Genomic DNA, 72089 nt, shown 5'->3' with positions numbered 1-72089 from the left:
CTAGATGTCTCCCAGCCATTGATTCTAGATGCAGCAATATCTCTCTCCTTGTTTCATTTTCAGCTCTGAATGTGATTGGAAGCTGTCCTTTACCTACCTTGTTGGGAACAGCGAGATTCTGCTTGAGGGGAACTATGCAACTTACAAATCTATTGGAAGATACTCGCTCCAACTAGGCTTTCCTTTGCAAATTGCCTTTCCTTGCAAACAGGATCTAGGAAAAGTGCTGAGCATTCACAGTCATTGTTTCTTGGTGTCACCCAGCACTTAATGCTACATGCAGCATTGCCTCTCTCATTGTTCTATATTCAGATCAGAATGTGTGTGGAAGTTGTGCTTCCCCAACCTTGTTGGGAACACAGTTTCTGCTTGAGGTAATCTATGCTACTTACATATCAAAGGGGAGGCACTCTCTCCAACACCGATTTCAAGCAAACTGCCTTTCCTTTCAAGCCTGCTCTAGGAAACATGCTGAGATATCACAGTCAGTGTTTCTAAAGGTCCCCCAGCCCTTGCTAGATTCAGCAACGTCTCTCCCCTTGTTTCATTCTCAGATCTGAATGTATGTGGAAGCCGTCCTTCACCTACCTTGTGGGGAACACATAGTTTCTGCTTAAGGGGAAATGCGCTACTTATATATCCATGGGTAGTCACTTGTTCCAACTCAGTTTTCCAGTGCAAACGGCCTTTCCTTGCAAACCGGCTGTAGGAAACATGCTGAGAAATCACAGTCAGTGTTTCTAGATGTCCCCTAGCCCTTGAACCAAGATGCAGCAATGCCTCTCTCCTTGTTCCATTCTCAGATCTGAATGTGTGTGGAAGCCATCCTTCACGTACCTTCTTTGGAAAACCGAGTTTTTGATGAGGGGGTACTATGCTACTTACATATCTATGGGGAGGCACTCCAGCTCGGCTTTCCAGTGCACACTGACTTTACTTGGAAACCGGCTGAAGGAAACATTTTATTAAATCAGTGTCATTGTTTCTACTTGTAGCCAGGTCCTTTATGCTGGATGAATATGCCATTCTCCACATGCTCATATCTGAGATCTCAATGTGTGTGGAAGCTGTCCTTCAGGTTGTTTATTGTTAACACAGTGTTCCTGGGTTAACTGAACTACGCTACATAAATATCTGTGAGTAGGCACTTGCTGGTACTCAATTTTCCAGCGCAAACTGCCTTTCCCTGCAAACCGACTCTAGGAAACATGAGGGATCAGAGTAAGTATTACTAGATGTACACATGCCCTTTATGATAGAAGAAAGAACGACTCTCCACATGCTCCATTTTGGCATCTGAATGTGTGTGGAAGCCGTCCTTCAACTAATTTGTTGGGAACATAGGTATTCTGAGTTACGGGAATTAAGCTACTTACCTATCTATTGGGAGGCACTCGCTCCAACTAGGTTTTCTAATGCAAATGGCCTATCCCTTGAAACAGCTGTAGGAAATATGCTGAGAAATCAGACTGTTTCTATATATACCCATGCCTTTTATGCTAGATGAAAGAATGGCATTCCACATGCTCCATTCTGGGATCCAAATGAGTGTGGAAGCCTTCCTTCATATAGCTTGTTGGGAACAGAGTTGATCGGTGTTCTGGGAACTGCACAACTTAAATATCTATGGGGAGGCATTTACTTCAACTCATATATCCAGAGCAAACAGCCATTCCCTTTAAAAAGGCTCTAGGAAACATGCTGAGAAATCACAGTAAGTTTTTCTAGATGTAACCATGCTCTTTATGCTAGATGAAATAGTGCCTCTCCACATGCTCCATTTGGGATCTGAATGTGTGTGGAAGCTGCTCTCAGAAGTTTGTTGGTCACACAGGTGTTCTGTGTTAAAGGAGTTATGCTACTTACCTATTTATGCGGAGTGACTCGCTCCAACTAGTTTTTCCTGCACAAGCTTCCTTTCCCTTGAAAACGGCCCTAGGAAACATGCTGAGAAATAAGTGTAAGTATTTCTAGATGTAATCATGCCCTTTATGCTAGATGAAAGGAAGCCTGTCCATTTGCTCCATACTGGGATCCGAATGTGTGTGGAAGCCGCCCTTCAACTAGCTTGTTGGAAACACAGGTGTTCTGTGTTAGGGGAACTAAGCTACTTACATTTCTATTGGGAGACACTCGCTCGAACTCGGTTTTGAATTGCAAACTGCCTTTCCCTTGAGACTGGCTGTGAGAAACATGCTGAGAAATCAGAGTAAGTGTTCTTAGATATACCCATGACCTTTATGCTAGATGAAAAAATGCTTCTCCACAGCTCCATTCTGGGATATGAATATTTGTGGAAGCCTTCCTTCAAATATTTTGTTGGGAACACAGTGTTTTGAAGTTTGCCAAACTACGCTACTTATATATGTATGTCGTGGCAATCACTCCAACTCAGTTTTGAAGTGCAAACTGCCTTTCCTTTAAAACTGGTTCTAGGAAACAGGCTGAGAATTCAGAGTGTTTATAGCTGTACAGATGCCCTTTGTGCTAGATGAAAGAATGCCAGTCCACGAGTTCCATATTTGGTTCGGAATATGTGTGCAAGCCATCCTTCACATAGCTTTTCTTAACACATAGCTTCTGTGTTAAAGTAACTACATTACATTAATACATATGGGGGTGCAAGAGCTCCAACTATGTTTTCCAGCACAAACTGCTGTTCCATTGAACCCGGCTCTAGGAAACATGCTGAGAAATCTGAGTATTTGTGTTAGATGTACCCAAGCCCTTTGTGCAAGATGAATGAACACTTCTCCACAAGTTCTATTCTGGGATCCAAATGTGGGTGTAAGGCCTCCTTCATCTAGCTTGTTATGAAGACAGAGTTCCTGCGTTGTGGGAACTACTCTACTTACAAACCTATATAGAGGCACTTGCTCCAACTCTGTTTTCCAGGCAAATTGCTTTTCCCTTGAAACCTGTTCTAGGAAACATGCTGAGAAATCAAAGTGTATCTAGATGTATACATTCCCTTTCTGCTAGATGAATTAACACCTCACCACATGTTCCATTCTGGAATATGAATGTCTGTGGAAGCCGTCCATCAACTATCTGGCTGGGAACACAGAGATTCTGAGTTAGGGGAACTACACAAGTTACATACGTATGGGGAGGCAATAGCTCCAACTCGGTTTTCCAGGGAAAACAGCCTTTTCCTTGAAACCAGCTCCAGAAAACATGCTGAGAATTCAGAGTAAGTGTTTCTAAATGTACACATGCCTTTCAGCTAGATGAATGAACGCTTCTCCACATGTTCCATTCTGGGAACCGAATGTTGGGAAGACTTCCTTAATCTAGCTTGGTGAAAAACCATAGTTACTGTATTAAGGGAACAATGTTACTTAGAGACCAATTGGGAGGCAATCACTCCTACACAGTTTTCCGGATCAAAGTTCCTTTCCCTTGAAACCAGCTCAAGGAAACTTGCTGGGAAATCAGATTAATGGTTTTTAAATCTAATCATGCCCTTTATGCTACATGAATGAACGCCTCTCCACATGTTCCTATCTGGGATCCGAGTGTGTGTGGAAGCTGTCCTTCACTTAGCTTGTTGGGAACACATATTTTCTGTGTTAGTGGAGCTTTACAACTTACAAGCATATGGGGAATCACACATTCCAACTTGCTTTTCCAGAGTAAACTGCCTTTCCTTTTAACCTGGCTCTGGGAAACATGCTGAGAAATCAGGGTAATTGTTTCTAGACGTACCCATGCCCTTTGAGCTAGACGAAAGAACTCTTCTCCACACGTTCCATTCTGTTATCTGAATATGTGTGGAAGATATCTTTAACCAAGTTTGATGGGAACACATTGTTTCTGTGTTGGAGGAACTCGCTACCTACAGATTGATGGGAGGCACTCGCTCCAAAACTGTTTTCCTGCACAAACTACCTTTGTCTTGAAACAGGCCCTATGAAACATGCTAAGAATTCAGAGTCATTGTTTCTAAATGTACCAATCCTCTAAATGCTAGATGAACTTAATGCCTCTCTACATGTTTCATTCTGAGATCCAAACGTGTATGTAAGCTATTCTTCAACTAGTTTGTTGAGAACACAGAGTTTCTGTGTTAGGGGAATACTCTATTTACAAATCCATATGGAGGCACTCAGTCCAACTCGGTTTTCCAGTGCTATCTTCTTTCCCTTGAAACTGCTTCTAGGAAATATGTGGAGAATTAAGACTAACAGTATCTTTAGATATCTATGCCCTTTATGCTAGAAGAAAGAACGAATCTCCACATGCTCCATTCTGGGATCCTAATGTGTGTGAAAGCCATCCTTCATCTAGCTTGCTTTGAACACAGGGTTTCTGTGGCATGAGAACTACACTACTTACATATCCATGGGGAGGCACTTGCTTCTAATCAGTTTTCTGGAGCAAACTGCCTTTCCTTTGAAACCGGCTGTAGGAAACATGCTGAGAAATCAGAAAATTTATTGCTAGATGTACCCATACTCTTTATGCTAAATGAAAGAACTCCTCTCCACATGCTTCATTGTGGGATCCGAATGTGTGTGGAAGTCGGCCTTAAACTAGCTTGTTTGGAACACAGGAATTCTGTGTTAGGGGAACTATGCAACTTACCTATCTTTCAGGAGGCAATCGCTCCAAATTGGATTTCCAGTGCAAAGTGACTTTCCCTTGAAACCAACTCTAGGAAACATGCTGAGAAAGCAGAGTAAGTGTTCATATAAGACATCCTTCCCCTAGCTAGTGGGTAACACAGGGTTTTGAGGTTAGCAGAACAATGCTACTTACATATCTTTGGGGAAGCACTGTCTCCAGCTCGGTTTTCCAGCACAAACTGCCGGTCCCTTGAAACCGCCTCTAGGAAACATGCTGAGAAAACAGAGTAAGTGTTTCTAGATGTACCCATGCCCTTTATGTTAGGTGAAAGAACTCCTCCCTACATGCTCCACTCTGGGATCCGAATGTGTCTGGAAGTCTTCCTTCAAATAGCTTGTTGGGAAAACAGGTGTTCTGTGTTAGAGGAACTATGCAACTGACCTATCTGGAGGCACTCGCTCCAAATCTGTTTTTCAGTGCGAACTGCCTTTCTCTTAAAATTGGCTCTAGGAAACATGGTGAGTTATCAGGTAAGTGTTTCTAGATGTACCTATGCCCTTTATGCTAGATGAAAGAGTGCCTCTCCACATGCTCCATATAGGGATCCGAATGTGTGTGGAAGCCGTCCTTCAAATAATTTGTTGGGAGAAGATGGTTTCTGGGTTAGCCAATGTAATCTACATACGTATCTATGGGGTGGCAGCGGCTCCAAGTCTGTTTAACAGTTCAAACTGCCTTTACCTTGAAACCGGCTCTAGGAAACATGTTAAGAAAAGAGAGTAAGTTTTTGTTGATGTAACCTTACCTTTTACGCTAAATGAAAGAACTCTTCTCCACATGCTCCATTCTGGGATGTGAATGTGTGAATGGTGTCCTTCACCTAGCTTTAATGAATCACAGTGTTTCTGTGTTAGGAGAACTACACTACTTACATATCTATGAGGAGGCAATTGCTCCAACTCTGTTTTCCAGCAAAAACTCCTTTCCTTTGATATCAGATGTAGCAAACATTCTGAGAAATCAGAGTAAGTGTTTTTTAGATGTACCAATGCCGATTCTGCTAGAAGAAAGAATGCATCTCCAAATGCTCCATTCTGGGATCCGAATGTGTGTGAAGCCGTCCTTCAACTAGCTTGTTGGTAACACATTGTTACTGTGTTAGGGGAACAACACTACTTACATATCTATTGGTAGTCACAGGTTCCAACTCGGTTTTCCAGTGCAAACAGACTTTCCCTTTAAACCGGCTCTAGGCAACATGCTTAGAAATCTGAGTAAGTGTTTCTAGATGTAAAATTTCCATTTCTGGTAAATGAAAGAATGCCTTTCCACATACTCCATTCTGGGATGTGAATGTGTGTGAAAGCCATCCTTTACCGAGCTTGATGGGAACACTGGATTTCTGTGTTAAGGGAACTATGCTACCTACATATCTAAGGGGAGACACTCGCTCTAACACAATTTTTACAGGGCAAAGCTCCTTGCCCTTGAAACCAGCTCTAGGAAACATGCTGAGAAATCAGAATAATTGTTTCTAGATATACCAATGCAGGGACAGGGATGTTCCTCAGTCTTCCCTGAGCCCACCTGTGGAGCACCGACCCAGGCGGAGAGCACAGCAGCAGAAAGTAGCAAAGCGACTGGCACCAGGAGAAGGAGGGTGGCCCCTGACTTTTGGGCAGGAACGCAGCCCCTGACCACAGTGCTGGGAGGGGCAGTGACCCACCCTTCTACCTGGCCAGTCTGCAAAATCTGACTGTGGCATCGGGAGGGGCAGTGACATGCCCACCCATAGCAAAGGAGAGCTGCACCTGACTCAGTGTTGGGAGGAGGCACAATCTGCTTGCTGACAGGCACTGGGAGCAGCACAGACAAGGGTGCCAATGGAGGGCCTCTGGAAACAGCAAGCTGAGCTTCCAAAACAGGATAAAGACAGAAAGATCTCACATCAAAAGCACACAGTCTACAGGAGAACACTGAGCCCCTCCTTTTTTGTTTTTTTAAATCTGTTATTACCTGTTCTATTTTCTATCACTCTTTTAATTTTTACTTCTTAATTCATTTTTATTTCTCTTGGCTTTGGTGTCCTGTTATTGATTACACACAGGTTTCAGATACATCTTTTCCACTTTTCTCCTTTTTTAAAGGTTTTTAAATGACATCTCAACCCGATTGCTATTCTGCTTCAACTTCCTGTTCTATCATTCATTATACACTCTTTTCAAACCTTTTTTTTTATTCTTTTAAAATTCTTTCTCTCTTTTTTTCTAAGTCTTATTCCTACATAGGCATTAGATAGATAAACTCCTTAAGGACCACAATAGATAACTGATACTCCATAAAACACAGTGCCAGAGAGGCATGAGCATGATGAAGAAGCAGAGAAAGCATCCCCAATTAAAAGACCAAGAGAAATACCCTGAAAGAAAATCAATGAAATAGACATTGATAGACTAATAGATCAACATTTCAAAAAAGGAGTGATCAAAATATTGAGGGAACTAAAAGAGATAGTGTTTAGAGAAATAAAATATGCCAAAAATGAAATTGAAGCTATAAAGAAGAGCCAAGTAGAATTGATAAACTCATTGACTTAGATGAGGAGTGATCTAATGGCTGAGCAAACCAGACTAGAAAATGCAGAGGAACAAATTAGTGACCTAGAAGACAGGACAATAGAAAGCACCCAATGAGAAGAGCTACAAGATAAACAAATTAAAATAAATGAAAATGACATAAGGGACCTATGGGATAATATAAAGCATCACAATCTTCCCATAATAGGGGTCCCAGAAGGGGGAGAAAGATCAAAGGGGATTGAAAAGGTTTTTGAAGAAATCATGACTGAAAACTTCCCAAACGTAAAGAAGGAATCAGATATCCAAGTATAGGAAGCTCAGAGGGTCCCAAACAGGAAGAACCCAAAAAGACCCACACCAACACATATCATAATCATGATGGCCAGAGTCAAGGATAAAGAAATGATCCTAAAGTCAGCAAGAGAAAAGCAAAGAGGGAGTTACAAGGGAACCGCCATAAGACTTTCAGCTGATTTCTCTACACAAACACTACAGGCCAGAAGGGAGTGGCAAAATATATTCAAAGCCCTGAATGAAAAAAAGATGCAGCCTAGTATACTTTATCCAGCAAGGCTATCCTTTAGGATAGAAGGAGAGACAAAGAATTTCACAGACAAGAAAAAACTACAGAGATTAGCAACACTAAGCCCATGCTAAAAGAAATATTGAAAGTTCTACTCTAAATAGAAAAGAAGCAGGATTCTACATAAATGAGAAACTCACAACTGGAAAGGTGATAACTCATGAATTACAAATAAAATAAACACAAAATTATAAAAGAAGGCATATAAATAATTGAGAGTGGGAGAGGGAGGCAGGAAAATACAGAATTTTTTTTTTTAATTTCTTGTTCTCAGTAGAATGAGTTTGAGATCATGTTACTATCAGTTTAATAAAAACAGTTATAGTAATGGGTAAATAGACTTAAAAAGAAGGGTAACCACGAGCCAAAAACTTACAAGGGAGTCACTAAAACTAAATAAAATTCATGATAATACAAAGGAAAATTACCAAACCACAAAAGGAAGAAGAAAGGAACAAAGAAGAAATACCAAATCAACTGCAAAGTTAAGTTCAAAATGGCAATAAACACTCATCTGTCATTAATTACTATAAATGTTAATGGACTAATGCTCCAGTCTAAAGACACTGATTGGCAGACTGGATAATAAAGCAAGAACCTTCAATATACTGCATACAAGAGACCCACTTCAGGGAGAAGGACACATATAGATTGAGAGTGAAAGGATGGAAAAGGATAATAAATGCAAATGGAAAAGCCAAAAAAGCAGGTGTTGCAGTACTGATTTCAGACAAAATAGACATTAAAACAAAGGCCATAAAGAAGGACGTTTTATAATGATTAAAGGAGTGATACAAGATGAGGATATTACACACATTAATATATATGCACCCAATATAGGAGCACCTAAGTACATAAGACCATTACTAACAGAGATAAAGGGGGATATTGATGGGAATACAATCATAGTTGGAGATTTTAACACCACATTAACATCACTAGACAGATCTTCCAGAGGGAAATTAAATAATGCAACAGAGAAATCAAATAATACAATAGAAAAATTACATTTGGTGGATATTTTCAGAGAATTACACTCCCCAAAAATAGGATATACATTCTTTTCAAGTGCACATGGAACATTTTCCAGGATTGATCATGTACTTTGGCACAAATGAAACCTCAACAATTTTAAGAAGATAGTAATTATCTCAAGCATCTTTACTGACAACAATGCCATGAAACTAGAAATCAACAACAGAGAAACAAAGAAGAAGAAAAGGAAAGCTTGGAGATTAAAAAAATGTTATTAAAAAAACAGTGGGTCAATGAGGAAGTGAAAGCTGAAATTAAAAAATACCTTGAGACAAATGACAATGAAAGCATAACCACACAAAATTTATGGGACACAGCAAAGGCAGTGCTAAGAGGGAAGTTTATAGTGATACAGCCCTTCCTCTAAAAAGAAGAAAAACCTCAAATAAACAATTTAACCCACCAGCTGAATGAACTAGAAAAAGAAGACCAAAAAACCCCAAAAGGCAGCAGAAGGAAGGAAATTATACAGATTAGGGAGGAAATAAAGAAAATAGAGATTAACAAGACCATAGGTAAAATCAACCAAACCAAAATCTGGTTTTTTGAAAAAGTAAATAAAATCGACAAACCTCTGGCCAAACTCACAAAGAAGAAAAAAGAGAGAGCACAAATTAGCAAAAAAAGAAAAGAAATGGAGAAATTGCAACAAATAAAATAGAAATACAGAATATCATTTGAGAATATTATGAAAAACTATATGTAACCAAACTGGATAACCTTGAGGAGATGGACAAGTTTCTGGAAACATGCTGTCCACCAAGACTGAATCAATAAAAACTGACCACTTGAACAAACCAATCACTAGTAATGAAACCAAATTTGCAATAAGAAACCTCCCTATAAATAAAAATCCAGGACTATAAATAAAAATCAAATACTTTTTCTGCATCTATTGAGATGATCATGTGGTTTTTGTCTTTTCTCTTGTTGATGTGATGTATTACATTGATTGATTTGCATATGTTGAACCACCCTTGTGTCCCTGGGATGAACGCCACTTGGTCATGAAGTATAATCTTTTTTATGTGTTGTTAGATTCTATTTGCTAATATTTTGATAAGGATTTTGGCATCTATGTTCATCAGTGATATTGGCCTATAATTTTCTTTTTTGGTAGTGTCTTAGCCTGGTTGTGGTATCAGGATGATGGTGGCTTTATAGAATGAGTTTGGGAGCATTCCTTAGTTTTCAATCTTCTGGAAGAGTTTGAGAAGGACTGGTATCGGTTCTTCTTTGCATGCTTTGTACAATTCCCCATTGAAGCTAGAACACTCCCTTACAACATACACAAAAATAAACTCAAAATGTATCAAAGACTTAAATATAAGACAAGACACAATAAGAGGGAAACATAGGCAAAACATTATCTGACATACATATCAAAACTTTTCTCCTAGTAGAAATAAAAGCAAGAATAAATAAATGGGACCTAATGAAACTTACAAGCTTCTGCACAGCAAAAGAAACCATAAGTAAAATAAAAAGACAACCTACGGAATGGGAGAAAAAATTTGCAAATGAAATCGATAAAGGCTTGATCTCCAGAATATATAAGCAGCTCATATGACTCAAAAAGAAAAAAATAAATGACACAATGCAAAAATGGGCAGAAGATCTAAACAAGCAATTCTTCAAGGAAGACATATAAATGATCAATAGACACATGAAAAAATGTTCAATATCACTAATTATCAGAAAAATGCAAATCAAAACTACAATGAGGTATCACCTCACACCAGTCAGAATGGCCATCGTTCAATAGTCCACAAATGACAAATGCTGGAGTGGCTGTGGAGAAAAGGGAACTCTCTTACACTGCTAGTGGGAATGCAGTTTGGTGCAGCCACTGTGGAAAACAGTATGGAGATTCCTCAAAAGACTAGGAATAGAGTTACCATATGATCCAGGAATCCCACTCCTGGGCATATATCCAGAAGGACCCCTACTTCAGGATGATACATGCACCCCAATGTTCATAGCAGCTTTACAATAGCCAAGACATGGTAACAGCCTAAATGTCCAACAGATGACTGGATAAAGAAGAAGTGGTATATTTATACAATGGAATAATATTCAGCCATAAAACCCGACAATATAATGCCATTTGCAGCAACATGGATGTTCCTGGAGAATGTCATTCTAAGTGAAGTAAGCCAGAAAGAGAAAAAAATGCCATAAGTGATCACTCATATGTGGAATCAAAAAAAAAAAAAAAAGCATAAATACAAAAGAGAAACTGACTCATAGACATAGAATACAAACTTGTGGCTGCCAAGGGGATGGGGGGTGGGAAGAGATAGATCGGGATTTCAAAATTGTAGAATAGTTAAACAAGATTATACTGTATAGCACAGGGAAATATATACAAGATCTTATGGTAGCTTACAGAGAGAAAAATGTGAAATATATGTTCATGTATAACTGAAAAATTGTGCTCTAAATAGGAAATTGACACAACATTGTAAAATGACTATAAATCAATAAAAATTTTAAAAAATAAATCTCGGAACTGAATGTGTGTGGAAGCCATCCATCACCTACCTTTTTGCGAACACTGAATTTCATTGATTTGGACACAGTCATACCTATGTATATATATGGGGAGGCACTCTCTCCAAATCGATTTTCCATCACAAACGGCCTTTACCTTGAAACCGGCTCTAAGAAACGTGGTGAGAACTCAGGGTAAGTGATTCTATATTTACCCTTGCCCATTAGGCTAGCTGAATGTATGCTTCTCCACATGTTCCATTCTGGGATCCAGGCCCTAACCTTGAACTCTGACCCTCACCATGAACACTTCTCCTATCCCTAAACCCTGTCACTGAACCTGCCCCAGCCCCAGCTCTAACACTAACCTTGACCCAAACCCAACCAGAAACTTGTCCCTGACCCCTAACCTGAACACGAGCCTCACTCTCATCCTGATCCGCACCCTCATTCTCTCCCTCAACCTCACCCTCTCCCTCATACTAAACACGAACATGTACCCTAACTAACACCTGAGCCCGCATCCTACTTACCTGTGCCATAAACTTGTACCCTGACCCCTAGCCCTATACCCAGCACTACCCATGAAATTGACCCTGACACTGACCCTAGCCCTGACACTGCCCAAGCCCTAACCATGGCCCTGGCTCTAGTCCTAACCCTAGTCCTAACACTAGCCCAATCCATAGCCATGACCCAGAAGCCCTGACCCCATCTGCTGACCCTGACCATAAACCCTGTACCTGAACATGACCCAGACTGATATTGACCCTGAACCTGTCCCTGAAACTTGTCCCCACACCAAAAACACTGACCTTAACACTGACCACTGACTCCTATCCAGACCCTAATGCTGACCCCTGAAATTGACCCTGACCCAGACTCTGACCCAGACCCAGATGCTGAACAGGACCTTACCTTAAACCTACCGTTAACACTAACCCTAACCTTACCTTAACCCTACCCTAACCCTAACCCTAAACCCTAACCTGAAACCAAGCCTTTACCCTAACCCTAGCCATAGACAGAGCCCTAGCCCTAACCCTGACCCTGAACCAAAACACTGACCCTGAACCTGAACCCTGACCCTAAGCCTGAATGCTGAACATAAGCCTGAACCCTGACCCTAACCTTAACCCTAACCTGATTCCAACCCCAGCCCCAACCCCGAATCGAACCCCAACCCAAGCTTGAACCCAAACCCGAACACTAAAACCCTGACTCTGACCCTAGACCCTAAACCCTAGACCCTGACCTAGACCATGACCCAGACCTTGACCTTTGCCCTGACACTAGGCCATAATGCCTAACCCAGTTCTTACCCATAGACCCAACCACAGCCCATAAACATGACATAAACATCCAATACTTCCCCAGGCCCCTGTTCCCTAGCACTGACCCCTAACACACTTCACCTAACCCTTACCACTGACTATTTTAATTTCACCCTCTCTCTACCCCTCATCCCTTAATCCTATTTTCTTGGAATAACCTAAGACTATCTTGATGGAATAAAATCCCACAGAAACATCACAAAAACAATCAACTTGCCTATTAAATTCGATTCCTCCACTTACCTAAAGTACTACTTACCTTAATTTAACCACACAATAAAAAGATTATGCACCTTAAGCAAATGTCTCCACAGAAGATTTTATAATTTTTTAACATTTTAAACCAAACAATGTCTTAAATTTTAACATAAAACTAAATGGTATAATAAACAACAATATTACAGCAGGAGAAATCACATAATCTGATTCAATTGATCACAAGAAACGTTAAAAAACTCCACTCTTACTTCATGGAATAAACACTCTTGAAAATAGGGGTAGAAACAAATTATCTTAGTATGATACACAGCATTATAAGAAACAGTAAATAAAAATCTGGAATAAAGCCCAGAGGTTTCCTTTCAACACTTTTATTCACTATTTTCCTGGAACTTCCACAAAAAGCCAGGGTGAAAGACAGTAAGAGTATCAACAAATAAAATTGTTACACTAAAAACAAATCTATTCACCAATCAGATGACATCATATATATATATATAAGTCTTGAAATCATGAACAATTCACTGAGTAGCTTAACTTTTAAGCTGTAAGCGACTCAAATACTTCAGCAAGTAGACAATACAAATTGTCAATGTATCAGAATTTCTTTCTTGTACACACTAACAATGAATAATATCAAGAATAATTTAACAGAATTTTATTTTACATAATATCAATATTACTAGAATACTTAAGAATCAACTTTATCAAGGTGTAAGACTAGTAAATTGAAATGGAAAAGACATTACCAAAAGAAATAAAATAAAACCTTATAAAAAGAAGACATCCCATTTTGATAACAAAACTAAACATGGAAGGAGTGCCCAAAGCGATCTAGAGAGAAATAGACTGAAGCCAGTTTACTAGAAGATTTATCTGCTGACTGAAACTTCCTGTAGTGGAAGCCCACCAATCTACTAAGTATTTTCCTTAATTAAAGTGTTTGATTGGCTTCAATTGATGTAGTACAAACTCTTGTAATCCATATTTTCAGAAAGGAAATTGTACTTCCTTAAACATTTGAAAACTGTTGGTGTGTATAACCTGAATCCATACTTAAGCACTGATACAGTTGATATTAAGGGCAGTAATCCTGTGACTGTTAGGATTAGTAATAATCAGAGTGTTGTTTTCTATGTTTAAAATCTCATTTTTTTCATAATTTATTGTTAAAAATATAGGTAGTGCTATGGAATATTTTAGCCAGAAGTACAAATATATGTTAAAAAATGCTGCAAGGAATATTAATGTTTGTAGATTGATATTAATGAATTTTGTTATATCTTGAGTTATTACTCATTTGAGGAAAAACCCTTATGCTGGTGGCAGACCACCTTAGACAATATGATGATGGGGATAAAAATTATGATCAGAAGAGTTTTATTTTATGTGTGTGATAATGATACTGTTGCAGTCCATGCACAGGGCATAAATAGTAAGTTGACAGTGTTTTTGATACAAATGAGTGCATTTAGGGTTGTCATGATTGGATTACACATTGTAATAGCTTTTATTCATCTTATATGGACAGTTGATGAGCAGGCTATAAATTTTGTAGTGGGTTTTGTTAGTCTGTCTCAGCTTCTGATGATACTTCATAACATACTTTGAAGAATAGTATGTTTAGTGGGCAGTGAGATTTGGTGTAACACATAGGGGTGTACATCTGTCACATTAATAAGATTGGCTCTATTGTATGATGTATGCCCTGTATAAATTCAATCACTCAGAAAAGAAATGGGCGAAGTTCAATTTTATGTCTAGGGCTATTGTTAAAATGGTGGATGCTCTTAGATTAAAGAATTTTGTACTTGTTCATTGACTGGAGTATACTAGATTAATAATAATATCCAATATAAATAGTATTGATGTGGTGTTTATTGTTAGAAAAGACTTGTTGGATGCTTCTATAACTTGTGCATTTAATTTTCTTTTAGAATGGAAATACTAGTACCATGTGAGCTTTTTATTAAAATAATGATTCCTGAGATAATGGTCAGCAGAGTGACAGTAAAAATTGGGTTTACTAGTATACTAAAGATATAAAACAATACTCTTAGGGTATGTACCTGATAGTTTATTTAACAGACTATATTCACCATAGAAAGTGGCATAATGTGGTAGCATGAACATTTTAAAATTCTTAGGGGTAGGATCAATTCCTATGATTCTAGGAACTGATTAAACGTCTTTTATTTACTATTTTAAAAGAGCTCTTTTGGGGGAGGATATAGCTCAGTGGTAGAGTGTATGCTTAGATGATGATGATGATGATGATAATAATAATAATAATAATAATAATAATAATAATAATAATAATAATAATAATAATAATAAATTAAATATTTTAAATAATAATAATAATAATAATAATAAATTTAAACATGCATAAATAAACCTACTTACTTCCCCCCTAAAAGCAAAGCAAAACAAACAAACAAAAACTCTTTGGTCAGACATAATTCTTATGTTTGTAGTGGGATGCCTGATGCACTGACAGGTACTGAAACATATACATAGAGCTAGTCTTTGTGTTAATTTTTTTCATAAATAAGAGATGTATAAAAAAGAAATCTAAAAAGAGAACATAAATCCAAAACAGAAATAGATTCATAGACATAGAATACAAACTTGTGGTTGCCAAGGGGGAGAGGGGTGGGTAGGGATAAACTGGGAGTTCAAAATTTGTAGATACTGACAGGCATATGCAGAATATGTAAACAAGATTGTACTGTATAGCACAGGGAAATATATACAAGATCTTGTGGTAGCTCACAGGGAAAATAATGTAACAATGTATATATATATATATATATATATGTTCATGTATAACTGAAAAATTATGCTCTACACTGGAATTAGACACAACATTGGAAAATGACTATAACTCAATAAAAATGTTAAAAAGTAAGAGATGTATAAGATGATCATCTAAAAATTGTGTGTAGGATATTCAAATTCATAGAAAGGATATTGTTAGGATGCATGTTTGAATAATAACATTGGCTGTATGTAATTTGGCTGTATATAATTCTGTTATCCAGGGATTTTGAAATGCCCTTAAAAATAGAATAATTTTGAAACCATTTATTATAGTGATACTGACATATTCAGCTATAAAGATCAGAGAAAATAGACCTGCTACATATTCTACATGGAAGGTATATACAAGTTTTGATTCTCCTGTTAAATCAAAATGGGGTTCTGTTGATTTCTGCTACAGTAGAGGTAAATATAAAAAAATATGGCTAGGGGTTGGGAGGGGAAAATTAATCATATGTATTCTTGTTTAATAAATGAGAGTATAAATGACCCATTTATCAGTGGGGATAATAAACCAATAATTGCTAGTTTACATTATTTGAGATTGTGCTCTTGCCCATAAAGCTCTGATTAGTGTGTATTTTTAATATTATACTCATCCAGATCAGAGCATGGAATAAGAAGCTAGGCTTCATACAGCCAGTATAAGAAGTTTGCCTAAGTTTACATCAGTGGATAGTGGATAAGTTATGTTAAGAGGAACTGCTAATGTGAAAGCCATGGTTAAGGCCAGCATTGGTGAAATAATATACATAAATTGATGATATTTGGGCCTCTCTAAATTTCCAGAACCTAGGAATTCCCTTTAATTAATGTGAAAAGTGACACAGTGAGCAAACCTGTAATACTTAGTAAAAGAATGTAGATTGTAAATCTGTTCTTAGGAAGAGGACTTAACCTTAAGGAAATAAAGATTTATGTTTGAAGCAATTGTGTTCTGCTACTGTAGCAAACCATGTTCTACACTAGGGTATATATAAATTATTAAAATTTTAGTGTATCACCAATTAATTTGATGGTGCTTTTATAAAGTGACCCTTAATTCTTTTGTCCTCTCATACTGGGACAAGTGTATAATAGATACAAACTTACTGGGATCATTCCAGTCTGAACTCATATCTCACAGAACTTTAATCATTAAATGAAACATTTTCAGCAGTTACAACTCTGGGATCTTCTGATCCAATTCTGAGGGTATAAAACCTATTGCTGAAATGAATTCTACTTTTGAATTGAGCTATTATTCTTAGAGTACTTTATTATGTTAATCAATGTATTGGATCAATACATGCTACAGCATTTTGAAAAGCTGGTCTAAATTTTAATCACTTGAAGTTGGTTATATTCATTGGGGCCACCACAACCAAAATTATTAACCCATTAAAAGCTATGCTATCCGTTAAGATTCAGTTATTTATTTTATAGATTAAACACATAAAGCACCAAAGGAACTTCTCATTTTATATGGCTCCCACCTCTTATTGGGAAGGTCAATTTCACTGATGAAAAGAGATAGTAAAAACCTTGTGCCATTCTCTTAGCTGCTTATTTAGAAAACAAGTGATTATGCTACATTTTCAGTGTCAGGAAACCATGGCCATTAAATATGTCCTTTGTTAGGCAGTGCCTCTAAGATTAGAAGTGCTAGAGGTAACCTTCCTTGTAAACATGCAGGACATGTGATTACAAAGTTCCTTTTCCTTTTAGAAAGTCATTCCTTAAATGCAAACCTGTGTTGGACTAACAGTTTTTTATAATTAAGTATTGGTTAGGGTTTATTTTACTGTTAACCATCAGTAAGTGATTCATCCTGATATAAGCTTATGCAAGGATAAATATTTCTTGCTACCAATATGAATAGTATTGCTTTTACTAATAGATTAGTCCAGTATTAAATTATGAGGTTTATTATTTTGCTATTGATATTGAGATGAATGTGTTCTTAACCTTGATTACTTTCTTAATTGGTGGCTGCTTTTAAGCAAACTACAGCATTGTTTATGCTTATTCTCTAGAGAAGCTTATATCCTGCATCTACAAACCTGTACCTTTTAAAATTACATTAAATTATATTAACAGTTTTGTTTTTAATTAATACTTAAAATTGAACTAAAATTCTTTTATGAACAACCTGCTATCATCAGACTTGTTGGGCTTATTACCTCTACTCATAAATCTTCTATTATACCATATAGATGAATTTGTTCCAGTAAACTGTTCATAAATACATCATCTGGTTTCAAGGTATTTAACTTATTTCATCTTTCTGTAATGGTACTTTATACTACTAGATTTAATTTTCTATCTTCAATATATTAAGTGTTAAACAAATCTCTAATTTACTTATGATAGTTGAATATGGTAGGAAGCTTGGGCTGGCTTTAGTTCAAATTTTTCATGAAATAAGGAATCTACTGTGTGTAAATCAGGTGCTTTTCTTTCAACTACACTTTAATGCATCAAAGCACACTCTATGGTGTGCTCACCTTGTCATGAATCACCTCCTCATTAATGACTTGTACTTGCTAATGGGCTATAAAAAGTTATCACTATTTGAGTAGGGTGATGGGATGAGTGTGCCTGCTTCGTTTCCTGATTGTATTTGTAACACTTCTTAATTTACAACTATGTTCTCCTTTGGTATTTCTTAACAATTTTGTATATATTATTTGTACTCAAGTTGGCCCTTGACTTGCCATCCAATAGTTTACACTTAGAACTGACATTTTTATATCTGATCATTATGATTGTGACTACTCCATTTGCGGGTATACTGAAGATGCTGTTACAGAGACAAACCACCAAAAAAAAAAAAAACTGATAAAATAAATGAGTTTAGAAAAGTTGTATGATAAAATATCAATACAGAAAAATCAATTGTTAAAATATACACAATATCACTAATTATCAGAGAAATGCAAACCAAAACTACAATGAGGTATCAACTCACACCAGTCAGAAAGGCCATCATCCTAAAATCCACAAATGACAAATGCTGGAGAGGCTGTGGAGAAATGGAACTCTCCTACACTGTTGGTGGGAATGCAGTTTGGTGCAGCCACTGTGGAAAACTGTATGGAGAGTCCTCAAAAGACTAGGAATAGACTTATCATATGACCCAGGAATCCCACTCCTGGGCCTCTGTCCAGAAGGAACCCTACTTCAAAAAGACACTTGTGTCCCAATGTTTATAGCAGCAATATTTACAGTAGCCAAGACATGGAAACAGCCTAAATGTCCATCAACAGATGACTGGATAAATAAGAAGTGGTATAATTATACAATTGAATAATATTCAGCCATATATATCGACAACATAACGTAATTTGCGCAACATGGATGCTCCTGGAGAATGTCATTCTAAGTGGAGTAAGCCAGAAGGAGAAAGAAAAATACCATATGAGATCACTTATATGTGGAACCTAAAACAAACAAACAAACAAACAAACAAACAGCATAAATACAAATCAGAAATAGACACATAGACATAGAATACAATCTTGTGGTTGCCAAGGGGGCAGACGGTGGGAAGGGATAGACTGGGATTTCAAAATTGTAGAATAGATAAACAAGATTATACAGTATAGCACAGGGAAATAAATACAAGATCTTATGGTAGCTCACAGAGAGAAAAATTTGACAATGAGTATATATATATATATATATATATGTTCATGTGTAACTGAAAAATTGTGCTCTTCACTGGAATTTGACACATTGTAAAATGATTATAAAGCAATAAAAATGTTACAAAAAGAAAAATGAGTTGACTTTCTATATGCTAATAAGTTCTAGAAAGATAAATTACTAAAACAAACTTATTTCACAATTGTACCAAAAAATAACCAAAATGTCTAGAAATAAATTATAAAGGATGTGAAAGGCCTGCACATGGAAACTTATAAAACAGTGATAAAGAAATTGATACAGGACACACATCCACAAAATTTGTGCTCATACATTAGAAGAACATTGGTATAACATTCATCAAGCCAAAGCAGTGTACACATTAATTGCAAACTCTATCAAATTCAAATAGCTTTTTTTTCATGGACACAAAAACCAAGAAATCCTAGCCTTTGTGTAGAACAAAGAACCTGGAATAACCTAAATGATCCTAAGTAAGGAGAAAACAGCTAGAGGCATCTTTCTCACTGACTTCACAGTACATGATGAAGCTACAGTCACCTAAGCAGTGTGGTACTGGCACAAAAACAGGCACATGAACCAGAGTGATAGAATAGAGAGCACAGGAATAAACCCAGTTTATGTTGTCAGTTAATTCACAACAAAAGAGCTAAGGACACATAATGGGGAAAGACATTATCCTCAATAAATGGTGCCAAGAACACTGGAAACCATATCCCCCCAAAATGACACAAGACACTGTCAACATCACACACAAAATTAAGAGTAAACTCCACAAGTTTCCATATAAAGCCCCTTCTCTGCTGGATCCTCTGAAAATGGAAACCCTTGGCTGTAACCACATGGAGAAAGCTTCTGCCCACTTTTTCCACATTTTTTACTCTCATGATGTTGCCTCCTGTTGGTTCCTGAAGAAGTCTGGTTCCTGCCTGTGTGTACTTACCTGAGCATTGTCCTGAAGTTGAAACCACAACGGGTCCTGAAGAGGCCCAGCCTCCACTAGCTCCACAAGGAGCCAAGCCCCTCAGTGAGAAACGTGCACCTCAAGGGTCAGAGAGTGTGCATGGAGCCACCTTCTGACCAGCTGGGAACTGCAGGTGCAACCACTCAGTGTTTACCAAGTGTACTCTAAATTGTCCATACAATTATAAAAATGCACATCTATAAATATTCTAAAGGAAAACATGTAAGAAAATCTACATAACCTTGTCTAAGTGATGAACTTTTAAAAGAAAACCACAAATCTATCCACAAAAGTAAAATTTGTATCATGGAATTTAAAAAAAATAAAAATTTAAACATTGTTTATGATCTTATTCAGAAAACCTAAACACAAACCACACACTGAGAAAAATAAATCTACACAACACAAAACTGATTAAGGATTTGGACACAATTACATCAAAAATTTTATAACAAACAACCCAAATAAAAACTGGCAAAGATCTTAACAAACACCTTTCCAAAGAAAATCATATACCATTAAGGAATTACAAACTAAAATGATGATATAGAAATGCACACTTATTAGAACCACTAAACTCCAAAGAAATGATATTACCTGTGATTTATAGAGAATGAAGAAAAACAGGAACTCTCCCTCACTGCTGGAGGAATCCATGTGTGGCTACTTTGAAAGACAGTTTGGCAGTTTTTTCCAAAGCTAGTCAAATTTCACCTGAGGACCCAACAGTGTGTCTCTAGTATTTAGACAACTGCTTTGAAAGTGTCCAAACAAAACCTAGCCTGCAATTTTGCACAACAACTCTACTCATAATGCCTAAAATCTTTAAAATATGAGGATACCCTTCCATGCATGAATACATAAGATAATTAGGGTATACCCATGTGAAGGATGGCAAATTACACACTAACATAGATCCCTTTAGCTTGAAGATTACAATGGACAGATTTCTTAAAAAAGAACCATGAGGTTCTCTGAAACCCAAGTCAATTTTGCCTTTTTGAGGCAATTTTATATTTATAATGGAAATCTCCATTTGAAAGGTTGTGTCCCCCTCTGTGCCAGGAATAGAAAAATGACTAAATCTCAAACAACAACAACAACAACAACAACAACAACAACAACAAAACACTGTTATTAATGGAGAAGGCTAAGATTTAAATCTTTACAATGAACATACCCTTCCTTTCTTTTGGTTTTAGATGAAGATGGTATTTCAAGTGATGTCTTGGGCCATTTCAGGGAATTACTCAATTTTCTTGGTATCTCCCATGCTTAAAGGAGGTACGCATGTTACTAAGTTTGTTTATACAATTATATATAGACAGCTAATACCACAAAAGTGTGTACTTAAAATGATTTAAATGTTATGATTTAAAATGATTTAAGTGTCATATTATGTATTTTTAATCACAATCAAAATAATCAGGAATGTAGTACTGATACAATGCATGATAGTAATACACACTAAAAAGACCCCTAGTGAAAAAAGCCATAAAGAAAAGTTCTCCCAGATTAAGTGATTATCATGTATGTTTTAAACCCATCAAGGTTGTAAAAAGGAGAGAATCTCAGTAACAATTCTAGAAAAAGAAAAAAAAAAGAAAACAAGCAGTTAGACCTCCTGGTGAAAGTTGAAGTGAGCCTACAGATTAAATAATAATGTGGAAAGCATATCACTTCCTCATTTGTACATTATATGGTGGTTCTTCAGGTGAGTGTCCCTGCTTTGGGGAAAGCAGACTACAGTATTTGGTGCAAAGTGCCAACTATGAGGACTTTTTATCATTACAAAAATTATTGGAAAGTCCAATATTTTCAAAGCAACCATATCAATACCATGGCAGAAAAGTGGATAAGACAGATATCAAACGTTGATATAGAGGCCAATACTTATCCAGACCAAGGTCATCTAAAGTTGTGATGATAATTGCCCTTGTAGAAATCCACTTGCTATTAAGAGGTACTGTGGGAGGAGTATACAAGTAGCCATCAAGGTTAAACAGTATCTAAACATCCTTATTGTCTTGCATCAGAGGTGCAGATGTACTGCCATTTTGTCTAAGCATCATCCATGTGAGTTCCTGCATGGGTCCCCAAGCCATGCATCCACATGACTATGCAAGTAACTGTCTCACTCCCAACAACATAGCACTGACAGTAGCTCCTAGACCAGACAAAGAGAAAAAGAACTCGATGGGATATAGTCAGTGGTAGTGGTTTGGAAGAGGCTGGTTTGGCCGTGTGGCATCTTCCTAGGTTTGCAGGCCTCTGTGAGTGAGCGAGGAAGCCTGATATCTGGGTACATGTCAAGGTGACCTCAGCTGGGCTGAGAGTGTGGGGCATTGGTGAAGGTTATAACAGACTTTTCAGGGGTACTTCTGCCTACACTTGTGCAACATGGTCTGTTCATCCCCAGCACAGATTAGAGAACAACACAGTTCCCACGGGTGCTGCACAAGGCCAAACCTAAGGTGTAATGGCTTACTGACTCTGCCATCGTGTGGTAACACAAAACCATCATCCATCCAGTAATGTGTGAATTTTCCTGAGAAAAGGGCTTTACAGAATTCAATATAAATTCGATGTAGATTTTATAGAAATTCAATTATAGTGAAGTAGAAATCCACATATACAAATATATCCCATGCATGCAATAATAATTTTGCCATCATATGTTTCCTAACATAAACAGCTATAATGTAGTTTCTTTAAAGGTTAATTGAAATGAAGAGAGAAGTAGTAAGATCTTAAGCTCCTATAGAGAGACAATTTCACAGCAACAGATATTTGGATGTATGTGGCTTATTTGGGAAGTGATGACAGGAATCCAGAGAAGTATAGAGAGCAAAAAGGGACAGTAAGACAGGGAAAATGGAAAAGTCAAGAAAGGCGAGTTATGGGACTGGTTCCCCTTCTGGGAAATGAGGTCAATCCCAAAATGGATATTCTGAAGAACTACATAGAATGCACTTCAGAAGTATCCCTTTGAAGGGCAATGTGGAGATTTATCCAACAACTCACATTTCCCATTGATTGAGAGTTTTTGTAGATGTCTTTAACACCCCTAAACTTTCAGGCTGTGCTTGTGCAAAATGAGCTGCCTTTCAGTTTAAAGAAAATCCTGAGACAGAATAGATGAAAGGCACTCGAGGCAGGACATAGACGTAAGCTTACTGGTACCAGGAATGCTCTGCTACAGTACGTTTGAGAACAGAGGCAAGAGGATGATCAATGAGAATTGGAAATAACTGAAGCCTAAGAATTGGGAAATAGAGTGACCAAATCTGAATAATAACTTCAGACAAAGCCTTGTACTGAAAATAATTTAAACTTCTGGATTAAGGAAATGTATCTTTTCAAAAGCAATAAAAATGTTAAACTAGTCCTGAATGACATCATTAGGACAAATTTCAAGGGAAAGTGGGAACTCAGTGAGGTAAGTGGAGCATGGAAGCTGTTGTCAAACAAAGGAATGTGCCATCAATTTTGAAGGTGTGAGATAAGCAGCCAGAGTTCAAAAGCCAGAGATCACCCAAAGAGTCTATGGGGATGCAATGTACTTAATGACCATAGTGAATAATACTGTATCATATATTTGAAAGTTGCTAAGAGAGTAGATATTAAACGTTCTCATCATAGGAAAAAATATATATAGCTATTTGTGGCAATGGATGTTAACTAGACTTATTGTGATCATTTGTATCAAATACATAAATATGACATTTATATATAATATATCTATTTCAAATCCATGATTTTGTGTACCTGAAAGTAATATATGAGAGTTATATCTCAATTTAAAAATAATGTAAAAATGCATGTACTAAAATATCAAAGGAGAAAAGAAGAAAAATAAAGGTAAAGGACTTAGGTTTTAATAACATGATATTAACCAATTATGAGAAATAAAAGCAATATAAAATGGGATGTATAATTCTATATTCTTGCCTCTCAAGAACACTGAAGATTAATGCAATGACAACAGTTCCATTCAACACAAAAGGTGATGAAGCTTCAATGGCAAAGTGTCTTTATTAATGAAGAAATATGTTTTGCTTGAACATTAAAAATTCCAAGCTTGAAATTCCCATAGTAGAGCCCTAGTAATGAATTCTTGCTGCATTTTGAAGGGCTTAAACTTTCACTTCAAAAAATAACTTCAGATCAGAATACTCCCTAAACTATATGAGGCAAATGAATAACTGTGCATTGTTTGTTTTTTTCAGCTTAAAGGGAATAGATGCTATCTCATCTCTCCTGAAAATTATCCACTATTTCACACATCATAGAGTCGTTAATTAGAATTCCAGCATTATTTGATAATAAAACTAGAATGGGTTTTATTATAAATAAAACTATATGTTATATTAGAAAATATAATAACAGTAAAATATATGTTAATCACTTATTGTATTCCTGGAACTGTGCTAAACTTACTCAATGTTAATATATTAAATGTGATCACTATACACCTTGTGTGATTCTCAATGTGATTGTGCTATTTGTCAATTCATTGACTTCCCAACTCCAAGTCTACTCTTTATTCTCTATTCTGAAAAAATAGAGCTTAACTCCTCAAGTATTTTTCCTTGGCAAAATGGCAAAGTTCAGCTTTGTCAGTAGAAGTTGTTAGGAGGACAGACATGGTCTAATGGGAGACCTCCTTTAAATATTGAAAGAATAAACTAGTTATTCTTAACATTTTCTGTACATAAACATCAACAGGGATGCTCTTAAAAATGCTCACACTTGACCTTTGGACCATCACCAGAGTGTCTGATTTAACATAGCTGGACTTGGAGCTAAGCATGAGTGTTTTTTTAAGGCCTCCTTCCCAAGTGATTTTAATTGCAAGCCAAGGATGAAAACAACTGGAGTACACCTACAAAGAAAGTGTGAACTTGAAGGGAATCTGCCTTCCCTCACTCCCAATGCATTATATTCAATGTTGATTTGATACAGTATGGAGAGGAGAGAGAAGAGAAGCAAAAAAAAAAAAAAAAAAAGATTCATGGCTATCATATTTATTTGCAGCCAGCGGTTTGTTTTAAAGTGTATGTTTTGTTATTATTCAAATATGGTGAGGCCAACAAATAAGGAGATGATTGTCATGGAAAAGATGGTTTGTTATTCACAGCTCCCAAGAGGAGAGGGCATGCCATAACAATGTGGGGCAACACAAGAAAGTACCAGGGTCAGTAAGGAGCAGAGTGAGCAAGGTGAAACCTGGGCAAGAGCTTTATTGTGGCTGCTGCTGGAAGGGGAAAGGGAAGGGGTGAAGCAAAGTAGTCAGGTTAAGATTGGTTAGTTTGAATAATTTCAGCAGGCTGTATGGTATGGGGGTGTCCATAGTTGACTGATATCTGATCCTCAGGTGATTAGAGCAGTTGGATAGTGGCCCAGAGTGTGAAGGCTGATAGAGGAGGTGGCTGGAATATAGCCTATTGATTGGTTGGTTTTTTACAAAAGGCACACTTGCAAGGGAGTCCTTTACTATTTCTAAGAATAGGCTAACCCCAGTTTGATCAGTCTCTTCAGGGACTGCAAAGTCCCAAGATGCCAAACCATTAAATACAGAAGCTAGTAAATATAGTTACTACAGGGTTGCATCTCTTGGATGGTCCAGGAACTCAAGCCAAAATTTTGGTTTAGGATGACTCTGGACTGGTAATATCCACAGGCACCTTAAAGAATTAAATATGAATCCTTCAGAATGGAAGATAATTTTACCCTATTCATCTTACAATTCCAACAAGAAATTTTAAAAGAAATTAAATAGCAATAACAATTTAAAAATTGCCAAGCTCAAAAGGAAACAATGAGCAAACACCCTTCCAAAAAAAAATAAAAGAATAAAGTGACTAAAAAAATTTAAATGTTGAAAATTATTGAATACAGATTACAAACTCATAAGCTTTCTCTGTTTAAACAAATAAAAGACAAACTTTAAAATATTTGCAAGTAATAGAAAATTATATAGTGACAGCAAATTTCAAAAGGAATGGAAAAGTCTTTAAATGAAAAATGGAATAGCTGAAATTAAAAACCCAAAATATATTATTAAAAGCGGATTAGAGACATCTGACAAGAGAACTGCTGTTCTGGGAGACAAATCAGAATACAATATCCTGAGTGCAGCACAGAAGAGGAAGTAGGAGGAGAAGGAGAAGAAGATATGGAAGAGAACTGAGGCATCTTAGAGGATAAGGCAAGAAAATCTAAACTACATGAAATGGGTGTTCCAGAACAAAATTGAGATTAATGCAGAATCAGCTTTAAAGAACTATCAACAACCAGAAAGAAATTAACAAAATGGCAATAATTGCATACCTATCAATAATTACTCTAAATGTAGATGGACTAAAGTCTCCAAACAGAAGACATAGAGTGACTGAACATATGAAAAACAAGATCGATGTATATGTTGCCTACAAAAGCCTCACTTTGGATCAAGATACACACTAACTGAAAGTGAAGGATTGGCAAAATATATCCTATGCAAAGGAAGACAAAAAGAAAGGTGGGGTAGAAATACTTACATCAGACAAAATAAATTTAAAACAAAGACTGTAAAAAGAGACAAAGAAGAGCATTACATAATGATAAAGGGATCAATTTAACAAGAGGATATAACAATTTTATGGGGGGAGGGTATAGTTCAAGTGGTAGAGTTCTTGCTTAGCATGCATGAGGTCCTGGGTTCATTCCCCAGTAGCTCCTCTAAAAATAGACAAACCTAATTACCCTGCCCCCAAAATTAAATAATTAAATCATACAATAATAAATAAAATATTTTTTAAAAGAGTACACAAGACTTGTAAATATCTATGCATCCAACATAGGATTACCTAAATACACAAAGCAAATATTAACAGACACAAAGGGAGACAGTAAGATAATAATAGTAATGACAATAATACAATAATATTTGAGGACTTTAACACCTCACTTACATCAATGGCTAGATCACAGAAAAGCAGAAAGGAAACAATGACCTTAAACAATACTTCAGACCAGATGAACATAATAGATAAACACAGAACATTCCACCCAGAAGCAGCAGATACATATTCCTTTCAAATGCACATAAAGTCTTATACAAGATAGATCACATGTGAGGCCACAAAACAAAACTCAAAAAATTTAAGAAGAGTGAAATTATATTAAGCATCTTTTCTGACCAAAACGGTATAAAATTAGAAATCAATTATAATAAGAAAACTGGAAAAAAAAAAAAGGAACAAACACATGGAGGCTAAAGATTAAGGTTCTAAAAAAGTAAATGGGTCAACAAAGAAATCAAAGAGGAAATTAAAAAATACCTTGAAACAAATTAAAATAGAAATACAGCATTCCAAAATCTATAGGACACAGCAAAAATCATTCTAAGACAAAAATGTATAGTAATAAAGGCCTATCTTGGGAAACAAGAAAGCAAATAAACAATCTAACCTTACACCAAAAGAAACTAAAGCAAACAAACAAATAAACAAAGAAAGCCCAAAGTGAGTAGAAGGAAGGAAATACTAGAACAGTATGAGGGGAGGAGGAGAGAGAGAGAAGGGACAGAAAGTTTATTAGAAAGAAATAATGGTTGAAAATTTCCCAAATTTATGGATGGAAATAAATATCCATATTCATACAGCATAAAGAAGCCAAAGGGAATGGATTCAAAGTCGACACTGAGACACATTATAAGCAACTGTCAAATAAAAGATGAAGACAGACTTTACAAAGTGTCATTAAAAAATAACTTGTCACATACAAGGGAACCCATAACTATGAGAACATTTCCTTTTTTTTAATGTTTTTATTAATTTAAAATCACTTTACAATGTTGTGTCAAATTCTAGTGTAGAGCATAATTTTTCAGTTATACATGAACATATATATATTCATTGTCACATATTTTTTTTCTGGGAGCTACCATAAGATCTTGTATATATTTCTCTGTGATATACAGTATAATCTTGTTTATCAGTTCTACAATTTTGAAATCCCAGTCTATTCCTTCCCACCCTCCACCACCTTGGCAACCACAAGCTTGTATTCTATGTCTATAAGTCTATTTCTGTTTTGTATTTATGCTTTGTTTTTTTTTTGTTTGTTTGTTTTTATTTTTAGATTCCACATATGAGTGAACTCATATGGTATTTTTCTTTCTCTTTCTAGCTTACTTCACTTACCACGACATTCTCCAGGAACATCCATGTTGCTGCAAATGGCGTTATGTTGTTGGGTTTTATGGCTGAATAGTATTCCACTGTATAACTATACCACTTCTTCTTTATCCAGTCATCTGTCGATGGACATTTAGGCTGTTTCCATGTCTTGGCTATTGTAAATAGTGCTGCTATGAACATTGGGGTGAAGGTGTCATCCTGAATTAGGGTTCCTTCTCTATATATGCCCAGGAGTGGGATTCCTGGGTCATATATTAAGTCTGTTCCTAGTCTTTTGAGGAATCTCCATACTGTTTTCCACAGTGGCTGCACCAAACTGCATTCCCACCAGCAGTGAAGGAGGGTTCCCTTTTCTCGACAGCCTCTCCAGCACTTGTCATTTGTGGTTTTTTAAATTACGGCCATTCTGACTGGTGTGAGGTGATACCTCATTGTAGTTTTGATTTGCATTTCTCTGATAATTAGTGATATTGAGCACTTTTTCATCTGCATTTGTATGTCTTCCTTGGAGAATTGTTGTTTAGCTCTTCTGCCCATTTTTGGATTGGGTTTTTTCTTTTATTAAGTCATATGAGCTGCTTATATATTCTGGAGATCAAGCCTTTGTCGGTTTCATTTGCAGAAATTTTCTCCCATTCCATAGGTTGTCTTTTTGTTTTACTTATTGTTTCCTCTGCTGTGCAGAAGCTTGTAAGTTTCATTAGGTCCCATTTATTTATTCTTGCTTTTACTTCTATTGCTTGAGTAGACTATTCTAGGAGAACATTCTTGAGATGTATGTCAGATAATATTTTGCCTATATTTTCTTCCAGGAAGTTTATTGTATCTTGTCTTATGTTTAAGTCTTTGATCCATTTTGAGTTTATTTTTGTGTATGGTGTAAGGGAGTGTTCTAGCTTCATTGCTTTACATGTTCTGTCCAGTTTCCTCCATACCATTTGCTGAAGAGACTGTCTTTATTCCATTGTATACTCTTGCCTCCTTTGTTGAAGATGAGTTGACCAAAAGTTTGTGGGTTCACTCATACCAGTCATTCTCAAACTCTTCCAGAAGACTGAACAGGAGGGAATACTCCCAAACTCATTCTATGAAGCCATCATCATCCTGACACCAAAACCAGGCAAAGACACTACCAAAAAAGAAAATTATATGCCAGTATCACTGATGAACATACATGCCAAAGTCCTCACCAAAATATTAGCAAATAGAATCCAACAACACATAAAAAAGATTATACATCATGACCAAGTGGCGTTCATCCCAGGGACACAAGGATGGTTCAACATATGCAAATCAATCAATGTAATACATCACATCAACAAGAGAAAGGACAAAAACCACATGCTCATCTCAATAGATGTGGAAAAAGCATTTGATAAAATTCAACACCCATTTGTGATAAAAATTCTTACCAAAGTGGATATAGATGGAACATATCTCAACATAATAAAAGCTATATATGACAAACCTACAGCCAGCATAGTACTCAATGGTGAAAAACTCAGCAGCTTCCCACTAAAATCTGGGAGAAGACAAGGATGCCCAATATCACCACTCATATTCAACATCGTCTTGGAAGTCCTAGACACAGCAATCAAGCAAGAGAGAGAAAAGGGATCCAAATTGGAAGAGAAGAGGTAAAAGTGTCACTATATGCCAACGACATGTTACTATATATAGAAGACCCTAAAAGTTCCACACAAAAACTACTAGATCTGTTTAAAGTATTCAGCAAGGTAGCAGGTCACAAGGTTAATGTTCAAAAATCAGTTGCATTCCTTTACACTAATGATGAATCAACAGAAAAAGAAAGTAAAGAAACAATCCCCTTTAAAATAGCACCCAAAATAATAAAATACCTAGGAATAAATCTAACCAAGGAGGTGAAAGAATTATACAGAAAACTATAAAACACTGCTGAAGGAAATTAAAGAAGACTTTAAAAAATGGAAAGATATCCCATGTTCTTGGATTGGAAGAATCAATATTGTTAGAATGGTCACACTACCCAAGGCAGTGTACAGATTTCATGCAATCCCTATCAAATTACCCAGGACAAATTTCAGAGAACTAGAACAAATCATTATAAAATTATATGGAACCATCAAAGACCTAGAATTACCAAAGCATTACTGAAGAGAAAGAAAGAGGCTGGAGAAATAACTCTCCCAAACTTCAGACAATACTACAGAGCTACAGTCATCAAGACAGCATTGTATTGGTACAAAAACAGACATATGGACCAAAGGAACAGGATAGTGAGCCCAGAAATGAGAGAATTTCTCAGCATAAATCTTATAGGCTAGAAAGGAGTAAAATGATATACTCAAAATGCTGATAGAAGAAAAACTGTAAAATAAGACTACCATATCCCACAAAATTGGTATTCAAAAGTGAAGGAGAGATAAAGACATTCTCAGACAAACAAAAGCTGAAGGAGTTCATCACCAAGAAATATTAAAGGGAGTTATTCAAGTTGAAAAGAAAAGACACTAAATAGCAACAGGAAAGTATACCAAAGTATAAAACTCACTGATAAATATAAATATATAAACAAATATGGAATATTGTACACTGTGATAGCAGTGTGTAAATCACAGCTTATTTTGGTATAAGAGTTAAAACACAAAAGTGTTAAAAATAAACATAAGTATAAAAAGTTATGAATGGATGCACAATATAAAAATATGTAAAATGTGACAACAAATATAAAGTTGGAGAAGTAAAAGAGTAGAGTATTTGCATGTGATTAAAGTCAAGTTATTGTCAGTTTAAAAAGAGACATAACTCTAAGATATTTTATGCAAGCCTCATGGTAACCACATGACATGAAAATACCAACAGAGAAGACAGAAGAAAAAGAGAAAACAATCAAAAAGTAACAAAAATCAACAAAACACAAAGGAAGACAGCAAGAAAGGAAAAGAGGAACAAAGAACTATAAGATAGAGAAAGCTATAAACAGTTAATGTCCAGCAACAAATGAGTAGATTAAGAAAATGTGGCCTAATCATACAATGGAATATTACTCGGCTTTAAAAAGGTAAGGAATTCCCACCATTTAACACAACATGAATGAAACCGGAAGACGTTATATAAGCGAATTAAGTTGGTCACAGAGGACAAATACTGCATGATTCTACTTACATGATGTGCCTAAATATTGTCAAAGTCATAGATGTAGTGAATAAAATGCTGGTTGCCAGGAGCTATCAAGAGGATGAAAGGGAGATTGGTTGCTCATTAGGTTGTCAGTTGCACAAGATGTGTATGTTCCAGAGAGCTGCAGTATGGTACTATGCCTACAGTTAACAATACTGCACTACACACTTAAAAACTTGTTAAGATATATAAAATAGATAAACAAGTTTATACTGTAAAACACAGGAAACTATATTCAGTATCTTGTAGTAACATATAAAGAAAAAGATGAAAATGAATATATGTATGTGTTTATGACTGAAACATTATTCTGTGTATCAGAAATGGATGCAACATTGTAAACTGACTAAACTTTAATAAAAATTAAATTAAAAAGTGTGTGTGTATGTGTATACATATTATATATATATAAATGTATATTATATATATATATATAGCAGTTTGGCCCACTAAAATGTTTTTGAAGCAACAGTACTGCAGAAATAATTAATAAATGCAACACCCAAATTTTTGTTTTCAAATTTTTGTTCACTTAAAAAAATTTAGCAAACAATGTTCCTTAGAGAAATCACACATTGATTGCAGGTGTAGGGGAAAAACACAACATGTGGCTATGATATAGCTTGGTGCAAGAAAACAAAAGTACACTCAAAGATTAATGAGGTCATATCAAATAGGTCATATCAAATATGCCAAATGGACATATCATGGGCAAGTTTGGGATAATTTTAATATCAAAAAGACTCATGACTCTAAGTGATTATATTCACATAACCTAAGCCGGTATCCAGATATAACTTCAGTAATAGGAAACACAGGGAAAGAAAACCAAGATAAAAGACACCATGAGAAAATAAACAGGTGGGATATTCTATATGAAAACTAGTTTCTTTTAAAATTCAATGCTGTTTTTAAAATGAATAACACATTAAAAACACAAAATGATACTTCTAGGTTTATATAAACAGATATAACAAATAAATATAGGACATGATACTTGGTTTGACCCTGATTCAAAGATATAAATAAATGATAAAGCTAAAAAGGTATGTTAGACGCAATTGGGGAAATTCAAATATTGGCTATCAGGTTATATTAGAGAATTATATATTACCATTCTTTCCCAGTTACACTAAAAACAAATGTTTATTTAGGAAAAGATACTTATTCTTGGGAGATGCATGCTGAAATACTTAGGGGTATTGTGAATTGTCATGAAACAAGTTTTAAATGGTTCATCGAAAAAAGTATGTAGAGAGAGAAAGTAAACGTGACAAAATATTAACAAATTTTAAATCTTAATGGAAGGTATATGGGTGTTCATTGCACTATCTTTCCACTTTTCTGTATGTTTAAAATGTATCAATTTAATGTTTGGAGAGAGAAAAGAACTGTCCAAGTGTAGAAAGGCATTCTTGCAATGCTGTTAAAAATATTATAACTCAGGGTACAATCTAAATGCACTGCAAAAATAAATCACTTAAACACATTTAGTACAGATGGTCCAGCCACAGAATGAATTCAGCCAATCAGTGAACAGTTACCACCCAGGCAAGTTCTTGGCATCAATACTACCCTGAGCCCTGAGGACAGAGTGATAAAGAAAATAGAGAAGGCTTCTGCTCTCAGGGGAGAGCCAAAAACAAGCCAACAAATAAATGAACAAATTCATTACCGATAGGACTGGTGCATGGCATGAAGGAAATAATAAATGACAGAGGAGTTTCCCTAGATTGAGGGAGAGGGAAGGTTACATTGGGGTGGCTGTATTGGAGCTGAGGCTTGAGTGACAACAAGGAGCTGCCACGGGGGACACCTCTTAAATCTTCCCATCCTCACAAGTGATAGCAGAGTGTAAAGGCACTGATGTGAGCATGAGGACGGCTACACAGGTGAAAAAGATGAGCATGGCTGAGGAACATGTTTGCAATTATGGTGCTGTGTGAGAAGAGGGGTCTAGAACATCTTCTCTAATAGGATACAACTCTTCAAAGATACATGTACACACAGGATGATACAATGCAAACCACCAACAGCTTGTCACTGTGTTGACATCACAGGAGACCTTTCTCTTTCTCTCACTATCTGTTTTTCCCAAAGTACAAATGAACATGTGACTTTTATATAGATATAGATATAGATATAGATATAGACATAGATATAGATATAGATAATTTAAATGCTTAGCACCCTCCTGGAGGGAAAAAAAAAACAGCAGAAATAGCTCAGTAACTCCCTGGCACCCTGAATGAAGTTCAATCTGGACACTTGAGAAGGACCATTCTGATCCCACCTAGTCACAATCCAGGAGCTCTTTGCAGGGAACAGCTTCATACATTTGTGAAATGCTTTGCTTTCTTCCTTGACTCTAAACCTTGGGACTAGGACAGAAAATAGGGGAAACTTCTCATAAGCTACCAACAACAGAAGACTAGCTGAGCCTAAACAAACAAACAAACAAACAAAGCAATTAATTAATTTTTTAACATTTTTTATTTATTTATAATCATTTTACAATGTTGTGTCAAATTCCAGTGTTCAGCACAATTTTTCAGTCATACATGGACATACACACACTCATTGTCACATTTTTTTCTCTGTGAGCTACCATAACATTTTGTGTATATTACCCTGTGCTATACAGTATAATCTTGTTTTTCTATTGTACAATTTTGAAATCCCAGTCTATCCCTTCCCACCCTCGGCCTCCCTGGTTAATCTTTTTAAAGTGTGGCTATGACTGATTCAGCATCTTGGTTACTGCCAAGGAGAAAAGCAACCTACCAGTTGCTCGTTAGTGGGAGCCTGATGATTGGCTGCTCAGCCACAGATATCCACAAGAGGGCAGCAGAGGAGTTTTCTTGCTCAAACACAATCCCATATGCCCTATCCTCCAGGGCCTCCATTCTTCCCTCTTCACCCTCTCTTTTAGTTCCCCCCTCAAAATGATCTCCTGCTTTTCAGCTTACTGTGGAGAATAAATCTGTTGGATCTCCACCTTCTGGAGACAATGCTCAAACCACTCATGCCACCTACTCCCAACCATAAACAAACTGAGAAAGTAGCATTTAAACCTTTGTCTTCAATTAAATTGCATGGCGAGTGATTTCCCCAAGTCCCAAAAGGAAAGAGGGAAACTATGCAAAAAGTCAAGAAGCCTTGGCTGCTTACTCTCTGAGATTCCCCAAACTTATATCAACTTATAAACTTTTTTGTGGTGATACTTTTCTTTGGTTTCAGAAAGCTAAATGGACCACTATCTTGGAAGACCTGGAGGGGTCTCAAATTACTGCTGAGTTCAGTCAGAAAGTAAGAGTTAGAGAAAAAGGTTTAGAAGCTATTCCAAGTTTTATCTTGTTAAAATCGTTTGGTCCTGTGTTCAAAATTGTAAACAACTGAAGGATGAAATGTGGCAAATTGACACCAGCAATTAGAAACTATTTGGAAAGATCAGTCAAGGCTTGAACTGAATTACAAAAGTAGCCTTTACTCTAGCCACAGCTTTCTGAATGACATAAGACTTGAGCTTTATGACAGAAAAAAGTCTACTGTTAAAATGCTGAGATGCCTGAATTTCAGACATCAGCTCAGCATTGTTAGGGTAACATTTCTAAAAAATAGAAAATTCACTATCAAATCACATGGCTTTACAATTAAAACAATTACAAAAATCTGAACAAAGACAGGACCCCAAAATAAGGGCTTCCATTGAACAGAATACTTGCTGGCATTACAAAGAAAATTTCACTGGATTTTGGACTGTCTAGACTCCAAATAGAAAGAAAAGCCCCCAAAACACACAGGAGGAATACTAACTTAGCTCTGAGGAAGCAAGCATTCTTTGACCACAGTTCCCACTAAATTCACAGGGTGAGGTTACCTTTATGAGTTGAAGGGCACCCTAACACATTTCTCTTTAATTTTGGAGTGACATATTTCACTTTTAACACTGCTTCCTTTTCTGGCACCTTCTTCAAAGTCACCAAACTGCCAGTGGTGGGTTTTGATAATTTCCCTCATAGTTTGCCTCCCAGTCCCTTAGTATATCTATAAGATCCCTTCTGTGTCAACCCAATTTTCCTCTTAGACCAACTACTCCAATAACTTCATGGATTGGGGTATTATACTTCATTGTGATACTGCAGGACTCCTTTCACAGGTCTCCTATTCATTTCTTTCACTTTTGTTACCTCTAATGGCTTTACCTGACTTCCTTAAGCTTCTCTGTCCTCTTCAACCTAGTACCAATCTTACTGTGGACTTAAGTCAATTAGTGGACAGGAGTTCTCTTCTTTCTAGACAAGGAATTTAACTGAAATTGGGCGTGTATGAGGTGGAGAACCCCATAATAGAATGCTATGGTAAGTAGAATTAGTTCTGTCCATGCCCACCCCCCCAAGATCCCCCAATATAATATAACACAAGAGAAACTTGATGGGTGCTAATAGTTCAAGAATTATTAGATAAGGTACTCCTGGTTCCTACTTGTATCCCATGCTACACTTTCATTCTGGCTGTTTAAAAGCCAAATGGAAAGGATACTGGCTATTCCAAGACTGGAGATGCTAACATGTTCCCCTTCAAATCTAATAGAACTCTATCCTGAGGTCTATTTAAATGTTCCCATAACTATATACTTCAACCCTCAATCCACCCTTATCAGAATTTCCCCTTCCCACTCTAGCCTTAAACTCTCTATAATCACTCAGCTTTAGGCTTCTTTTTCCCTTCTGTGGATTTTTGGAAATTTAGGGACCCTAAAAGCAACTACCACATGTGGAAAAGACTAATTGAAAACAGAGTGTATATTTTACCAACTCAAATGAATTTGAAAAATACCCAGATAGCTGCTTGGTGTCTTCCTAGTCCCCATTCAAAAATTGAGTTTACAGTCACCTTGACACTTATCCAGATGTCAGGCTTCCTCCCACACTCACAGAGGCCTGCAGATCTGGGCAGATGTCACACACCAAACCAGCCTCTTCCTCACTACCACTGAGTGTATTCCATCACGTTTTGTTTCTCTTTGGCTGATCTAGGAGTTACTGGAGGTACTATGTTTTTGGGAGTGAGACAGTTACTGGCATAGATGTGTGGATGCATGGCTTGGGGACCAGGCAGGAACCCATGTGGATGATGCATAGACACATGGACAGTACACAGATTCCTTTTCTGCATCTCTGCTCCAAGACAATGAGGATAGTTAGACACTGTTTAACCCAAATGGCACTAGAAGCAGACACTCAGCCTGAGATTCTGGACTTGGACCATTTTACTTGGCTTGTAAGACAATGATCCATATATGAGCTGATGACAACCCCTGGTATATCATAGCACCACATTTACTTAAACCAGGATGACTTCCCATTGTCCACCTTTGTAAACAATGTCTTACTGGAACATAGTTATGCCCATTTGTTTACCTATTGCATGGATGCTTTCACTGAATAGTTGTGACAGAGACCCTATATCTCAAAAAGCCTAAAATATTTACTATCTGGCCTTTTATGAAGAAGTAACCATAGACACAGAGAATGCTGAGGAAGGTGGAGAAGAGGAGGAAGGAGAAGTACTCCCTATACCCTCACAGTCTGGCTTCCTTGGACATCTCCCTGCTGCACTTCTCATCTTTCCCTTATACGCTGCTCCATTTTCTTTCTCACAGATGTGTGCCCCCAGTCACTTTCTTATCTGACCAAATACATCCCTTTGGAACTGGTCCAATTGGCTAAATTCCTGTGGAAAGAGGGTATCTATGTTAGGAGAGGGTCCATGTCTTAGGGAAGTACAGGCATGCTGAGCAAAATGCCAATAGTGAGCATCTCCAGATAATACAATGAAGGGTTGTTCATTTCCATCTTTAATCTTTATTTTCTAATTATGATAAAAGATTTTCATTTAACTAAACATATATATTAAGGAACAGATGTAAAATGTTAAAAGCCCTTTACTAACAATAATACACAGGAATCCCCGCCAAGAGGAAAATGCTTGAAATATACTTGTTGTATACAGCCTTGCTTACATTTGTGCCATGGATTTTCTATTTTTCTTGTTTGCTAAGGAAACTTAAGCCGCCTTTGGCAACTTTACACGGGGGGAGAGATGTATCAAGAAGGGGGCTATGAAGGCCTTCCAGTGCAGGGCAGCCCACAGAAAGCGGTGGCATGTGTTAAGATGTGACTTTTAAATAGCTTTTTCTAATCTCCTCTCACCATGAACTACACACCCATATTCGAAATGTAATCAGTGGATCTAGCATGACTCTGCTAACTGAAAAACAGCATGAATTACTTTTGCTTTCAGCTTCAGTTTTATTTCCATCATACTAGATGAACCAAGAAAAGATGAACCTCCTCGCTCTTTTTTAGCTTTCATGAAGGAGAGTCAGACTGGTAGGAGGAGCTAGTGAGCAAGGTGTGAGAGGCACTGAGAACCGTTCTTTTATCCCCAGTGTGTGGAGCAGGTATGTCCTTGTCTTTTACATGGAGTGCAAAATTGATGTCTTTTCTGTTTTTATTGAAATAGAGTCGATTTACAATGCTGTGTTAGTTTCTTGTGTACAACACAGTGATTGATATATATATATTCTTTCTCATTATAGGTTATTACAAGATGCTGAATATAGTTCAATAGGACTTTGTTGCTTATCTATTCTGTATGTAGTAGTTAGCAAGATTGATTTCAGATTCAAAGTGACACCTGAGGAAGGGCAAGTGGCCTGCTGTCTGGCATGCAGGGGTCTGTGGCTGGCTTTAGTTCAAAGGAAGCTCAGCTTCTCTGTATGGACCAGTAGCAGCTGCAAAGTGACAGCCAGACACACTGTCCCCCTCGATGTTCTTCTCCTTGAGAGAGTCCTCCTGGGGTCCTGCCTGTCTTCCTCTGTCAAGCTCTGTGGGCTGGCGTTAGAATTCAGAGAATAAGACCGTCCCTGGCAAGGAGGTTATAGGGAACTGTCATCTATAGAAATTGTTTCTTTTTAAATTTTCTATTAGTCAATTTAAGAAAGCTCACAGTGAGAGCTCTGTAAATCTCTATGTAGAGATAAATTTAGTCCCCTCACCCCTGACCTTTATTAGTTAAACATTACGATCACATCAAAACTATCTTTCTCTTTCTGTCTCTCTGGCTCCCTCTTCCTCCCTCTTATTCTCTATCTTTCCCTGTCCCCCAACCCCCGCCCCCACATTTGTGGGTTTGTTTTTCATAAGAACATTGGAATCATTTGTAGCATGTTTTATACATACACAATCAAGGTTTAACAATCACTCTGGGTGATTTTTTTTCTGTAGATCACATTTTGAAAACCAACCTGGAACAGGATTGAATAGCTGCAGTTTGTTAATTTGATGTTAAAAATTATGTTACTTATTCACAGCTAAGAAATCACAGGTCTGTTTCTTTAAAACATTTTCTATTGAGTTATAGTCATTTTACAATGTTGTGTCAAATTCCACTGTAAAGCACAATTTTTCAATTATATATGAACATACATACATTCATTGTCACACATTTCACTGTGAGGTAACACAAGATCTTGTATATATTTCCCTGTGCTATACAGTATAATCTTGTTTATCTATTCTGCATATGCCTGTCAGTATCTACAAGTTTTGAACTCCCAGTCTTTCCCTCCCCCCGCCCTGTCCCTTGGCAACCACAAGTTTCTATTCTATGTCTATGAGTCAGTTTCTGTTTTGTATTTATATACATTTTAAAATTTTTTGAGATTCCACATATGAGAGATCTCATATGGTATTTTTCTTTCTCTTTCTGGCTTACTTCACTTAGAATGACATTCTCCAGGAGCATCCATATTGCTCCAAATGGCGTTATGTTGTCAGTTTTTATGGCTGAATAGTATTCCATTGTACAAATATACCACTTCTTCTTCATCAAGTCATCTGTTGATGGACATTTAGGCTGTTGACATCTCTTGGCTATTTTAAATAGTGCTGCTATGAACATTGGGGTGCAGGTGTCTTTTTGAAGTAAAGTTCCTTCTTGATATATGCCCAGGAGTGGGATCACTGGGTCATATGTTATGTCTATTCCTAGTCTTTTGAGGAATCTCCATACTGTTTTCCACAGTGGCTGCACCAATCTGCATTCCCACCAGCAGTGTAAGAGGGTTCCCTTTTCTCCACAGCCTCTCCAGCATTTGTCATTTGTGGACATTTGAATGATGGCCATTCTGGCTGTTGTGAGGTGATACCTCACTGTAGTTTTGATTTGCATTTCTCTGATAATTAGTGATCTTGAGCATTTTTTCTTGTTCCTATTGATCATTTGTATGTCTTCCTTGGAGAATTGCTTGTTTAGATCTTCTGCCCATTTTTGAATTGGGCTGTTGGTTTTTTCTTATTATGTAGTATGAGCTACTTTTATATTCTGGAGATCAAGCCTTTGTTGGTTTCATCATTTGCAAAAATTTTTTCCCATTCCTTATATTTATGTTTTGTTTTACTTATGGTTTCCTTTGCTGAGCAGAAGCTTGTAAGCTTAGTTAGGCCCCATTTGTTTATTCTTGCTTTTATTTATACTGCTTGGGTAGACTGCCCTAGGAGAACATTTTTGAGCTGTATGTCAGATAATGTTTTACCTATGTTTTCTTCTAGGAGGTTTATTTTATCTTGTGTTATGTTTAAACATTTGATCCATTTTGAGTTTATTTTTGTGTATGGTGTAAGGGAATGTTCTAGCTTCATTGATTTACATGCTGCTGTCCAGTCTTCCCAAAATCATTTGCTGAATAGACTATCTTTATTCCATTGTATATTCTAGCCTCCTTTGTTGAAGATTAGTTGACCAAAAGCCTGTGGGATCATTTCTGGGCTTTCTATTCTATTCCGCATACCTGGTTTTTATAAAGTTGTTTCTCTCACATTTTCCTGCAGCTTCCTTTAAGTTTTCCATTTAAAGAGGGGGACTGGACAACTCTGGTCATTATAATGTAGCTGTTAGAGGATCCTGTTTTACCTTTGTATTCTTTTCTCCCACAATGAAGAATCAGACAAAAGGAGATGGTGCAGGAGCAGTGTTTGAATTTTCTTGCTGCTTTGCTCTGAAAAAAAAAAAATTATAGACCTTGTTTCTTAGTAACCTGAAGTTTGCAGATTGTGTTCAAATATGTAACCCAATTGGTTTAGTGCAATTATTGTGGATAAATCTCCATCTAATTCAGTAAGCATGCAATGAAATCCCTTTTTGTGCTGCATTCTATGCTCATATATAAGTTTTACTTATCTGATTTTATTATCAATACATCCTCCAGAGTGGACTTACCATTTTTTTCATATTACCCCTATAATTATTCTTAAAATCTTAGGTTTAGCTAGGTGAGGCTTCTTGTTTAAGGCCACACAAGTAGTAACTGATAAAGCTGGTATTTTTTAAAAATATTTTTGATAGTATTTGAGGCATCTTGAATACTTGACCTATAAATATGGAACTGAATAGTTTAGATATTTGAATATAATATCATGTTTATATAGTCTGATTATGAAATATGCATAGATATTATAGGGAACTTTTATTATAATGCCAATCAGAAATATGCCAGAAGAACCATGGTATAATTGTGTTTTTAGTACTTAATTTTTAAAATCAAATTTGCCTTGGAAAACAATTACAAGGGAATCTCATATCCTTTTCACCTAGATTTACCCACTGGTGGCATTTTCCTAGATTTGCTTCCTCTCTCTAAATATATGTATATGTCTCTCAATATAATATAAAACAATATTTGCATTTTCATTCTTATTTTCATTTATGGGATTAAGTTGCAAAAATCCTGACCCCTCTCAGCTAAGTACCTTGGCCTAAATCTCTCAAGATTCAGGAAATCCTCCTGAAACCGAAGAAGAGTGGCAAGCGGGAGAAGGAGCAAGTGTGTGGGAACATTGACCTAAAGTGTGCAGTCTCCTTCTCAAAAAGGGGAGGCAGGAGGGTGGGAAAACTCTTCAGTAGTTTACCTATGAGGATGATGTTACCTGTGCGTTTTTCCATACATAGACTTCATTATGTTCAGGTAATTTATTTTTATTCTTAAATGTATTTTGTTTAGTTTTCACATATTTGTAGACTTTGCAGTTTTATTCCATCTATTAATTTCCAGTTTCATTTCATTGGGTTCAGAAAAGATACTTTGTATGAGTTTAACCTTTTAAAATTTGTTGACTTGTTTTGTGGCCTAAAATAGGGTCTATCCTTGGAAATATTCCATGCCCATCTGGGAAAACGTGTTTTCTCTTGTTGTTGGATGAGAGTGTTCTGTATATGTCTGTTAGGTTCAATTAATTTATAGTGTTATTCAAGTACTCTGTTTTTTCTACTTATTATTGCAAGTAAGGTATTAAACTATTGTATTAGTGTTAAGTGATCTGTTGCTCAATATTGTCAATGTTTATTTCACATATTTTGGAACTCTGAGGTTCAGGTATACATATTTAGAATTGTTTATCTTCTAGATAAATTTGACTCTTTTAACATAATGTCCTTCTTTGTCTCTTTTAACAGTGCTTGAAATAACTTTTTTATCTCATATAGATATAACCACAACAGTACTCTTTTTGTTGTTATTTGAATAGAAAATCTTCCTGGGGTGTACAGTAAGGTGGTAGTTGCTCAGGCTGACCTGTCTCCAACCTGTCTGGTGGCAAACCAGCACCCATTCACTCCTTCTAGTCAAGGCTTCTCCAGCCTTTCTATCTGTTTCAGTCTTTCTCCAAGTAGCCAAGGGGATTTGTCTCCTCTGTGCAGGACCCCAGGACTGGGATGCCAAGTCTGTGGATTGACCTACTCACTCCTCAGGGTTAGGGCCTATTTGCACAGTCTTCCTTTTCCTCTTAGTCCTTCCCTAGGTGCACAGGTCCCAACCTGAAGTTTTTACTCCTCCCTAATTATGTGGAAATATCTCTTGAAATCTTGTTTGTATAGGAGTTCTGCCAGTTTTCAGTCACTTTTCTGTGAGAAGTTATTATCCCTCATCTTGACCCCCCTCCTCTGGAAACAGTATTCTTCTTTGGTAGGTTCCCCCCTACCCCATCACTCAGTTTTTAGCAATTTAAACATATCATTCCACTGCCTTCTGGCCTACAAATATTTTGTTGATAAATTGACTGACAATCTTATTGGATGTGATGAGTTACTGCTTTTTGTCGCTTTCAAGATTCTCTCTTTGTCTTTTGACAGTTTGATTATAATATGCCTCAGCATTGGTCTCTGATTATTTATCCTACTGGAGTTTGTTGAATATCTTGCATTTGTAGATTTATATATTTCATTGCATTGGGAATTTTTTAGCCATTATTTCCTCAAATAATCTCTCTGCCCTGCCTCTCCATTCTGCTTTAGGGACTTTCATAATATATATACCTGTCTATGTGACAGTATTCCATAAGTTTGTTAGGCTGTATTCACTTTAAAAAAATTATTTCTTCCTTCTGCTCCTGAGACTTGATAATTTCAAATGTCCTGTCTTCAAGTTTGCTGAGTCTTTTTGCCTGTGCAAGTCTAATCCCCTTTATATGTATTCAAATTCTCTTCCCCTGAGCTTTACCCCCAAGGCTAATTCCCTGTAGAAAATGTGTAAATTCATTCATTGTATTTTCCAGCCTCAGAATTTCAGTTTGGTTCCTTTTTTAATTATTTTTTTCTCCTTGTTCATTTTCTAATTTTGTTCATATATTGTTTTTCTGATATTCTTTAGTTATTTTTCTGAGTTTTCCTTTAGCTTTTTAAGCATATTTTTAAAAAGTTATTTTAGAGTCTTTGCCTAAAACATCTAATGCACATGTTTCCTCAGGGTTTTTTTTTTTTTTTACCACTTTATATTCTTCCTTTGGAAGGGCCATATTTTCATTTATTTTGTATGCCTTGTGATTTTTGTTGTTGTTGTTGAAAAATTGGATGTTTATTTATCTATTTATTTATTTTAAATGAAGGTACTCAGTATTTAACCCAGGATCTTGGACATGTTAAGTACATGCTCTACTACTGAGTTATTACCCTCCCACCCCCTGAAAATTGAGCATTTATGAAAGCAGTCACCTTTCCCATTCTTTGCATACTGGCCTTTTGACAAGGGAGTCTTTTCCTAAGCTGGCTCTTGATTTTGAAACATGGGATTAAGCTTAAGAGAAGTTGTAAAGTCTTTTTAGGCTTTTTTGAGCATGCATCTTCCCTGGGCCTGTGTTTTGCTTTTTCAGTTTTTCCATATATGTGCTCCTTTTAAGTATATTAATTTCCCAAAGGATGTCTCCTTTGAACTTTTGAATGTCTATTGTGTGTCTCCACCCTGAAAAGAAAAAGAAAAATTCAGTTTCTCTTCTCAAATTTCTATTCTCTATACTTATTTCTGGTCACCACATACGTGAGCATTTTTTCACAATAAGCAATTCTGACACTAACTTCCAAGAGTTACTTTATACCCTACAGATTAAGGGCTCAGTCCCACAAGACTTCTCCTCAATTCAGATGCAATTACAAATCCAGGTTGTCACCTGTGCTTCTGACTAACTGGCTGTACATTGGGGTTTCCCATCTCTGCCCCAGGTTCAATGATTTGCTAGGATGGCTTAAGAACTCAGGAAGGATAATTTGCTTACTAGATTACTGGTTTATTTTAAAAAAGGATACAGCCTATAAACAGCAAAATAGGAGATGCAAAGGGAAAGATATCAAGAAAGCATGTGGAGCTTCCATGACCCCTTTGGATGTGCCACCTTCTAACAACATCCACATATTCATCAAGCCAGAAACTCTCTGAACCATTTCAGTTAGGTTTTATTTATTTTTTTAATGGAGGACTTCTTAGGTAGATATGGTTGAGTAAACTATTGGTCATTGGTGATTAACTCAACTTTTCTCTGCTCCCCAGTGGTTGGAGCATCAGGCTAAATGTTGCAACTTTCTAATAACATTGATTCCTCTAGGAACCAACTCCATTGTAGTGATCTAGGGGCTTTAAAAAATCACCTCATTAACATAAACTCAGTTGTTGTTGAAAGGTGCTTGTTATAAATAACAAAAGACTCTCCTTTCATCTTTATCAGTCTGGAGCTATTTTAGGAATTGAGGACAAAAGACCAAAAGTTTCAAGAAAAATAATTTCATCTCTCTCATCACATAGGGTTTTAAGAGCTATATACCAGGAATAAGGACAATGATCAAATTTGTATTTCTTATTATACATCTCAATATCACACACCCATAATATCTTGTCATAGGTGTCTGCAGGTCATTCTCCCTGCAGCTTTCCCAAGCAATGCCCACTGCTTCTCCCTGCCTAAGATCCAAATAAGGGAAAAGATAACAGTCCTTCAGGCAGCCCATGAGATGTCAGAACATTGTAAATGCAGTCTGCTCTGCTCTGTTTATTTTGAAAAAGGGAATTGGAAACTCAATTGATGCCTTAGATAGTCTATTTTATATATTCACTGGTAACCTATTGCTCTAGGCATCTGTGGAGCTGTCTCTCCACATTTTTCCTTGAGAAATACCTGCTGCTTCTTTCCAACTGATATCCAAGTTTTACCACCACCTACCCCTCTGCCACCCTTCCCTGAGTTTCATGTGAGGTGAAACAGAGACCTGAAGAGGCAGCCCTGACAGGTTAGAACATTATAATATTCCCTCTCTCTGAATCAGGGGAGGGAATTGGGAAATGATTTGCCACTTCCTTAAAGACCTTACCACAATGGGGACCGAGGGCAACAGAAAAACCACAGAATTTCCTACCATTTTGAATGAGGCTGTTTCTTGATTTGGTATTTGGTTGGTTGCTTTGGACCTTTGAGTGTTTTATGGAACTAGTGTAAGGTTATTCTAGCCAGTATTTTGGTTGTTGTTTATATCTCCGTGGGGAAACAAGAGCTTAGAGTTTGCTAGTCTGTCATTTTGCTCAAGTATGTAGATTTTCATTCCTTTCTCAATGTCATTCACTCAGCCTTTGTGAGAACCACTTACCTCATTTCCAAAGTAGTTATATTAATTTCTAACTTTCAGTCTCTTGTGAATAACAGTTTAGCTGGATATGTAAGTTATTATCAAAGGGCTTGGTATATTGTAGGCCTTCAGTGCATCATAACAATAACTTTAATTATATTATTATTTTGAAATAACAGTTTGGAGAGTGATATTATATTATTTCACTACCAATACCATGAGAGACTTGAGGGAATGATGGGGGAAAACCTCTACAGTATGCTAATTCTAGGTTACATTTTGTCTAATGGAAAGCACAGAACTCTTACTTACCTTATCCTATGTTGATAGATGTTTTGTATAAGTCTGAGTTAGAGAATGACTTTATAATCTGATTTCCACTAAGAAGATCTTCTAGGTTGGCAGGTTGCCATGGCATCCAGACCCAAAATGATGGACCCCATTTGTCTGCTGGAAAGTGTCAAGGTGATGTCAGTGAACCAAAAATCTCTGCAAATTCTTGGTGAGATTTCTTTGCCAGTGCTGGTGGTGGCCATCGTAGGACCAATCATACAGGCAAATCCTACTTGATGAGCCATCTTGCAGGTCAGAATCATGGTGAGTGTTGTACTGGGTCAAGGACTAATTGCTTCATTCTAGCTAATACCTCAGCTTCTTAATTTTTGTCCTGATCTTGTGTAGGGAGAACCAAACTTCTCTTAACAAATCAACTTTCCACTCCTATTTCTCACTGCTAAACCACTGTCTTACTGTAATTCATTATCATATTGTATGTTTTATTCCTGTAAAGCAAAATTTCTCCTACCTATTCTCACAATCCTACCTTATTTTACATGCTTAAACACTGGACTCTTGCAATTGTGTCTACTCGCTCTTGAAACACATTTTGCGTTTTTATGGACTATTCTCATCTACATATAAATGTGTTCAAATGTCTATAATCTTAAAAATATTTCCTGTATGTCATATACTATTGTGGCTAACACCTCTCCCCACTTTTGAAAAATTTCTCTGACAAAAAATATAATCTTGATTTTTTTCCACCTTTTTCTCTTCCCATTTCTGTCTTCAGTCCATTTCTCTCTGGCTTTGAACCTCACCGTTCTTTCAAGATACTCTTTTTATGGTTATCAGTGACTTCCATTTTATCTGATTCATGGATTCCCCTTTGCCTCTATGTTGAGCCCTTGCTTGGTATCTTTATCACAATTAATATTCCTTCCTCCTTGAAACAGATGACACACAAAGTAGGACATTCTTGAAGAAATGGATAAAGCACCAACTCGTATGCTGGGATACTGACATTCCAATAGATCTGACTCTGTAGCCCCTTGGTTGTTTAGATTATCTGCTGTAACTGAATGCTGCTTTCTCCCCTCTCCTCACAGGCTTTCCTCTAGGCTCTACAGTGCAATCTGAAACCAAGGGCATCTGGATGTGGTGTGTGCCTCACCCACGCAAGCCAAATCGTACTCTGGTGGTCCTTCTGGACACTTAGTGCCTGGGGGATAAGTGAATGGTAAAGCAGAAATTCACAGTTAAATACTTTTTTCCTGGATTTTCCCCTTATCTTTCCATGGTCCTAGAAATTTTACTGCTTTAATCTGTAAAATCTAGAAATCAATTATAGTAAATAAGGCAAACTATAATTTGTTTGAATCTCACTTCTAGGTAAGATATCATGGTGTCTTAGATAAATTTTATTTCTTGGCACTGTGTGGATGACTTGATTGCATTTAGTAAGTCATTATTGAACAGCTGAGTTACAGGCCTTTGGATTTAGAATTGTAGATATAAGTGACCAAAGTAAAGGTCCTGCCTTAAAAGTGTCTTTAGTTCAATTGATAAGACCACATTATCTGCAGTCAGATTTAGTACCATGTAATTGGGAAAGAAGCAGGCTGGATGGAAGTAGAAATTACATTGCATTGCAATCCCCAATTTCTGGGAATTTCATGGGAGCTCCATGGCTGGAATGGCTTTTTTGAGTTATCCTGAGTTTGGGACAGGGGTGCTGATACATTTTTGAAGAGCTGCTCCAGAAGCCTTTCTAATTAAGAGGGCTGACACCTGAAGACTGTCTTCCACCAGCACTCCCAACAGCTGGGGGAATAAGTCCTTCAGTTTTGAAAGGCAATCCAGGCAGCACCTGACTGGTTTTGAGAGCTTACAGTTAAGCATAACTAAGAAAGAGGAGAAGTATCAATCTGTGAGTGAGGAAAAATTTCTGATTCACCTTCTTAGCTACAAGGTGAAGAATGTATTTGAGGGTTGGATTTAAGGGACGGGTTTACATTTTCCATGATGTAGTTCATCAACTACTCACAGAGTGTTCTGGAAATCTGTGAGACACCTCTGAATGTGCAAGTTCTATAAAAGTAAGTTTTTGTCCTACAAGAAACATTTTAAAATGGATTTTTGGTGTTTTAGCTTTCTGCTAATGGGTGAAATGAACTATCCCTCCTTTCCCCCTTTTGAGATTTATTTGGAAATAATACCTACATTTTTATAGCTCTCTTTTTTTTTCCTAAATGGGAGTTAGAAAGTGTGTGCTTATTTTTAAAGCCATATATCAAATAATGATATAATCTTCTTGTTGAAATAATTGTTTGTCATAACTGCTACTGCTTCTTATCCTAATTGATTATTTTTAAAAAGTGGGTTTTGGGGAAAGAAAGTAATGAATAGACTCTTATCCCCCCAAACTCCCATTTAGAATATTCTCAACATAAACCACAGTTTTTGCATTTGCACTTGGAGCAACTTAACATGCCATTTATAATAAAAAAAATTTCCAGTTTATGCCATTATTTAGACAATGCTATGATTTATACAAATTAGCCTGGGCTTTAAGGCCCTTGATTAGGCTGCATGAAAGCTCACCTTATCTTCTCCACTTGCCCTCTGCCCTGAAATGACTCTAACTACAAGACCCCTGTCTTCTCCCATCTTTAATTTTGTTTCTCTGGGCTTTCCTGTCTATGGGATCACCTTCATTTCTTCAGTTCCACATTTACCAGTTATTTAATATTCAGCTCAAGACTTTGAGGAAACTTTCAGATTATAAATTCTTTCTCCAAATTTCATAGCTCTGTTCTTTCTTGATAGACTTCTAAATTTTAGTTTAGTGTTATAGCTATAGGTTTCACTGCTTATATACATTACTGAGAGTAAGCCTTTTACAGATACTTCTATCTTTGTTGCAATACTGTTATGGATGTTTGTCCACTGCTTTGAAATAGTCATGTTGAAAGAAATAATTTTCATTTTTAGCATTGCTTTTTTAAAATCTAAGAACAGTGGGGGATATTTAGTAGCTTCCTGCAATTATTTATTGATTGGATATAATTTAAATACACAGTTATGCCAACTATGGTGTATTTTATATGGACTCTGATTAATAAATATATGTAGAATGAATAAGTGCCCACACTCATCACTGAATTCCTAATTACACAACAGGTACTGTATTAGTTTTTCTGTATATGTTATTTTACTTTATCCAATTGAGGTAAAAGAAAGTACTGTGAACATTAGAATCCTTTTATATATGAAAAATTTGCAAACACAAGAAATGTCTCTGTAATTGTCAAAGTTGATATCTGCATTTACATCTGTCTTCAATTTCTTTGCATGGTGAGTATGTTAGCTGAAATAATAAATGAAACCATGATTGAAGAAGTGTACAGATGAATTTCTAATGTAGGGATAAACTTCTAACTCTCTTGTTCTAATGTGCTTTCTAGGATGAGTCTAAGAAGGATTCATGGATCTTTGCCCTGGCCGTGGTACTCTGCAGTAGCTTTGTCTAGAACAGCATGAGCACCATCAACCACCAGGCCCTGGAGCATCTGCAGTATCCTTCCAGGTCCTGAACCACCATGTTTCACTGAATTCATTGGATGAGGATAGAGTAAGTCTCTCCTTTCCTGTCATTTAGTTTTCTTGGGTGGAGCAGAGGGGACCCATGGCAAAAGAGTGTGTTTATAATATTTTTATACTAGAGAAATGTGGGAAATGTTGGTAGTGAGTTTCTTTTCCCTAACCAAATCTTAGTTATGTGACAGAGCTTGCAAAACATCAGGGCAAAGTCCTCTCAAACACCTGATAGAGTAGAAGATTCCACAGAATTTGTGAATTTCTTTCCAGACTTTATCTGGACTGTATGGGATTTCACCCTGGAGCTGCAGTTATGTGGTCAGCCTATCACAGAAGATGAGTACTTGGAGAATGCCCTGAAGCTGATTCCAGGTATCAGAGTATGGCCTGGGCAGTGTATGGTCCAATAGAGTGTGGGATCTACTAAACAATATCCCTCATCTCTGTGATTGCATTTGTATTTGAGACTAAATCAAAGTCTGTGGAAATGGTGGCTGGAAAGTGGGTTGCAAAGATCTAGGGGCTACAGTTGAAGTTTACTCAAGAAGAGTAAAGTGAAATTACTCAAAACCAATTTGTTTTTTATACATTTTTAAATTTAGCATCCAGAATTAAATGGGTGCTGAAACATTCTAAAGACTGGACGCTGTGTTTCCTATTCCTTCAATTTGTCTCTGTTGAAGAAAACAACTTATCAGCTAATTGTTAGACATGAAACTGCAGTGAAAAGCTTATCTAAAGAACAAAATGTAGATTTCACATATTATTCTTTTCAAAGAGGGATATAAAACTTTCTAATCCTGTATAATTATATCATCTACAAAATGATTGTATGTTCTAAATAAACCTGAGGATGTGACTGTCTTTACAATCTATGCCTTTTCAATAATACTGACAATTATTAGAACATTAATTTTACCTTCCACATCATAGCTTTCTCCTAATTCCCACATGTTTATCCATGAATTAATTACAAGGTAATAAATTATTTTCATGGGTTACATTTCCAAGGATGTGTGTCTATTGAAACCTTGAGAGAAATATCAATCCCAATTTATTCATTCTTCTTTTCACGTTTCTATTTATGATTTCTCAAAACAGCTATTAAGAAATTGGCTGGCAGGAGAGGACCAGATATAATCATTTACCTCAAAGAGTTTATAGATTATTGGTGATACCTTAAAATTTCATTTCAGGTACATTTATACTTCAGAGGTTTTACTAAAAAATAGATAAAACTGCATCAATTATTTTTAGCATCAAAACAGTTTTTCTTAAATAATGATGATGTCATTCCTAATATTCCAATTACTGTCCATGATCCCTTGTTTGTAGCTCTCCTTTTTGGTTCCACAGCTCAATTCCTACATGAGGTTGAGTTGAGCAGAAAGTTTCATGTGACCTTTCATTCTTTTAGCTGCTAGTTAAGCAAACACATCATAGACAACCACTCTACTATGTGCATGTCTGGAGAGACCAGCCATAGGTTTCCTTTACTGGATCAGATGTCTCCCTAAATTTCTCTGCAGTTATATCATTGGTATAAGTCTGATGTGCAAAGAAGTATTGAATGTCTATGTTAAAAGAGTTCTATGAGTAGAAATGGCAAAGACACACAAATCCCTGCCATGAACACCTGTAATCCCCTCACCTCAAGACTCTACACACTCTAATCCCTGTTTTTCTGTCCCTCAGGGAAGAATCCCAAAGCCCAAACATCCAATCTACCCAGAGACTGCATCAGGCATTTATTTCCAAGATGGAAGTGTTTTGTCTTTGACTGGCCAACATAGGAAAAAAAAATTCTAGCCAATATTGGGATGGTATCTGAAGACCAATTGGATCCTAAGTTCCAGGAGCAAACAAAAAATTTCTGTTCTTACACCTTCATTGATGCAAGGACCAAGACCCTCACAGAAGGAATCATGGTCACTGGGAAATGTGAGTCTCTTTTTCCCATTTCCATGGGGACTGGTATATGTTGAATATTTTATATAATGTGCTTTCTAGTATTTTTGTTTGATTCTATAAAGAATTCTGATTTTAAAGATATTTATTCTCCATGAATAAATCTGTATACTTTATAATTATCTCACTTTGGGGGATTTACAAATTCCTTCCTGAAATTTCAATTTTTGTCAATGATATCGGTGGCTCCCACTTATCTGAAAACATTCTCCACTTAGAATATAATCACTCTTTTGGTGTAAAAACAGAATACTGCATGTTTTCAAAGAAAGTCCTATACAATAAGTGTTTCTCACAAGGAGAATTCAAAAGATATTTTGAGAATTTAGAGTGGTCCAAAAATAAATATTAGCCCATAAATCACTGAAAATCCATTCAAAGCCTCAGAATTAGGAATAAATTAAACATGGTACACTTTGCCTCATCTGTCTATCTATGTAATCTATATTGCTTTCAATTTTTAAACTGAGAAACTGTATTTTCCAGGTAGCCCCTAGTATGTTAGATAGAAGTAGATATTGACTTTTTTAGTCCTGTGGCCTGGAAAACCATAAAAATGAAGAGTCAGTAGGAAAATGAAGGTGATAATAGTAGTGGGAGGTAGGGGTGTATGTGTGTGTTTGTGTGTGTGCATGTGTATATGACCCTAGAAGCATAGTCTCAGAATCCTGGAGCCATTGACTGATAACTTGATATTTAGCCCCTAAATTTCCTGGCTTCTTCAGGGCTGAGGACTCTGGTTGTGACCTATGTGGATACTATCAATAGCGGAGCAGTACCTCGCTTGGAGAACGCAGTGACAAATCTGGCCCAGCTGGAGAACTCAGCTGCCATTCAGAAGGCAGACAACCACTACAGCGAGCAGATAGCCCAGCGAGTGAACTTCCCCACAGACATGCTGCAGGAGCTGCTGGAGGCACACGCTGCCTGTGAGAGGGAAGCCCCTGCAGTCTTCATGGAGCACTCCTTCAAGGAAGACAAGCAGGAGTTCCAGAGTAACCTTGTGGTAATCTGTCTTAGTATTTACCTTTTGTCACCTCCCCTTGAAGAATGAAGCCTAGAAGTGTTGTTACCAGTCCCATGGCTCATCTCTCACTCAAGGATAAAGTAGTCCATGTTCTCATGAGGGACAGAGTTTCAAAGGACTACATTTCCTTCTTTTTTGACTGCCAGAACTCAGGCAGTTTATCTGGAACTCCCTTTGACCTTCAATGAAAAATCAGTATAGATATCCTCTTGAAATAAATACTTCTGTGGATTCCAAGCCTGTCCAGAACACCCAAGACATTCTTTAGCTGGCTTCTTTTTCTGTGAACACACTCCTATGTCTGGGAACCAAAATTTCTCTTTTCAGATCCACATCTCAGGCCACTTTCAGCTTAGGTTGCTCCTTGTTGTATCTATCATTGAATACAGACAGAATCACTGAATGTGGCAGCTTCAAGGAACCAGAGAGATTAGGTAATGCAACTCCAACAGCTCAGATGAAATACCCAAAGGAGGTTAGGGAACTTCCCCATGGTCTTCCAGAGTTTTCAGAGCTGTGAATAAATCAAATCTTGTGACTGCTGTTTTATTACATGTCCTCCAACAGAATACTTTTCTCATGAGGAACACAGTTAGACCAATTCTTCTACTAGATCCTTTGGAAATTTACTTCCTCTGTTCCTTACTTCTGGTGACAGCCCTCTATCTTTCTTCCCTCTAGGAAATCATAAAGAATAAGAAAGATGATTTCTTGATGCAGAATGAAGAGACATCAATCAAATATTGCCAGACTAAACTTGATCAGCTTTCGAAGACACTAATAAAAAGTATCCCAGCAGGAACTTTCTCTGTTCCTGGAGGTCATGAACTCTACAGGAAAGCAAAGGAAATTATTGAAAAGGAATATCACCAAGTGCCCATGAAAGGAGTGAAGGTGAGGAATAAGGGAAACATGGGGAACCTACAGAATAGTCAAAGAACTATACTGAAAATCTGAGAGAACAGCTCCATGCATGCATAAAGAGAGAGTATGGGGCCATTCAAACAGCTTTGGCTCTTAAGGTTCACTGCATGCTATTTATTCCTGAAGAGAATACAAATGTCAACTCCCAACCGTGAGTACAGATTTCTTAAATCCAGAGACAGAACATAAATTATTCATTTTTTTTTTACTCAACAACATATTTGACGTGTTGACCACTGACAATTTACAAGTCAGTCTTTGTACACAAGGATGATCACAATTGAGACAGGAAGTCAACTACATAGACAAGTTATAACACTCAGGAAAGAGCTACTTAGGTGTTAGAAACAAACATCATCATCATCATCATCATCATCATCATCATCATCATCATCATCATAATTAAAAATCAACAATACTAATGCAACTAATATATATTGAACAGTTGTTTCCTATAGCCAAAATGTTAAACTCGTTCCCTAGACTCTTTAGTTTAATCTTTCAAATAACATTAAGAAGTATCTACATTATCAACATTTTAAAGATCTGAACTGAGAAGCATAGGCAGGTTAAAATATGTTGTCTAAAGTTATAACCAGCTAGTGGCAGAGGAGAACAGCAGCACAATTTAGAGGCACTATTTCACACTGGGAAAATAGATATGTACAAGCACCAGAGATTTGGATTTGTAGAACTGAACATGGTTCTGACTGGCTGGAATCTAGAGTGGGGAGAAGGAAGTAGCACTGGGCAAGTGACTGGAGGGAGACAGGTCAGTCTAAGGAGCTTGGACTCATTGTAAGGAACCACTATGGAACTTTAAACATGAAGCAAAAGTTACATGGAATTAGTTGTCTTTGCAGCACTAATTTACTTATTCGAAATCTAATTTCTGTGCTCCTCCTTGGTTCCTCAGGGAAATGAGTTCCTCCAGAGATTTCTGCAGTCCCAGGTGGCAATAGAGAAATCCTGCAGGCAGATAAAGCCCTCACTGATGGGGAGAAGCCCATAGCAGGTAGAGGGTAGGGCTGGTCTCACAGTGGGATGGGTAGGTTCTTGCAGTGCCCTCTGACAGGTGTGAGAGCAAAACCTTCCCAATACAGGAGCTTCCTTCCTTTCTGTGGAACAAACCTGCTGTGTCTGGAAACAGCAAAGGGAACTGTGATTGGATGCCAGACAGACAGAGCCTTTTCTCTCACATTCTGAAGTGTGGTCTTGATGGTATGGACACGGGGTGGGGGGGAAGACTTGGGGAGATTTCCTACCCCTCTCTTCAATTTGGTTTGGCCTCTGAGCTCAAGAGGGTGGAGGTCAATCGTTGCCTATTTTTTACCTCTCTAATGCCTCCCTTGGGCAGAGGAGTGGACCAGGAATGAGAGAGCTGATAAGGAACAAGAGCTGCTGAAACAGAAACTGCAGGAGCAGCAGCAGCAGGTGGAGGCTCAGAAGAGAAGTCTTCAGAAACACATAGTCCAGATGATGGAGAAGCTGGTGAGGGAAAGAGAAAACCTGCTGAGAGAGCCAAACAAGATATTGGAGCATCAGCTGAAGGTGAATCAGGCTGTAGCAGTAGTAGAGCTTCATAGCTTTGCCCTGGTACCTCAGGAAGGGATGGGTGAAGGTTACAGCAAGATCATGCAGAGATCAGAAGTGCATCTACTGCTTGTGATTTATTAAAACCCTGAAGCCTTTGAATCCTTCCAAAACCTTTAAATTTGTCTCTGTAAGTAGACTTTGGAGTGTTCAGGATGAGAATGCCCCCCCTACTCCAAGCCCTCAGAGAATATAAATAAGGTTGAATAGCCACTTAGAGAAATTTAAAATGATCTCACAGGGCTTGATTGAACAGATATTCCAAATATGTGTGTTTAATATGAACAACAAATAGTATGGTTTACCAAGTTCACTACATATTACCAGGAGCCCTGCTCAGCCCAAGGCCCTGAGGTAGGTCTCTGCTGACATAAAACTACCAGAAATGTCCAGAATTAAAAATACAGGGAAGTGGCAGCTTTTACTCTTGCTGCATTGCCTCCAGGTTTGTATAGATCCCCAAGCTATCATGTGGCTTGGAGGGATTTCTCTCATTGTTCATCTGAACATGATTTATAAGAGATTTCTATAATTTGTGGACCATGTGTTTATAACAGATTTCTATAATATGGGTGACAGTACCATCCTGAGTGGAACTGAGAATTAGTGCTGTCAGACCAAGGCTACCTCTCATTTGCATTTTTTGACTGGAAAATATTACATTTGTCCTCATGCCAGGCTTAGCCTCCTGGCAAAACCCTAAGGTATATGAATATTATTAAGGCTGTAAACTACACTTTCTCTTAATATTTAGGTCCAAACCAGGAAATATTCCTTGTTACAAGAGTCTCCTTTCATGATTAAGAGAGAACAATTTTAGGAATAAAACAAAGATAGTCTGACAAAGTTTTAAAGTTTGACAAAATGTAATCCTTGAAAAAAATGGGGGATTTAAAAATTTTACTTCCTTCCTCACTTTTTTTTTTAGGTCCAAGAAGATCTGTGTACTTAAGGATTTAGAAAGAAATGTGAGAAGATGAAAACAGAGATAAATCATTTGAGAAAGAGAATTGTTGACACTAAAAATGATGATCGTTCCTTGCTTGCACAAGCCTTGGTCAACTTGGCAAAATAATCACTTCATTATTGCCTGCCCCAGCTAACATTCTTGGTAATGTTATGAAAGTATTGGGCTCACTATTTAAAAAGATGTAGCTTTCCTTGTAAAGAAATTAGATATATAATATATTATACATGTATATTCTCTGGCCTATTTCTGATGTGCATGCTTTTCACTTTCATTCAGCAATGCTTTAAGTATAAAAAGTGATTTCTAGAGAATACAGATGCCTGGCCCACATTAGATAGAATAAGTGCATGGACACTTTGATTTAGTGTGTTCACTTTTAGGAAATATATATGTGTGCAAAATCATATATATGTGTATGTACATACATACAAGAGTTTCACTGAGGCTTCACTTCTAATGGCAAAAGATTGGAAACCACTTAATGCTCATTTATGTAATTTGGTAATATATATTTTGCATGCACACATACTAGAATACTAGATTGCTAGTAAATAGATAGTGGAGCTCTATTTGTATAAATATAGAACAATCTGGAAGATAGATTGTAGAGTGAAAAAATGAGGCACAAAACAGTTTGTATAATGTGTTCACCTTAAAAAAAAATGCAATTATTATGGGCACTCATACACATGTATATATAGCACATTTCCGGAAGATTCATTAGAAATTGGTATCATTGGTTCTTCCTGAAGAGGACAGCTTGGCATCAGGGATGAAAAGGACACATGCTTTTCATTATATACTCTATCTTTTCAAATTTGCAAAGATAACTTGTGTTATCATTTCTCAAATAACAAAGAAAACAAAGTATAATACTAATAATTAAAATAGTAAATGGAATGTGAATAAATGGAATTGCTCATTGCTTCTAGAAATGACATTAGCCTGCTCAATAAGGGGTCTAAGACTAAGATCAGAATACTAGAAAATAACGTTTGCATCCTAATCTTGTTTTTGCTTTGGCCTTGGTTTTTAATCCCTTATATTTGCTTCAAAAATAAGGTATGAAATTTCCTGTTACCCCTTGAAATCTCAGCAAGAGTAACCTTTTCTTCATAGGTTTCCATTACACTTTTACAGTGTTTAGAAACAAATTATTAAACATTAAGAATATTCACTGGTGAGAGGAATTCCCATCATCCTTAAGTTCAGTGGTGGAATCTCTGCTGTAGTCAAGTACAGAAGTTGTGATCTACCACTGCAGAAATGGATGCCTTGATAGTAATGGGGAATGAAAAACCCAGACACACAGAGGCCAGGTGTTGGCATTTAAACATCAGAATTCAAGTACATACAATGAGAGTAATGAGCATCGTGGTTTGTCTTAGCTCAGGCTGCTATAACAAATTACCATAGACTGTGTGGCTTACAAAACAAACATTTATTTCTCCCAGTTCTGGAGGCTGAAAGTCCAAAAGAACTGTGCCAGCATTGTTATTTTCTTGGTAAGGGTCCTCTTACAGCTTTACAGATGACAAGGTTCTTTCTGTGTCCTAGCATGTTGAAGAGAGAGAGACAGAGAGAGAGGGAGAGAGAGAGAGAGAGAGGGAGAGAATCTCATGATTTTTTGTTATACAGGCACTAATTAGATTCATGAAGGCCCCACACTCATTATCTAATCCCTCCCAAACCCCACTTCCAAGCACATTGGTACATTGGTAGTTGGAGTTTACTCAAATGGATTTTGGAGAACACATTCAAACATTCAGTCTATAATTTGGTTGGAGTGGCAGCTAGCAGACCTGACCAGAGAAAATTCTGAAGATGGCAAATAAAACAAGGTGTCTGTAGAGAAAAAAAGAATGGGGAGGAAACAATTAGAATCAAGGATATTTATAGGAAGCTGAGAGGTAACATTGATAAAAGGTTATAATCCCTAGCCTTCGTCTAAACCAATTTCAGATGATGGAAGTATCACCTGGAGGGGAGGGCAGGATCCCAAGAGAGAGGACCTTGCAACTCTGGGATGAGGATAAATGATAATGATTTTCACAGTGCCTCTCGTAGGGGACCTCTGGAAATGTACTTGGATCCATATGCTGGGAAATGAGAATGCCCAAACACTTCAAGGACTCTCAGAATCAGGATCCAAGCTAGAAGTGATGCTCATATCCTGAAAAGACATCACAGTCTCCCTGTTAGAGGTACATGGTATAAACACACTCTTGGCCCAAGTGCAACTAACTTGGTCTAGTATTTGTTTTCAAATAAAAGTAAAGTTCATTGGAAGAGAGACACCATTATATATATATTTTTCTGTACATCTTCATAGTGTATGTTTAGGCACAGAGAGTACTTAGTAAGAAACTTCTGTAAAAACAAAAAGCTGACACATATGTGATTGTTTTCAATTGCCAGAATTCCATGATCACTCCAAACCTCTGAGATAATAGATTGTTTGGATTTTAGATATTAGATTAATGTCTCTAAGTTGACTTAAGGGCCAGAGGAGCAGAAGAAACACTTTTGTTACAGCCCCCCCCCCGTGACCTTATGCACCACAGTCTCTGTATCTCTGCAAAGATGTTAACTTATCTCCACTGGAGACTTTAAATGACTCCATCTAGCTGTGGCTTCAAGTGTTCAGAAGGAAGAATGAATGGCTTTGCCTTTTAAAGAAGAAACCTTATAGTAATGAATATGTGAACAATGTATCATGGGGTTTAATGCAAAAGTAAACGATTCTACAGAAATATCTGTATATCTGTTCCCACTGAGAGCTTGACTTAAGCAGATGTTCTAATCCCTTGGACTAGACACACCCTGCATTGAAGAGCAAAGAGAAGCCTTGCCTTTTTTAGATTCGACATGTAAGTGATATCACACTGTACTTGTCTTTCTCTGACCTATCTCACTAAGTATAATGTGCTCAAGGTCCATTGATGCTGCAAATGGCAGGATATCCTCCTTCCTTGTGACTGAATAATATTCCCTTGTGTATATATATATGTGCCACATCTTTTGTATTCACTCATGTGTTGGGCATTTAGGTTGCTTTCATTGCTTGGCTATTGTGGTTAATGCTGCAATAAACATGAGTGCAGATATCTCTTTGAAATACTGTTTCTATTTTCTTTCAATAAAAAATAATAAAACTGACTATGGTCACTTAGAAAAATAAAAAGGCTTTAAAAAGTAGATAACAATTTATTCACACATCTATTCTTATCGTCATTAAGGAATGCTTGTTTCTAATTATTTACATTGTTAAATTCTTATGTCCTCCCTGCCGTTGTTCTGGATTATGTAAAGAGAGAAATGTAAAGATCTTGTCCTCATGCAGCTTACACTGTGTATGGGCCTTACATAATGTTATTTAGGCAGAAATAAATATTGTAATTATATACATGTATATATATATGTGTGTGTGTGTGTGTGTGTGTATAGATGTGTGTGTGTGTGTATAGATATGTGTATGTATGTGTATGTGTGTGTATATATATAATTATTTTATGTGTAGTGATCAACAATCTAAGTAGCAACCAAATAGTCATTTTTTAAGATTGGTTTCAACCTAGTGCATCTTGCCTGGAGATATAATTGGGTATTATAGAGCCCTAAGGACCAAATATGGTAACTTTAAAGTAAGGTAAAACCTAGAGTGCATGGTGATTGAAACAATGAATAAATAGATTAATGGTTGGATGTATGAATAAGTGTGACATTTGTTTATTATTTCGAAGGGTAATAAATATCCCTCTCATTACCTATAGGCAAAAAAGTAAACGCTTTGGTGAAGAATTTTGTGTTTTTTGATCTCTATTCCTTTATCACCTGTACAAATGTATTATGTTTAAACAAACTAAAGTGGATTCTGTTTCTATGACTGTAATAGGACTGATATGACAACTCTGGAATATTCTTCCTTGTGTCTCTTTTTCCATGGAAGTGTGGTTGTGCCACTCAACAGTGTTATTTGGATGGAATTCCTTTTACTTCAGATAATGTGATCTTATTCCCTGACCACTGTTTTGTGGACAGTGGTCCCAGGCTGCATTGAATATGGTGCCCACTCTTAGACCAGGAAACGGTCCCTGATAAAACATGAGTAATTAATTCCTCCCCTGATATATTTAGTCTAAGGCCCCAATCTCTCTCTGCCCCTGCTGACTGTCCATTAATATAGAAAATGCCGACAATCAAGTTCTATTTCCCTCCCACTTAAAGTACCTAATTATTTTATTTTGATGAAATATGCCCAAGTATTTACTATTTTAACTATTTAAAGTGTACAATATAGTGGAATTAAGTATATTCACATAGATGTTACAATCATCATCACTATCTACCTCCAACCCTTTGCATCATGCTCAGCTGAAACTCTGTATCCAATAAACAAGTCTCCATTTCCCTCTCCCCAAGATCCTGGTAAGTGTGAGTAAACTTTCTGTTTCTATGAATTTAACTACCCTGGATACCTCATAAAAATGACATCATATAGTATTTTTCTTTTTGTGACTGTCTTATTTCAGTTAGCATAATGTCCTCAGGTTTATTTAGACTGTAACATGTGTTAGAATATCCTTCTTTTTAAGGCTGAATAACATTCCATGGTAAGAATGTACTACACTCTATTTTATTTTTTTAATTTTTAATTATTATAGAACTTTCACATTTCCACTTAATTTGCAGTTATTACAAAATACTGGCTATGTTCCCTGTGTTGTGCAGTACATCTTTGTAGCCTGTCTTATACTCAATAGTGTGTTACTCCCACTCCTCCCACTCCTCCACACCTTTATTGCCCACCCCACTTCCCACTGGTAACCACTGGTTTGTTCTCTATATCTGTGAGCCTGCTTCTTTTTTTATTGTTGTTTTTGTTATATTCAATAGTTTGTTGTATTTTAAACATTCTACATATAAGTGATATCATATAGTATTTGTCTTTCTCTGTCTGACTTATTTCACTTAGCACAATGCCATCCAAGTCCATCCATGTTGCTGTTAATGGCAAAATTTCATTTTTATGGCTGAGTAGTATTCCATTGTGTGTGTGTCTGTGTGTGTGTGTGTGTAGTATACAATAAATATCTATACATACTAAATCTATCTATATCTATCTCTGTGTGTGTGTGTATCATATCTTCTTTATCCATTCATCTGTTCATGGACACTTAGGTTGCTTCCATACCTTGGCAATTGTAGATAATGATGCTATGAACATTGACATGCATGTATCTTTTCAAATTAGTGTTTTTGGTTTTGGTTTTGGTTTTGGCTTTTATACCCAGGGGTGGAATTTCTGGGTCATATAGTAATTATATTTTGAGATTTTTGGAGAAATCTCCATACTATTTTCCACAGTGGCTGCATGAATTTACTTTCCTACCAAGAGCCCACCAAGGGTTTCTTTTATCCACATCATTGCCAATATTTGTTGCTTGTGTTCTTTTGATGACAGCCATTCTGACCAGCAAATACACTACAATTTATTTACCCATTCATATGTTAGTGGATAACTAGATTGTTTCCATTTTTTTTGTATTGTTTTGAATAATGCAATTAAAACATTGGTGTACAACTATATATTTGAGTTCTTACTTTCAGTACTTTTGAGATATATAACTAGAAGTTGAACTGTTGAATCAAATGGTAATTTTATGTTTAATTTTCTGAGGAATAGTTATACTGTTTTCTACATTAGCTGTTCAATTTGTTCCTACCAATGATGTACAGGATTCTCAATTTCTCTACATCCTCACCAAAATTTGTTTTCTGTTTATAAAGAAATGGCAACCATATTAATGTGTGTGAAATATATCTCATTTCCTTAATGAATAATGATGATGAGCACCTTTTCAGGTACTTATTGGCCATTTATCTCTGTTATTTGGGGAAGGTGTCTTCAAGTCCTTGACTATTTTTGAAATGAGCTCTTTGTTTTTGTTTTTGTTGTTGCTGAGTTAAAGGGTTCTTTATATATTCTGAATATTAATTTCTTATCAAATGTATGATTTGTAAACATTTTTTCCCATCCTGTGAGTTACCCTTTATTCTTTTGATATTGTCCTTTGATATGCACAAAAATTTAAATTTTTGTAAAAACCAATTTATCTATTTTTTAATTTGTTGTCTACACATACCTTTGGTGTATATCCAAGAAATCATTGCCAAACCCAATAGAATGAATAGTTTCCCCTACGTTTTCTTCTAAGAGATTTTGTTTAGCTTTTACATTTAGATCTTTGTTCTATTTTGAGTAAATTTTTGAATATGGAGGAAGGTAAGGGTATAACTTCATTCTTTTGCATGTGAATATCGAATTTCTTCAGTATCACTTGTTGAAAATATTGTGCTTTTCCCACTGAATGGTCTTGACACCTTTACCAAATCATTTGACCACATATGAGAAGATTTATTTACTGTATTCGTCTATATGTCTATTTGGATTACAATAGTTTGTACTAAGTTTTGAAATCAGGAAGTATGATATCTCCCGCTTTGTTCTTCTGTTTCAAGATTTTTTATTTGTTTATTTGGGATCTCTTGAAATTCCCTATGAATTTTAGAACTTTTTATTTTCTGGAAAAATATTGGAATGTTGATAAGAATTGCATGAGATCTGTAGAATCTGTTGAGTAGTACTGACAGCTTAACAATATTAAAACTTGCCACCTATGAACATGGATGTCTATTTCTTTATGTCTTATTTAATGTCTTTTGGCAATGTTTTCAGTATGCAAATCTTTCTTCTTCTAGGCTAAATTTATTTTTAATTAATCACTTTGATCCTATTTTAAATGGGATTGCTTTCTTAATTTTTTGAATTGCCATGTTAGTGTATAGAAATGCAACTGATTTTTAATTGTTGATTTTGTATCCTCCAAATTTGCTGAATTCGTTTATTTTTTCTATTTTTTTTGGTGAAATCTTTGATATTTCTATATTTAATATCATGTCGTGTGTTAAGAGAGAATTTATTTCTTCATTTCCAATTTTAAATCTCTTTATTTCTTTCCCTTGTTTTATTACACTGGCTAGTACCTCTAATTCTATGTTAAATAGAGGAGGGAAAAGTGGGCATTACTGTCTTTTTTGTTATCTTAGGGGAGGAGATATCAGTCTTTCATCATTGAGTAGGATGTAGCTGTGGATTTTTCATGCATGGTTTTTATCATGTTGAGGAAGTTTTCTTCTATTCCTACTTTTTGAGTATTTTTTTAACAGAAAAATTATTAAATTTGATCAAAGGATTTTTGTGAATCAATTGGATGACCATTTTTTTTTTTGCTCTCTTAATGTGGTATATTATATTGATTGATTTTTCCATTTGGAATCTACAGGATGTAATCAACATTTATAGAATACCAAAAACATAAGAATACATATTTTCCTCAAGCTAACATGAAACATTCACCAAGATAGACCTCATTATGTATCATTAAACACACCTTAAAAATTGAAAGGAACAGAAATTTTATAATGTATGTCTCAGACTAGAGTGAAATTAAACTAGAAATCAACAATGGAAAGATAGCTGGAAAGTCCTAAAATACCTGGATAGTAAACAACACATTCTACATTATACATAGGTCAAATAAGTCTCAAGAGGGATTTTAAAATGTATTCAATGAAATAAAAATAAAAATACAACTCATCAAAATTTGCAAAATGCAGTGAAAGTTGAAGGAGACTTATAAGATACTTTTGTCATGATATATAATCTTATGGAGACCATAAACTCAATTTTGGGAAGGGGAATAGGAAGACACAAAGCTGCAGTTCCCAGGAAGGGAAGTGATCCTAAAATTAAATTCATAAATGGTTTCCAAGCAAAGAACAAATCCAGGGTGTTGCCAGAAAACAAAAGAAAAAAGATGGAGGGGTCAAATATGAAACGAAGGACGTGACTGAAGAGTCTTTTGCTTAAACCTCAGAATCATTATGGTTGCATCCTTGGAGTATGACATAATAAGGAAAAGACTCTCTGAGGAGATATAGTATGTATCATAGATGCTTTCAAACAATTGGGCTTCTGGAAAGTTTAAGGGAGTTTTTCCTCACCCTTCTCAGCAAAAACCCAAGGTAGAGATAGGGCTACATTGAAAGGATTTGTGGGTTCAGCATTGTTGAGCCTTGATGAAGCTCACCTCAGAAGGCTTAGAACAAATTGGAGGGTATTTGTGCTAATGAAGAGCTACAGGGGAACCTGTTGATCCTGCCCTGGCACTCCCATGCATGACTATACTTTTATACATTTTTCCTTACCATTTTATTCTCTTATCTGTTTTTACCCTTTGTTTTTCTTTCTTTTCTCATTTCTTCACCTCTTTTTGGACAGTTTTGTGTAAGTAATGGACAGAGGACAGGCCTTGGAATCAGAGAGCTTGCATCTGAGACTAAGCTCTAGAACCAAGCTAAGTGACCTAGAAGATGTTAAGTCTAATCTCTTCACTTGCATAAATGTAGGAATAATATCTAATTTACTGTGTGATCATGAGGATTAGAGATATAAGTGTACTTCCTTAAAGGTAGAAAGTTTCCAATAAGAGTGGCTGTTATATTGTTTTTATTACTGTTGCTACAATTTTGTTTTTGTGGTTGATTTGGGTTCTTGGAGCAGCTGTTAGTAAACTCTACACTGAATTTCTTTACTCTACATACTCTTTATTATGATTATTTTTATGAGGTTGATTTTGATAGCAAATATTGAACTCTCTTAGTCTCTTTACAGCAGAGTATCCATCCCAAGATGCTTTGAGTGCTGGCTGCTAGAAAGGCTCACATGATCTCCCTTTAGAAATGCCTGGGAACTTGCATCCTCCTATGTCTCCACTTCTCTCAAGATTTCTTCTCAGAGGATTCAAGCAACAAATCATCTACAGGAATTGCCATCTTATGCTTTGCTTCTAACATACTAACATTAGAAAATTATTTTTTAATTTTTATTTTTAATACTACAAATATATCTTAGGCCTTCCACTAGCAACCAAAGATACAGCAAGCCCTCAGTTGAAGAGAATGCTAATCTATACTGTATCAGTTTCCCCTTCCTGGCTCCGCTTCTGGCATGATGGTGTGCAACTCAGAATCACTCCTCAAAAAACTGATGAAAACTATTTTTAAAACACATTTAAAAATAGTTGGCCTTATGAGCATACACAAATGGAAATGCCACTACAGATATACAGCAAATGAGGACACATTTACTCAAGAATATTTACTGAAGCTCCATAAAATGATGAGTCTTTAGTATTTGAAGATCCGCACTTTTCCCCTCTCCAATCATTGAGCTGGGAACTCCACCCAGACTTGTACAACCAAGAACACAAGTTTTTGACTCCCCCCAGGTCCTGGTTGGAGGGTTGTCTTCCTGGGAAGGACATGACATTAGCATTTCTCATACTGCCCCTAGATACTTGTTGCTGAGGCAAAGTTCTGTACTACTGCAGCCAACAGGTGGGGGCCCCATTCTTCCACCACGTTTCCTCTCATGAGACATAGGTTCTACCTTGGGCATGGTAGGACATTGAAGTCCCAATTGCTATTGACTCAGCTCATATGACAGGGGCTTGTGCCAAGGGAAACAAGCCAAGGACACCTGGGGCTCTTGCCATGTATCCACTGAGCACTTACTTCTTCAAACTGGGCTATCACTTAGAATTGACCTATTGTTCCTTACTCCAGCACCAGAGTTGTGGCTCAGAGATTTTCCCTGGAAGGAAAGGCAGACCATAGAACAGAGAGCTCAAATTATCTCCCCAAAGGAGCCAACTTTATTTGCAACAGCATATGAAGTTCAAATCTAAGTTTGCTTTCAAAAACAGTAGAAGTGTTGGTGAGAGGCAATGGGGAGGAGACTGATAAATTCATTGAAGATACAGGCTAAATGATAAGCCAACTTGTTGCTGGAGAAAAATAAGAAACCAGCTGCAAGAACTAGAGTCTGAATAAATATCAAATATTGATCATCAGGAACTGTCCCTTCTTAGCAGCCTGAATTTGACTGGATTAGGGTGTAAATAGTTTATTCTCCAGGGCATTGTTACAAACAATAGAGCTTTTACCCAGCAGTTAGTGGAGTTTCACAGGTTAGTGTGGTCAGGTAACTAGACTAACACCACCAAAGTCCTGCTAAAACCTTGTTATCCCAGAGTTGCTGGGCATGTCCAAGGATGAATCCCCTAGGAAAAACATCAGAGGCTTTACCCTGTGTCTGTTTATGGGATAGAGGAGGAAGAGAAGGGAATGTACATCACTAAAATAATCCAGTTAGTCTTTAAACAAGTAAAGAAGCTAACAACAATGACAAGCACTGAAAGAGGGGAGAGATGAAGCCAGTACCCAAAGTTGCTGCAATATCTAAAATGTTCATTTTCCAAAAAATATGAGACATGCAAAATAAGCAGGAAATTATGGCCTAGATACCAGAAGAATAGCAGTCAATAAAGCCACCTGCAGGAGAGACCTGATGTGAGAAAAGAAGCCATTATAAATATGTTCAAAGAAACAAAGAAAACCATGATTTTAGAAGTAAAGCATGATGACAGTGTCACATCACATAGAGAACATTAATAAAGAGACAGAAATTATTAAAAATAACCAAATGGAAATTTTGGAGCTGAAAAGAGCAATAACTGAAATTTAAAAATTCACTAGATGGAATCAATAATACACTTAAATGGGCAGAAAGTAAAAGTACTTAAGAATAGATCAATAGAAATTATGCAATCCAAGAACAGAGTGAAAAATGAATGAAGAAAAAATGAGCAAAGCCTCAGAGAAATGTGGTACAATAATGTATACCAACAAACATGTAAAGTCAGCACCAGAAGAACAGAGAAGGAAAGGAGCAGAAAAATATTTGAAAAATTAGTGGCTAAAAACTTCCCATTTCCTAAAAAATTTAAATCTACATACCAGGAAGTACAACAAACTGCAAGTAGGATAAACTCAAAAAGACCCATGAATAGACACATAGTAAACATGCCAAAGAAAATCTTGAAGGCAGCAAGAGGAAAATGACTCCTTGCTTAAGGAAACTCCTATAAGATTAACAGTTGACTTATCATCAGAAACAATAGAGGGCTGAAGGCAATAGGATAACCTATTTTCAGCCCTCAAATTTTAAAAACTCTTAATCAAGAATCATATATCCAGCAAAATTATCATTTAAAAATGAAGATGAAATAAAAAGATATTTGGAAAACAAAATCTGAAAGAGTCTGCTGCCAGTAGACCTACCTTACAAGACATACTAAAGTTAGTTCTTCAGGCTTAAAGCAAGTGACCCAAGACAGTAATTTGAATACACACACACACAAAACTAATAACACTGATAAAGGTAATTATGTAATTATAAAGGAGTATAATTGCCTATTATCCTTTCTTATCTTGTTTAAAAATCATAAAGCAGTATACTTTTAATTGTATTTGTGAGCATATAACATACAGAAATGTAATATATTTACCAATAGCAGGGCAAAGAGGTTGGTGACAACAAACCAACATTGGGTTAAGAATTGACTCCAGATATTTCACTTAAATCCAAAGGAACAAATGCATAGAACCTGAAATGGAAAGAAGGCTAATATGAGAAAAATTATACATATAACATAAAAATTTTGTTCTACAGTGGAAACTGACACAACATTGTAAACTGACTTTAACTCAATTAAAAAAAAAGAAAAAAGTTATACGTATAAACTTGCTCTCTTTTCTCCTCTCAGCTACTTTAAAAGACATAAAATTACATAAAGGAATAATAATTATAATGATGTACTGTTGGGCTTATAACATGCATAGAGATAATACCTATGACAAGAATACCACAGTAAGAAACAAAAGAGAGTAGAGCTATATGGGAATGCTGTTTCTACATTCTCTGAAATTGCTGGTGTAATTGTGAAACTATTTTTGATAAGACATATATGGTAAGGCCTAAAGCAATCACTAAGTAAATAACTAAAAATATATAGCAAGAAAATCATTAAAGAAGTTAAAAAGTAATATTAGAAAATATTCAATTAATGAAAAAGAAAACAGTAATGCCAAAAAAAGACTTGAGGTGTAGAGAAAATAATAACTTAAATGAGAAATGTAAATCCTATTGTTTTGCTTAGTTTTGTTTTTATGAACTCTGGATACAAGTCCCTTATCAGATATATTATTTGTGAATCTTTTCTACCATTTTGTGGGTTGTCTTTTCATTTTCTTAACATTACTTTTTTAATTAATGCTATGTCTCTCTCTCTTTTTTTTTTTTTTTTTTACTTAAAATGAATCAAAGCAAACGCAACATGTGTACAAATCTATAGATAAAGCTGCTCTGGAAAAAAACGCATAAATACATGGCAAAGAAATGAGACTTGGCATTTTAATGCTGATCATGCCATCCTCAATGCCATAAAACCAAATCTGTGCTTGCAACACAGTAAACTATGTATATCTGCTATACCCTACTTCTCAAATCCAGGACTTACGAACTCAAATCAGAATTTGCCATCAAAAACTCAAACTTGAATTCCTGTACTAGGAATGTCTCCAGTAGAGAGCACTAATGTTTTTTGAATATTCGGTGTAAGTAGCTTTAATTGGGATAAGGCTTAGGAAGGACTTACAACCCTTTCCCATTCCCATATATCTGGGTACACAAGACATAGGCATTTATTCCATATCCATTAACAGTTTACAGAGCACCCACTGTCCCCAGGCACCACATTAGGCCTTGGGATCCTGAGAAGGAAAAGATACACTCTTACCCTCAAGGAATTTGGCCTAGTGAAGAAGACTGTCTCAATCCCCTAATAACATCTCCTTCCATCAATCAAGGAAAGTATTTACTAACTAATAATGCACTTTCCTATCACAAACTACATACATATATGTAGAAAAGCACATGGACTGTAAGCATTTGAAAACAGTAGGTTCAGGAGGGCCTTAGAGAAAATCTAGTCAAAATCTCTCATTTTATACCTGGAAACTAAACCCAGAGTGGATAAGTTACTTACCCATGATCACGATAAGAGCTAAGATTAATATGGCACTTCCTATACGCCTAGAACTGCTCTAACAGTATTGTTTATTTAATCCTCACCACAAATCATTTTTGAAATACAAAACTAAGGCACAGAGAAATTAATTAACAACAAAAATCAAACAGCTCACAAGGGCAAAGTCAGGATTTGAATCTAAGTAGTCTTGCTCCAGAATCCATACTTTTAGTCACCATGCTATATTTAAGTAGCTATGTCTAAAGGCAGTCATGAATTTCTGACTCATGTTTTTACACTGTCTTGTTATTTTATACTGTCAGGGTTTCCAGCAACTCTAGAACCCATTGGTCAAAAATTATCAAAGAAATCTCAAGATATTATGGTACTTCAAAGTCACAAGATCCTCGATTTGGGGAAAATGGCTCAATTCAACGTGGATGTATATGTTACCAGAAGGTGAAGAAGAAGACATGCACAGACATGAGAAATATAATAAGTAATCTTGTAATAAGTTTTTTTTATCTTACTTTGACAAATGTTGCCACTTGTGTCTCATTTCCTTGTTTTCCTGAATCACTTCCAGGTACTCCTTCTCACTTCCAAATCCCAGTCTTTAAGTGTGTTGATTCTTCAATCAAATAAGAACATGTTAATGTAGACAGAGCTAGGGATTAAATCTTGAGAGGACCCTGCACTATACAAGATAGAGAAGATGTGCATTTCAGAAGCCTCAGACTTCATTTCACCCATTCATTTATTATCTAACAAATATTTATTGGGTGCCTGCCATATGCACAACAATGCACTAAGTTCTGGGGATGTGCTAGACTATGTGATGGATGTGACCTTTACTCTCCTGAGGTTCACTGTCTTACAGCATTCCTCCAGAGTAAGTTAGGGATCCATAGTTAAGCACTTGTCAATTCTCAACCTGTTGGGCCTCTGAATGATGCCTGAGCTAGAGGAGGATGAACAGAATGACTCAGAAAGACTGGGGACTGCTAAGAGATGCTGTCACTCTCAGGTGTGCCAACTACAGAGGAGAGAGCATGTTATTTTGAAATGACAGTAATACACTGTTTGAGTGATATGCATGAACTATAAAATTGTTTATAAATAGAAATTATTTGCATTATGATTATGTTTTGTCAGAATGCATACAACATTTTTGTGTGTGTGTGTCCTTGAGGACCCTGAAGAACAAAATTTTATAGCTGATTATTGAATTGGTTAAGTAAATTAAGCAAATCCAGGCATTTTATTTGATAATTAAGTTCACTCAAAGATGAAGGTAAAATTATAAAATTTACACCCACTTACATATTTGTTTCATCCTTTAGTATGCTTCCCCCCCTCATTTTTACTTGTAATCAATCTGTCTTTAACTCCCCCAGTTACACAGATGCTTTACCAGACACCAAAAGCTATTCTGCTCACAAAAACAACAGGCTTCCTTAAGCCTTAAGTTTTTTTTTTTTTTTTTTTAATTTTCCCTTTAGGTCTCAATTTCTGTGAGAAATCTGGGAATTCCTCTCCACTTTAGCCCACTCTTTCATATACCAATGTAAGACCCAACTACTTTTGCCCTTCAATTTTGTAATGAGATAAAGGACGCCTGATTTATTATCATAGTGCTCTTTTTCATAAGGTGACCTGGATACATTCAGCTATTATAAAGCATATTTGAGTCATAGCCTCTGAACCATGTCAATATCCTGTACTAGGAGATTTTACTCAGCCCTGAATTTGCTCATATATCCAGCTACATATTTGCCTCTATTTTTTTTAAACTCTAAGTTTCCTGAGGGCACATGTTTATTTGTTTTTATATCCTCCAAAAACAATTTGGTGGAGAGACTGAATTGGAGATAAAGAAGTTAGCAGAGATAAATTAGTAGAATAAGTGGATAATTGGAAGTTGTGTCTGCATTTGGATACATAGGATTCAGGATACAAAGCCAAAGAGAACTGTGGTGTGGGGACACACTGGTGTTTGTTTAGTTAGTCCTCACTGATTTATCATGTCCAGCCTAACGGTCCCTGGAGGAATGCTTGGAAACTTGTGGAACCCGGGAGGGCAAAGGCCACATCCATCAAATGGACCACTGTATCCTCAGAAACCAGTCCAGTGTTTTGCACACAGTAGGCAAAGAATAAATATTTGTTGGATGATAAATGAGTGGTAAAATGAAACGAAGTCTGAGATATCTGGAACATGAAATATTCCTATCTTCTTTTCTGATATAGTCCAGGATAGCTACATTAAACACATAGTAAACAGAAACTCCTGCCTAGACTGTTAGTGGCTTGCCCCAGATCTCACTGACAGAAGAGCCACAAGCAGAAAACAAGATACCAATTCTCATACACTTTCTGAGTCATATCTCTTTTTCTCTATTTCTAAAATGTTTGAATCTTGTTCTTTTACAATTTATATTGATTCTTAAAAATTCTTAACAAATTATATATATGTGTGTATATATACATACATACACACACACACACACACACACACACACACACATACATGTGCATACATATTATGTCCTAGTCTTAGAGAATCAGTTAAGGTTAGAATTGAAGTTCAGTATTAAATGTGTATTACAATTAACAGATAGACTAATATTAGGCCAAGAAACACATATGCACAAATACATACACACACAGTCATTGAGGAAGAAAAGATGGGAGGGGCATGGAATCAAGGCCTAGCTGGAATTAGACCTGGGTTACTTCAAATCAAAGAAATGAAAAAGTTGACTATGAGGAACCTCAGAAACCAGCTGCTTTCACAGTATCAGGAAAACTTTTGCCCAGATTTCAACATGGTCCAGGGAACAGATTGAATTCTTACAGGGATCCCAGCAAGCACTCTCTCAGTCACTAGCAGAACCCATCAGGGTGTTTTTTATATCACTTCACAGGAGCTAAGGAGCACCAACTCTGCTTTAATTCTCAGCTATCAGCCTGGCTTCACTTGCAAATATTTTCTTAGAAGTCTTCATTTTATGGATGGGAAAGAGAAAATAGTCAATAACTGGCTGGCTCCTGTGTGGCAGATTCCAATATGGGACCCAGATGACAGTACATATTCTTTAAATGGGATGCATGGGAAACTTTCAAAGAAATATTTGGACATCTTCCAAGAAGACCGATTAGCTGGAGATGGCGGACATCCTGCTGCAGGA

At 36.5% G+C, this 72089-nt stretch overlaps 1 long non-coding RNA gene and 1 pseudogene across 1 annotated transcript; both read left to right on the top strand.

Moving 5' to 3' along the window:
* Positions 1 to 46929: 46929 nt before the first annotated feature.
* On the top strand, positions 46930 to 51326 carry LOC141575009 (uncharacterized). Its single transcript, XR_012502215.1, has 3 exons — positions 46930 to 47061; positions 49289 to 49455; positions 51117 to 51326. It is a non-coding gene; the product is annotated as an uncharacterized LOC141575009 (long non-coding RNA).
* A 20-nt stretch (positions 51327 to 51346) lies between these two features.
* Positions 51347 to 54366, top strand: LOC141575002 (guanylate-binding protein 6-like; annotated as a pseudogene).
* The last annotated feature ends 17723 nt before the right edge of the window (positions 54367 to 72089 follow it).

The sequence above is a fragment of the Camelus bactrianus genome, chromosome 25, assembly GCF_048773025.1.
Source record: "Camelus bactrianus isolate YW-2024 breed Bactrian camel chromosome 25, ASM4877302v1, whole genome shotgun sequence".
Taxonomy (NCBI): Eukaryota; Metazoa; Chordata; class Mammalia; order Artiodactyla; family Camelidae; genus Camelus; species Camelus bactrianus.
The sequence above is the reverse complement of the archived record's forward strand: the minus strand, read 5'-3'. Positions and strand labels throughout refer to the sequence as shown.